The 72,089-nt window shown below is 39.1% G+C and overlaps 2 protein-coding genes across 2 annotated transcripts; one reads left to right on the top strand and one right to left on the bottom strand.

Moving 5' to 3' along the window:
* The first annotated feature begins 23,767 nt into the window (after positions 1 to 23,767).
* Positions 23,768 to 51,073, top strand: LOC149022340 (DUF309 domain protein). Its single transcript, XM_089150468.1, has 3 exons — positions 23,768 to 24,309; positions 24,431 to 24,578; positions 50,679 to 51,073. Exons 1-3 carry the CDS (start codon positions 23,926 to 23,928, stop codon positions 50,900 to 50,902), a joined length of 756 nt encoding a protein of 251 aa, XP_089006594.1. The 5' UTR covers positions 23,768 to 23,925; the 3' UTR covers positions 50,903 to 51,073.
* An 8,750-nt stretch (positions 51,074 to 59,823) lies between these two features.
* COBL10 (COBRA-like protein 10 precursor) lies at positions 59,824 to 63,040 on the bottom strand. The gene is made up of 2 exons (XM_089147594.1): positions 62,467 to 63,040; positions 59,824 to 61,250 (listed from the first exon to the last, which is right to left on the bottom strand). Exons 1-2 carry the CDS (start codon positions 63,038 to 63,040, stop codon positions 59,824 to 59,826), a joined length of 2,001 nt encoding a protein of 666 aa, XP_089003720.1.
* Positions 63,041 to 72,089: the final 9,049 nt, after the last annotated feature.

The following is a 72,089-nucleotide window of genomic DNA, read 5'->3' as shown; positions in this document are numbered from 1 at the left end:
GAAATTCAATGTCAAACCCAAACGGATTGGATGGGTGGGAGACAAATCAGATTTTGCAGTACTAAAGGCTGTCTCTGGACAGATTGCACAAAAAAACACAAAAAAAAAAAAAAAAAAAAAGCTAAGTAGGTTAATGCAATTGCACAATCATCTTACTTCTTGACAGAAAATTTGTGCGTGTGCAATCAAATCTTCAAGATGCCAAGGTTCAGACTCTGTAGCCCTAACAAACAACATTTTTCTCAACAGATTGGGGAAAAAGGAAAAAAAAAGCTATTCAATATGAAGAATTTTAACTTGGCACCCCTTAGAAATCCATATTTCAAAAACTTGGTAAGATCTCGGAGAACTTGAGAACTCAACCATCTTGAGATGAGATATGTGACTCAAAAAATGCACATGTTCAAATGAATTGGTTGAAAATTTCAAATATTTCAAGAATTTTGGATAAATCTCAAATATTTTAAGAATCTCAACCTACTTGGAAGGTAGTTGCATACTCAATTTCAAACATTTGGAAATAGAATGATTAGTTTTTGATGCGTCCAAAATCTGCTCAGCCCTTAGATCTCCTTGTGATGACCTGCAAAACGAAAGCGTCAGATGTGGCCCGACCGCTGGTGTCGGGAGTCCACCTTCGAAGGCTAAGTCACTTGATGAACTTAATCACAAAAGGCTCTGTTAGACACAGAGCTAAGGAATGAAAAACTGGGAAAGTGATCTAGATCGTAAGCCTCTGATAGTTTACGTCTACCAGTGTGTATATGGATCCCTGAGCATCTTCGGGCGAAGGCTGCTAGGGCCGTTGTGACAGCTGAGCAACGGTCGCCCCGAGCCCTAACTGCTGATCAAGAGGCTTCTGTTCCCTCTCCCGACCCTTCTTACAAGGGTATCAGGAATATCAAAACCATGGTTGACGCTTCGGGAAAAGGGATGAAACCGATGGTGGAGAGGTCAAATATCTCCTCCTCCGCTCGAACCAAAAGGAAGCACGATACAGTTGATGCTTCCTCCCACAAAAATCCAAAAATACTGAAGATTGTGAGGAGGTTTTCATTCCTCAGTGGACATTAAAGCAGACTGATAGGGTGACACAAAACCCTGAGAAAGCTGCAGAATGGAGCTCCCTCAGTCTTCTGCCCTCTGATCGTCGGGATTTTGAAGCCCTGAACGATGATGCCCTTGTTAGTCACTCCACCAAGTACCGGCCTTCCTGATTTTTCATTGATTTTTTCATAATCTCTTATGACTTTCTGATAATCTCCTCTTCCCCAGGAATGACGTGTTGAGTTTTTATCAGCACATGGAAGCATTGAGCGGGTTGGCCGCAACGGCTCCTTATTGCAGACCTGTGAAGAGAATTTGGCCAAGGCCAATTCCGAGATAGACCGGTTGTCGGCAGCTGCTAAGGAGCTGCAGAGAAAGCATAACGAGGAGATGAACTCCCTAAAGAAGGCTCTCGACTCTTCAACGGCTCGCACTATTGCTGCCGAGCGCGAGGCTAAGAAGCAGAAAGTAGCTACCACATTGTTTGGTGATAGACTTGAATTTAAGTGCGCAGAGAACGAAGAATATTTGAAGCTGGCGGTTCCTAGCAAACCCGAGCATATCAAGGCGGAGCTTCGAAAGGATTGTGTTTGAAAGTACCTGAAAAGCGTACCTTTCTCCAAACTGCTGGGTGCCTTCAACATCCAAGCTTACCGCTTGGGGAAAAATGACGTTTGGGAAAAAATTCTTGAATCCATTCCTTCCTTCGATACAACTCCCTTTCGTGAGGTGTGTCACAGAGAGGTCTTCGGGAAGTTAAACATGGATCTCCCTGATTGGGCTCGGGAAGAGGATGATCCTTTTCCAGCTGACCCAAAATACGAGGAATATCTTGCTAATGAACCGCCACTCCAAGAGGAAAAGTCACAGGCTGTTGCTGAAGAGGACTCTGATAACGACAATCCTGAGGAAGGCTCTTCACAGGACCCTGAGAAAGGCTCTCCTGTGCAGGACTCTTCGGGCAACAATGAGGAAGAGGCTTAGGGAATTACCACTTTTTTTTTTTTTTGTAAAGATTGATCCTCCTCGTTAATGAATAGATACTTCTTCCATGTTTGCTTTAATATTTCCTCATCTCCTATCGAAAGCTTGTCTTGAATATCAAAATATAAATAATAAAACTTATCACTTAACTTCTCATTCCTCAACGAATGATAATCTTGTAAAGATATCATGAAGAGATGTTTTGGAAAGATGCCTTAGCCTTTATTCTTCCTTACTCCTTCATTTATTGCAAAGTCCACACGTTTCCCTTCATTTGCTGCAAAGTCTAAACGTTTTCTTGCCTTGGTATACCATTCACTGTTTTCAATGAATTGGTAATACATCCATTATTTAAATGGTGGTGCGACGGTTGGAGGTATTCTCGTATTAGGTGCCTATTTCCACGTGGCCTCCTTTTGATCGTTGATGTTGCTTGTTGAGGCTTTCGAAGCATTTTTTTTTTTTTTTTTGATCTAGGCCATTGGTTGCCTTTGGCTCTCAACCGTTGTCTTAATACCTGAGGCTATTTAAATCCTTCGAGGGTACTCTTCATCTATCCTGCTATCTGCAAGTTAGATTTACAAAAACGACATTCCGTCTTTTTGCTCTGCTTCCGTATTCCTCGTACTTCAACAATAACTCTATCAGCCTCTGAACAAGTGAGCCTTTTGCTATCACCAATCTCTTCTCCTTCCCCCTGAGTAAGCTTCATAGTAGTAATACTTGGGGTTTACTTAATGGGTCTTCTGAGTAGTTCATATCTGACAGAGAACTAGGGTTTTCCTTTGTTTCTTGTGTTGTTGGTTTTTTGTACTGATACGTCTTTTTCTGTGTACACAGTGGCTCCCAGAATCAATCCGAACTTTATTAGGGCGAAATCCTGTAAAAAAATCGTTCCAGTGTTGGCGGTGGTTGGGGCTAGCGAGGTGGTTTCATCTGGTGAATCCTCTAAGCGTAAGGTGACTGCTGTTGGTGAATCTTCAAGTCAAATTCCCACAATTTTGACTGATGCCACTCCTACGCTTCCTCTGCCTAAAGAGATCGCTCGTTCTTCCCAGGAAGATCTTGATCACTCCATTGCTGATGCCCCGCTGTGTAGAGACCGTTCGTGCATCTCGGAAGGAGACCCTTCGAACATCTAAGGCAACTATGTTGGCGTTAGATGAAGGTGCGGTCCCAGCAGGTGATGCTTCTATTTCCAATTCTAGAGCTTGTTTGGCATCCTCTGCCTCTCCTTCTTTGGAGCTGGAGGATTTTGCAACTAGGAAGCGTCGTCGGTTGGCAAGTGATGCAGCTCATCCTGCTCTTGATGTAGCTCATCCTTCTCATCCTTTGCCTGAATTAGTGTCAAACGAGTTTGACAAAGCATTGGAATGGTGTACTGCTGCTCGAATGACTTCTGAGAGCGCAGTTCTTTCCAAACTTCCAGACGAGGACTTTATGAAGTCAATGGTGATGTAAGTCTTTCTTCATTATCTTTTGATTTTGAAGGTTACTCTTCTGCTCCTATTTAACTCGGAAGTTGTTTGCAGGAGTCTTACTGGTAACTTCCACAACCAAGTGGAAGCAGCCTCTAGGCTCAGTAGACTGAGGAATGAGGTTTCCAGGCTTCGGGAAGACTCCAAAGCCAAGGATGCTGAAATTGCTCGCCTTAGGAAGCTAGCTTGGGAGGTTGTAGGAGAAAAGAATTTGGTGATCGAGCGTCTTCGGCCAGACTTGGATGATGCTAGGGAGAAGATCCGGCTACTGGAGCGAGAAGTTGGAAAGTCAGGAGCCAAAGGATCTGAAGCATTACCTCAAAGGCAAGCTGTCATTCCTTTGCCCGAATCCCTTCCAACTGACGTTCGCAGAGCCTGCATCTTCAAGTATTTACACAGTAAGCCCTTTGTTGATATGCTAAATGCTTATAACTTGCAGGCGTACCGGGATGGTGAGAACGAAGTATGTGAATCGATACTAAGGACAGATCCTCATTTTGATACGACTCTCTACAGTGTTGTTTGCCATCCTGAAGTGTTTACCAACCTTGGTCTTCCTTCTCCTGACTAGACCAAAAATAAGACTGATCCTCCACCTTCTGATCCGGATATTATGCATTACTTGGAAGATTCTCTTGTTTATTCTCCCCTGGAAGGATTCAATTATGAAGAGCTCGCCTTGAATGCAAGTTTGGTCGAGGACCATACTTCTTCTGGACAAGCTGGACAAAGAGTATGAAATTGCAGAGGATTTTGTACACACTGAAATGCTTTTGTAATCCCCGTTTCTCCTCTTCTTTTTATTGAATCCATGCTGCTGCTTGACTATTGTGTTTGTTCTAGCAAAGCTGTAATGATCTTGTACGATTTCTTAAAGATCACCGGTGATGACTTTCTTTTTTGACCGAAGATTGTATCCCAACTCTTGTAATCTCATATGTATGTTTGATATAAAGGTTGGCCTCTTTCGATCTTTTGAAGAAATAAGAAATTAACTTCGTCTTGAACTTTGCTAGTCACAATGCCTTTACTTAAAGATTTCCGGAGAAATACAATAAGTCTAAGAAGGAACTCACTCAGGTTTTAAACCGATGCCTTTACTTAAGGATTTCCAGAGAAATACAATATGTCTGAGAAGGAACTCACTCGGGTTTTAAACCGATGCCTTGTAGAAGGAACTCACTCGGGTTTTAAACTGATGCCTTAACTTAAAGATATTTCGAAAATTCAATAAGTCTTGAAGGAACTTACTCGGGTTTCAAACTGATGCCTTGCGGAAGGAACTCACTCGGATTTTCATTCGATGCCTTGACTTAAGAAATTCCGAAAAAATTCCATAAGTGTTGAAGGACCCACACGGATTTTCATCCGATGCCTTGTAATTGGATCTTGTGGTGTATGATGCCCCCCAATCAAAAGGTAATTTGTTGAAAGCCAATAATTTCATTGATTGAGTTGAAAATGGTTACATCACAAACAAAATTGAAATCATCATCAAGGATAAAAAAAATTTGAGATGCCTGGCATTCCACGAACGATCCAACTCTTTTTGGGTGTTGATGTTCTTCAGCTTGTAAGCTCCTCAACCGACTGGTTTTACAACCATATAAGGTCCTTCCCTGGAAGGGTCCAGTTTTCTTTGGTGGCGTGGATCTGAAGCTAAGGTATTTCTCAATACCAAATCTCCCGCTAAGTACCGACGATTCTTTACTCGGGCATTATAATGTGACGCTATCCTTCTTTGATAATGTTGAGTTCGTGCTATTGCCTTTGCCCGAACTTCATCCAACAAATCAAGACTATCAAGCAGTCCTTGGTCGTTCGCTTTTTCTTCGAACTCTTTGTCCCGTAATGTTCCCGCCATTATCTCCACGGGTGCCAACGCTTTGGACCCATATGCCAACCTGAACGGAGTTTCTCCTGTGGGTGTTCGAACCGTAGTTTGATAAGCTCACAGTACATTATGCAGTTCTTCGACCCATAAGGCCTACGCATAAGGCCTTGTCAGCCTTAAGTCTTCTCTTTATCCCCTCAAGCAACGTTCGGTTAGTAACTTCTACCTGTCCATTGCTCTGGGGGTATGCCACAGAGGACATACGATGCTTGATCATATATGTTCCACAAAATTGCTCGAATTGTGGACAGTCGAACTGGGTGCTATGGTCAGTGATGATAATCTTTGGAATCCCAAAGCGATATATGATTGACTCAAGCACAAATTTCTCCACTTTTTTCTCAGTGATTGTTGCCAAGGCGCTGGCTTCAACCCATTTTGTGAAGTAATCAATTGCTACTATCAGATTTTCCCGTCCGCCTGATGCCTTGGTGAATTTGCCCATGATATCAATTCCCCACATCGCGAAGGGGATGGGGTCTAGAATCGAGGTCATGGTTTCCGCTGGGCGCTTTGATACTGTAGCATAAATTTGACAATTGCTACATCGACGAACATACTCCATAGCAGCTTCTTGGATTTTAGGCCAATACAACCCAAGTCTTAGAATCTTGTGTGCCAGGGCTTGTCCACCCATGTGAGCTCCACAAATTCCTTCATGAACTTCGGCGAGAGCCGAGTTTGCTCCTTCGGGACCTAAACATCTCAGAAGGGGTCCAGAATAAGATCTTTTGTATAATCTCCCATTCTGCATGACAAATCTTGCTGATCGTATCTTGATCAGTCTTGCCTCTCTCGGATCCTCAGGTAGTTTATCATCTCTCAGATATTCAACTATAGGATCCATCCAGCAACGCTCTGCTTCAATATAAAAAATTTCTTTCTCATGATAACTTGGAAATGTTATCTCTTCAATGTAGACTGAAGGGTCTAGATTTTTTTCTTTGGCATTGGCTAATCGGGATAGCTCATCTGCCACTGTGTTTTCTGTCCTAGGAATTTGACATACTTTCAAACTCCTGAATTCTTTTTGAAATGCCTGCACAATCTCTTGATACTTCTGCAAGCGAGGCTCTTTAATACCATACTCCCCCTGGACTTGGTTGACTATAAGTTGAGAGTCACTATAAATAGTAACATCTGCTATGGCCAATGCTTTTGACAACCTAAGTCCAGCTATCAAGGCTTCATATTCTGCTTCATTATTACTAGCTTCGAATGCAAATCTCAGTGCATATTGAATGATAAATCCTGCAGGACTTTTCAATAGAATTCCAGCGCCTGCTCCATCCTTATTACTCGAGCCATCCACATATTGTCACATCCACCCAGCCGGTACCCTATCTGGCATACCCGAGTGTGTGATCCACAATCCACAAGATCCAGTAGTTAGAGAAATCAACCTCCCACATTCATAACAATATAATCAAGAACAAGACTAAATCAATGTTAACAATATTATTCAAATGAATCAAGGTAAAGTAACGAGATATTCATCAGAGTGCGGAAAAGATACCAATAGATATATAAATCAAAAGTAGAGTGAGGTGGAATCTCACTCCACGAGTACAGCGGAATGTAGTTCGATAATCAAATGGGATTACAACCATTTCTAAAGACAAGAAAGAAGATATAATCTAACTAAACTAGAGTCTTTTCTACTTTATAAAGGATGTCCTCATAGACATAGACTTCATCGATGATGCTCAGACGCTCCCACTCCACAGTAGGGCTAATCCTGGTAACAAGAGAGACCACTCAAGGGATCCTCAAAGTAATCTTCGTAGTCGCCTGCACTTTGCGTATGGTACACTTCTTCATCTTGCGCTTCCTCATATTGCGCTTCACAGCCATCAAAACCTGTAGAATAGTCTAACAAAAGATATTGTACAAAAAGGAGTGAGTTTCAAAGAAACTCAGCAAGGCAAGTTATTCCATAATAGCATAAATAACATAGTATCACAAACAAAGCATAAGATGATATGATATGAGGCAACAATGTATGTATGAGTCTAACTCTATGTATGCTGGTCTCTATAGGCAAACATGCTTTAAGTCATAGCACCATACTTCTTTGGGTAGGTCAATCACTCCCCCTCAGCCATCTTGGCATCTTGGGTCTGCCGGTGGTAGTTGGGTCTTGCATCCTTCTTGGACATTCCTTGGTTAGGGGTTAAGTCACCTCTCTCTTATATCACCGTTTGGTCTAAGTAGTGGCACATGTCAGGGTAAAGCCTAGCCCAATGCAAGTCTTCTACTTGGTCATATCAACTCAGATCCAGATACGTCCATTCCTCGCCCCCAGCGATCCTTTCCGGTATCCTTCACACTAGAGTCAGCATAGTCCCAGACTACGGACTCATCAACCCTATAGGTCATCCACATATAGTAAACGGGAAGCTCTCATGTCCTCTCATGGGTTGATTACCGGTCTTAAGCGCCCATGAGCCCAAGTCTATCCATATGCAACTCTACCCATAAATGGCCCCCACAATGTGATTTATGTCCCCTCACGGGTTGGTTACCGGTCTTGAGCGCCCATAAATCCCCATTGCTACCACGGGTCGTTCGGTCTCAATACCCTTCCGATTCGGGTCTGATATAACAGGGGTATAACCTAGTCAAACACTACTAGACAAGTCCTAGGTATGACAACCAATAATCCGGGAAAGCGTCAAAGGGCAACATTGGAAATATCCCATACTACTCCCAATGAGGTCCAAGGACAAAAATGTCAAAAGGACATTCCCCAATCCCAAATTATACCTAAGCAATCACAATCATAATTCAGTCATATCATCCACGACAAATATCACATCATATGAAAGAGTATAATAAGACAAGATTAAATAAATAAGGAAACATACATGAGTAAGTATTCATACATAATCAAGTTCATAAAGTAAATAAGGAAATAAGATCCTAATGTACTTGCAGCATTCACATCATAATAGAAACTAACATAACAATAGCAAATCTAAGTAGTTCCCAAATTAGAAACTAAATCTATGCAAATCTATGTTAATATGGTAACAACTTTCCTTACCTTAAATAGATCCGAGAATATTCTGGACGGACAAGAGGATGAATCCAAAGTTAGCAAATAAACCCTAGAATAGCATCACACAATCATTAGGAAGTAGTCCTAAAAGAATAAGCATGAATCGAATCAAATCGGACGAAGAAACAGATTCTGCTGTTGCGGGTTGATTGGCTGGGTAGCATTGGCCGATCAACCAGTGCAATCACCAAGAGCAAATCCGAAAGTAAAAATAGAATCTTGATCCGAAACCTATGCTACACAAACCGGAATGCGACGAAACTTGGAGGGATTGTCTAACACAGTAGTCTAAGCCTAGAAAGCATAATTTAGACATCAAACCACCATTAAAACATTACTTCCTAATTTAGAACCATAGTTTCTATTTTGGTAAAAATCATAGTTTTCATTGGAAACATGCTATGAATGAAAGAGATGAACTAGAGATGATTAGATCTCATTCTAGTACAAGGAAACAGTAGATCAAAGGTATGAATAATCATAGAGAAGCATCTATAATGCTAGAATGAATCAAAATAGGAAATATTATCATAGTTTAAGAAGAAATCATAAGAATCATGTTAAGAATGAATGAGATGATCATAGTACAAGAGAATGAAAAGAGATTGTAAAGATATGACTACAAGGTTGCAGCATCTTCATCATAATCTCAGTTCAGAGATGAGAGTGATCATGGAAATAATAAATCATTAACATAAAAGATAGATTACTAACCTTTAATTGAAGAACAAGAGAGAGAGTTTGCAAGATTGCAAGATTAGGTCTTCTTCTTCACTCTTGGAGGCTTGGAGATGGTTTCCCTTCGTTCTCTAAGTGTTATGGAGGCTAGGGATACTAAAATCATGAAGTCATGGGGTATATATAGCAAGATTCTCAAAAATAGAAGATTCTGTTCGAGTTAGCAACTCTGGGTCGATTGGCTGGGTAGCATTGGGCAGTCGACCCAAGCACTCGACCCAGGCTGTCAGCAAAGCCAAAAATAGGGATTTGAGGGTCTTCCACTACTCGGAATCAAACGAAACTTTAAACACATATTCTATAACATACCTAACATGGAAAAATGGCTTTAAATCATATCCCACCAAGCTCTAAGGTCATCAGCTAATCTTCTCTTCATCAAGGTGCAGTCTCTTCTCTATATCCAACACAAACTTCAAGTATGGGGCATCATCTTCAATCTCCATAGGTTCGGAGTCGAACACTATATCATCTACCAATATGGCCCATAGTTGACTTTCACTTCTACTTCGGGTCTTCGGACCTACAATCAAAGAGTATCCGGGTTAAGGTTAGGGCCGGGTTTCACACATATACTTCCCAAATGGTTGGTATAATGGGATCTTCAATAGTGGTCTCCATTGGTGCAGTAGTTTCTACTACAAAATCGGCTAACGCCTGAGCTTTGATTGTCGTTCTGGGCTTAAAACTCACTTGGAACTCACTGAGTTTGACCGACCAGGCCACCATCCTTTCAGACAAATCAGGTTTATTAAGAACTTTACTAAGAGGGAAAGTCGTAAATACCTCTATTGGATGAGCCTAGAAATATGGCTTTAGCTTCCTGGCGGCTATCATGAGAGCTAAAGCCTACTTCTCAATCTGCGAATATCGTGTCTCCATATTAAGTAATACGTGACTCACATAGTAAATTGGCCCATGCTTCTTATCTTTTTCACGAACAAGTACTGCACTGACCGCTGAAAGGGACGCCGCTAGATATAGCTGTAAGATTTCCCCCTTCTCTGGTTGGGACAAAAGTGGTGGCTGTCCCAGTGCCTCTTTTAACTCCTCGAAAGCTTTCTGGCACTCTTCAGTCCAATTCACTTCCTTGCTGCCCCTCAAATCTTTGAGTGCTTTGAAGAATGGTAAACATTTCTCCCCAGACTTGGAGATAAAACGATTCAAAGCGGCAATTCTCCCTGTTAAGCACTGCACATCACGAACAGTTTTGGGAGCTTCCATGTCGATTAGAGCCTGAAGAAACTCCAAAGGCGCACTTTTTCGGATTCAGCTTCATTTGATACTTTCGCAGCACTGAGAATACTTCAGTTAAATCTGCGATATGACTTGCTCTTGTAAAGCTCTTTACTAGCATGTCATCAACATAAGCTTCAACATTCTTCCCGATTAAATCCTTGAAAATCTTGTTGACGGCCCTCTGATATGTAGCTCCTGCATTTTTCAAGCCAAATGGCATGACTTTGTAATAAAAGCTTTCACGATCAGTCATGAAAGCCGTAAACTTTTCATCATCCTTATTCATAAGGATCTGATTATACCCTGAGTAGGCATCCATGAAACTCAAAGTTTCATATCCTGCAGTTGCATCTATCAAGAGATCAATCCATGGTAACGGATAGCAATCTTTAGGGCAAGCCTTGTTGAGGTCTGTGTAGTCTGTACACATCCTCCACTTCCCATTCGCCTTTTTGACCATTACCACGTTGGCTAACCAAGTTGGGCATTCAATTGGTTCTATGAAACCAGAATTCTTCAGTTTTTCAACTTCGCCTCGAACGGCCTCGTATTTTTCAATGGAGAAATTTCTCCTTTTCTGGATAACTGGTTTCACCTTCGGATCTATCCAGAGTTTGTGCTCTGCGACAGCCCGATCAATTCTTGGGATGTCTTCAGCAGACCATGCGAATACATCACTATTTTGTTGAAGAAAAAACTTCAACTCCTCCTTGAATTCCTCCAGCTGCTTAGACCCGATATAAGTAATCTTTTTCTCATCCTCGGTACACAGCTGGACTTGCTCCAGCTTTTCGAATGGCTCGGGCCTTTGCATTTCTGCTTCTTCCCAATCATCTCGAACTTTTATAGGCAAGGTCGTCACTTTCTTCGGGTCCTCCTTGTCCTTTAAGTAGGCAACATAACATTGCCGAGAGATCCTCTGATCAGAGGAAACTTGACCAATTCTCATGTCAGTCGGGAATTTTATCTTCAGGTGTTTCGTCGAAACAATAGCACCAATCTTGGACAACGATGGCCGTCCAAGGATAACATTATAAGCTGGAAGTTCCCGAACCACCAAAAAATTTATTCGAACGGTAGTCTCTTTGGGAAAACTTCCAATAGATAAATCCAACTGAACATATCCTTCCGCTACTGCAGACGATCCCGCAAAGCCATATAAGGCGTGGATGATGGTTCCATCAAATCCTCATCCACCTTCAGCTTTTGATACACTTCATAAGAAATTAGGTCAGCTGCAAACCCTGTATCTACTAAAACTCTATGTATGTCACATCCCCCCAGCCGGTACCCTAACTGGCATACCCGAGGGAGTGATCCACAGCCCAAAAGATCAAGTTTAGGAACGATCATATCCATTTCGCACAATAACATAATCAATAGCAAGAACAAATCATAATGTTCAAGTAATTTATAATAAAAGTCAAGAAAGGATCTCAGAAGGATCACTAGAGAATATCAGAGTGCGGAATAACAAGATACCAAATCAAAAGACAACTGTAGAGTATAGCGGAAATATACCCTACAAACACATGCGGAAGGTAGATCGAAATCTAAATAATGCTCTAAGGTAATACAAGTAAAGTAAAAGATAAGTCTAGAAGAAACAAAAGAAATCTAATCCACATCTTCAGTCAGCTCTTCTTGCTCTTCAGTCTTCATCTTCTTCACCTTGTGCTTCCTCATACGTACCGTCAAAGAAATCCGAACCTGTAGAAAAGTCTAACAACAGGTTGTACAAAAAAAATGAATGAGTTTCGAAAGAAACTCAGTAAGGCAAGTTAATCCATAACAACATAAATAACATGAAAGCAAACCATAACAAGATGCAATGCAATATGAAACAGATAATGTATGAATGCATCTGACTCTATGTATGCTGGTCTCTATGGCAGACATGCTTTAAGTCATAGCACCGTACTTCTTTGGGAAGGTCCGCTCACACCCTCAACCATATAAGATATCTTGGGTTCCCTCAACCATTTAAGGTATCTTGGGCAGCCGGTTGGTAATGGGTCCTGCATCCCACAGGACAAACCATGGCAGGGGGTTTTAGTCAACACACTCTCTCACAACCATTTGGCATAAGTACTGGCGCATGTCAGGGAAAAGCCTAGCCCAATGCAAGTCATCTACTTAGTACATCAACTCAGGTCCAGATACTTCCATTCCTCGCCCCGGGCGATCCTTTCCGGTATCCTTTCCACTAGAGTCCTAATAGTCCCGGACTACGGATTCATCAACCCTATTGGTTATCCACAAATGGTAAACGGGAAGCTCTCATGTCCCCTCACGGATCATTTCACCGGTCTTGAGCGCCCATGAGCCCAAGTCTAGCTATATGCAATCCTCCAATAAATGGCCCCCACAATGTGATTCCCGTCCTCTCACGGATCATTTCACCGGTCTTGAGCGCCCGTGAATCCCCATTGCTACCACGGGTCATTCGGTCTCAATACCCTTCCGAATCGGGTCTGATATAACAGGGGTGTATCCTAGCCAAACACTACTAGACATCCCTAGGTATGACAACCATTGATCCGGGAAAGTGTCGATGGGCAGCCCCGGAAACATCCCATATTATTTCCGATAATGTCCAAGGACAGAAGTGTCAAAAGGACACTTCCCAATCCCAAACCAAACTTAAGCAAACACATTCTCAGATCCGTCATAACATATACAACCAACAGTTCATCATATACAAGAGAATGTAAAAGCAAAATCAGATTAGGCAATAATAGGTAATTCATATAACATGAAAAATGAAAAAGATAATATAAACAAGTGCTACTGTTCCCACAGTAGGAGATCAGAATTAAAATACAATAACAGTAGGTAATCTCATAGTTTCATAAAGTAGAAATCAGAGAACAAGCAATCTATGTAGTTAAGGAATTAACTGTCCTTACCTTGATTATCGCCGAAGATAATCCAAAGATCAAAGAGAGAGACACCAAACATGGCAAATAAACCCCTAACAAGCATAGATACAATATTAGGAAAGATACCTAAAAGATCAGAGAGCAAACGAATCAAACTGAGCGAAAATTGAAGCTACTGACTTCATTGTTCGATTGATTGGTCTACTGACCCAGTCGACCAATCGAGTCAGTACGGGATAGTGAAAACTGTTTTGGCCATAACTTCTTCGTTTGAAGTCGGATTGATCCGAAATTCGAAGGGGAACTTCCTAGGATGTATTAGAATCATATAGGAAGATAAAATCATCAAGTCATGGTCAAAATATGGGTTCTTGATTTGACCCAAGAAACTAGGGTTTCAACCTTATGGTTCCCATAAAAAGGTTAAGATCACAGGAGGGAGGGAATTGATGATGGGTCAATTACAACAAGAAGAATTAAAGAATATTGAATTTAGACCAACCTCCACATTACCCATGAGGTTTCCCTCATATGGGGGGTTACCAAAGGTTCTCTAGATGATCACACAAGGTTAGGGTTTCAAGAGTTAGGGTTTCAAGAATTCAACTAGCTGGGGTTGAGATCATGATGTTGATCATAGATCTTGAGGAACAAGATGAGATCATGGAGTGGATGGTTGCAAGAGTGCAGCATCTTCTTCCTGATCTCAACTAAGAACAGAATTAAAGAAAGAAAATCAGAGATGGAGAAGAAAGAGTGAGTATACACATACCTTTGCTGCAGGAGGATGAAGATTTCTTCAAGTCTTGTGAGAGATCACCAAGGAATGCAAGGGAATTGATTAGATTAGGGTTCTAACTCGTTCTAGAGGCTTAGGAGGTAGAGGAGGCAGAGTATTCCCGAGATTAGACTTAAATAGAAGAGACAGGACCAAATTGGTAAATTCAGACACCATTGGTCGATTGATTGGTCTGTTGGTCCAATCGACCAATGAATCGATCAATCAGGACAACAAGGTTCAAACAAGGATTCAGAGGGCTATACAGGGTCAAATTGAGTGAGGTTTTCTTCTAAGAGTCAATCAAGAAGTCTAGTTTCTAGAAATACTTTCAGATCAAGAATTGGAGTTCATTAGGTCCACCAACTAGGCTCACCTTCTTCGATGCGCAAGCAGGATTTGTCAGACATAGTTCAGCAACTTCGGACAGGGATTTGGAAGGTTATATGGGGTCAGATTGAGTGGGGTTTTCTCCTGAAAGTCCATTAAGAAGTCTAGTTTTGGAAAATATAATCGGATTGAGCACAGGAGTTCATTAGGTATTTCAACTAATTCACCCCTCTTCGGTGCGCAGATTTAGAACAAAACTGATTGCTCTCATGGAAAGGCTAGGGGTAATCAAGATTCACCCTAGGGAAAGAGAAACAAAGAATGCACAATCTAAAAAGGTGTTGGGAAGTTTACAACAGATAAAAGAACATTAGGGTCTCAGATATGGTTACCTCTCATAAGAGTTGGTTACCTCCCATGAGAGTTACCCATAATTAACTCTTACAAAAACAACTCAAGATAGATAAAGGAACATCTCATTAATATTTCAAAATCAAGAATGGAATTAGGAAGGGTCTACCAATGAGAGAAAAGAATGTAAATAAATTCAAAGGAAAGAAATCCTAATATCCCATGGGAAGACTAGGGAGAATAAAGATTCACCCTAGGGAATAAAGATAAAGAAATCATAATAAAGAAAGTCTTGGGGAGGGTCCAATGAATTAATAAAAATAGAAGGGTTGCCAATTGGTTACCCTCTCATGAGAGTTACCCAAGAATTTCCCCTCAAAATCTCTCCCTTTTGGTTTCCAATGGTCCAAGGAAAAACAAGGATCAACTCCTCAATCTTGAGGACACAAGGGAAGGTCATGGTAATTGTATGAGACCTTCCCCACAATCATAAAGATAGGTAGAAAATTCAGGGAAAGTATCATCAAGATTGTTGGTGGAATCAAATTCAAGAATCATCACCATATGGCTTCAAGAACATAGAGTGAAGGGGGATTCACTCTAGGGCTAAAAGAATTAGAGAAGAGGTCATTACAGCAGTGTAATAACCTTCTCATAATCAGAATATCAGAAGTAGAGAAGAAAGAATGAATTAAAGAAGAAGCGAATTGAATATTAACCTTTTAGAAGAGAAACCGATGAAGAAATCTGAACAGATGCTTGAGGGTCTTCCTTGGCTTCGAAGGAGAGGATCTAGGGCTCTTCCCACGTTCTCCAAAGGCTTAGAACAGATTGAGAGTGAAAAACTTGGAGTTCCCCCCTTTTAAATAGCACAAAGAGTCCAAGAATTACTAGGATTTCACCAAACTGACCAAACTGACCTGCTTGATTGATTGGTTGCCAAAGAGGAAGATCTAAGGTCCTTTCCACATTCCATAGAGAGATAGAAACCTAGTGGGAATGTTTACCACGAAATTAAAAGAAATAAAGCTTTTAAAAACCTGAAAAACAGAAAATTACCAAAATGCCACTGCCTGGACTGCTTGTTCAAAAATAAGGATTTAATGGGCCTAACTTCAATATTTTTTTGGATGGGCTTCTTTCAACACATCATACTACTTACCTAGTATGGAGGGATGTCTTCAAACCAGGTCCAACTAAGCTTTAGGTCCATCAACCAAGTTCTTCACTAGTGAGTAGTTCAATACCAAATCAATTAAGGTTTCCATAAGGAAACACCATCATCAATATCCATGGGTTTTGGGTCAAACACCATATCTTCTACTGAGATGGCCCACGAAGACATCATCCCTCATTTTGGGACATTGGATCAACCCTAAGAGAAAGGTCTGACATGGCTTCCTAAGATTTTCAAAGATAGTAAAACTGAAATCACTGTCCAACTTCAAAGTCAACATTTAAACAAACCCTTCTTTACCCAAAACAGATAGGGTGTCCTGGCTAGGTTTGGGCTGGATTTCACATTCTCCCCCCCTTAAAATAATTTCATCCTCGAAATTGGGAGAGTGCTTGGTTTCAAAAAAGGCAGGGGTACTTTCCTATTATCTTGGCTTCCTTCACCCAAAGTCCACGGAAAACAATTAACAATAAGTCTTATGTATGTAAACAAGGAATAAATCTGACATGCTTTGAAATCAAATCGAAAGTATGATCTAGGCTTCATGAAGATTTCACAAGGATCATGGCGAAGATTAATATGAAGATCATAAAGCTTTAAGAATGAAAGGAGATTGTAGAAGAGATGGTTGCAAGGATCAATATGTTGCAAGGATGCAACATCTACTTCATAATCTCAATCTCAAAGAATAAATCATAGCAAGAGTAGATCAATACAACACAAGAGAGATTACAATTCTTTGATTGAAGAATAGGAGATGAAAAGCTTGAAGTCTTGAAACAATTAGAAGAAATAACAAATCATGAAGATCACACTTGATTTCTCTTCGAAATCATCATGTGGAGAATTCACAAGGTTATAGAGTGTATGGAGATCCACTCTAGAACAGCAGGGATAGAAGGATCAGTCATGGGAATGATTTAAGATCATCCTCCTATCAAAGGGAATGTAAGGCACAAGAAGAAATCGTGGAGAGAATAGATCAGATTGGGGTAAACTTCTACCAAACGAAACTAGGCAATTTGTACAGCAGAGAATAAATCGAACAATGTATATGGTATGTATGCATTTAGTACAACAGCAAGGTTAGGAATAGGTGGGATCTCACAATGTAACTCTCGGCGCGCAATCTCTACCTTGATGACTATGGCATCATCATGAGGTAGACAAATGCCTCTTTCATCCTCCTCGCCAAAGGTGATAGAATCTTCACCATTTAGCCTCTTCCACTTTTCCGCCTCTCCGGTTCCAACAACTTTAGATTTTGTCTTTAACCTCCGGAGTGATTCGGGCTCTGGGCCTCCGAAAATTGTAAGGATCGGTGACCGAGTAGCATCAATCACCTCCTTACCCTTTTTAGACTTCGGAGCCTCCTTCGATCGCTCTGAACTAACCGAACAATCTCTTTTAGGAGCAGCCTCACGTGGCTCCTCCTTCTTCTGCTAACAAAATTGGACAAATGTCCCTAAGATATTAATCTCTCAATATTTGCCTTTAAATGACGACAGTCATTAGTATAATGACCATAATCCTTGTGGAATCGGCAATATTTTTCTTGATCCTACTGCTCTCCAGGCTTCAAAGGAATTTTGGGTGGCCACTTCAAAATATTTCGCCTTTTGATGATATTCAGAATATCAGCCCGAGGAGCATTTAATGGAGTATACTCACTTTTACCAGGAGATCTCTGTCGCCAAGCCTGAGGCTTTCCAACTCGATCTCGAACATTCTGCTTTGGCTTCTGCTTTTGCTCGGGAGCCTTTGGTTCTTTAGTGGAGGCTTTGTTGTCTCCCTGGAGCGCATCTAAGATCTCCATGACTTCAGCCTGCTTCTGGCGTCTCTGTACCAACTCAGCATAAGTTGTAGGCATATCTTGTAGTAATAACTCCAGGAGTCTTCGATTAGTGAGTCCAGTGAATAGAGCAGTTTTAGCTACTTGCTCATCCAAATTCTCTATCTCCATTGTTACTCTATTGAATATTTTCAGATACTCTCTGATCGATTCGCTCTTTCCTTGTCTGATGGTAAACAAGGTTTCTTCTTGTTTCTTGACCTGGATTCCACTCTGGAATTGCCCTATGAATTTGCGCGCCAACTCATCAAAGTTTACGATCCTTCCAAATGGATTTCGAAAACCACTTTTGTGCTGCTCCGGTTAAGGATGAACCAAAAACCCTGTAGAGAATTTCATCAGAATTACCTGCAACTGCCATGGTCTGCTGATAATAGCCGATGTGGGCCATAGGATCTCCGGAGCCATCGAATGTAGAAAAGGTAGGCAAACGGAAGTTGTGGGGAAACTGATATCCCGCAATTGGCTTGGCAAAGGGGGTTTTCTGAATAACTGAATAAATATCCTCAGTTATTCTTCCTCTAGCCAATTGTCCTAGTTTTTGATTGATATTGGCCAATTCCTGACCAATATGAGTCAAGTGATCTTCTGCATTACGATCACGACCTCAAACAACACGATCTTCACAAGCTATCCGATCATCCCGAACGGCCCGTCCGTCACGAACATTCTGCTCATCGCGAACTGCTCGATCATCACGAACAGTTCGTCTAACAGTCGGTGAGTGAGTCCTCACTCCTGTATCCAACCTTGTATTTGAATCGGTCGTACTTTCCTGTGGTCTGTCGAACCGATCGTCCCGCCTAGGTTGATTGTCAATTCTCCTAGGCCGTCAGTCACCTTCACGAAAGTTCTGACTGATATTCCGATCTTCAATCAATATTTGATCACGTGGCAATACACGCCTCCCTGAATCACGATGATCCAGTTCTTGTGGTAATACCACTCATCTGGTTAGCACACGAAGTGCTTGGCTCACCTCCAGAAGTTGAATCTTTACTTGATTCAATTGATCTTGGAATGTCCCCGGAGGATCATGTCCTCCTTGACCACCATCTATCTCAAGAGGATGTAGACTTCCCTGGGGAATATCTGGATTATTCTCTCCAGGATTTTGAACACCAGTATCACGTTGTGTAGCAGCGGCTGCGGTTGCTGCCGATCTAGTCACCATATCTTTAAAAGTCTTTCCCACAGACGGCGCCAAATGATGTGTCCAAAATCTGCTCAGCCCTTAGATCTCCTTGTGATGACCTGCAAAACAAAAGTGTCAGATGTGGCTCGACTGCTGGGGTCGGGAGTCCACCTCCGAAGGCTAAGTCAGCTGATGAACTTAATCACAAAAGGCTCTGTTATAGACAGAGCTAAGGAATGAAAAACTGGGAAAGTGATCTAGATCGTATGCCTCTGATAGTTTACGTCTACCAGTGTGTATATGGATCTAAGTCCTCCTTACCTCGTAGGTAAGTAAGGTTTATATAGAGTGTGTAAAACCCAGCCCTAACCTTGACCCAGAAACCTTGTTATTTGTAGGTCCAGTGACCTGAAGTAAAGTAAGAAGTCAGCTTTGGGCCATCCCAGTGGAGGACTTGGTGTCTGGCTTTGAATCCATGAGAGTTGATGATGAAGTTCTATTTATGGAAACTGAATCTTGATGAAGATCGGATTAGTTGATGGACTTGGAGTGCTCTCTATCTTGGTTTGAAGGCATTTCTACCTATTAGGTAAGTCACTTGATATGTGTGCAAAACCCCTTTAGGATTGAATTTGATCTGGGCCTTCAATTCCCTGTTTTGGAATTCTGTCTGCATTGGTCGACCGATTGGTCGATCGGACCAATCGACCAATCCACTCGACCAATGGGTGCTGTCTTTGGCAATTAGGTCTTGCTTGCTCTATTTAAGTCCAATCTCGAGTCTACTTCGTATTTGCTGCCTCCAAACTCTTTGGAACGAACCAAAGACCTCTGCAAGTCATCTCCCTTGCATCCTTGGTGATTTTCTTGACGGATCTTCGTCAAAACTCTTCCTTTTGCATCAAAGGTATGTCTACACTCTCTTCTTCTCCTCCATCTCTGTTTTCCTTTCCTTTTTGAGTTGAGACAGTAGAGGAGATGCTGCATTCTCTGTTGCAAACATCTCTGGACTTGTCTCTCATGATCATCCTAAGGATTAATGGCTAAAACAATAATCTTAACCATGATCATTGCAAGCTTTTGAAGGAATCATGATCAAACCATGATCTAGTCTTTGTTTAACTTCTGATTTGAATTCTGATCTCCTTGGATCTTCTATATTGATCATGTTAGTAGTCAATTGCTGTGTTTTCTTTTCATGATCCATGATCTATCAATCTCTAGTTGTTTCTCTTCTACCATACCATGTTTTCTTCATGAATCATGATAGTTACATATATGGTAGGTTTTGTTTCCTTATTTAGATTTATGCTTTTAAGCCTATTTCCTTGAAGATCTAAGTATGCTTTTCATGATACCTTTACCTGAAGCAATGATCCATTCTCCTATTGTTCTTGCCTTTGATTTCTATCTTGAATTCTTCAAGATCCATGGTTGATCTAATTATGGTAACTTTTTGTTTCCTAATTTGGATCTTGATGGCTTGATTCGATTAGTGTTTTGAGGTCCCCTATATGTTAGGATACTACTGATGTAGTTTACCCCTTGATTAGTACCCTTTTGAACCACCAAATTCGGATTTTATATCTTAAAACTCTGTTTTTTTTAGGCTACTGTCTGCATTGGTCGACTGATTGATCGACTGGACCAGTCAACCAATCCACTCGACCAATGAGTACAAGCAACTCCGAATTGGTCCGTGTTGGATGTTTTGGTATCTTTTCTCATTAGGGATCTTTCCTAATATGTTGTATACACTTGTTTAGGACCTTCTTCTCAAGTTTGCCAAGATCTTACTTGATTTCTTAGGATTCCTTTGCAAGTTATAAAAGGTAAGGATGGTTATTTCCTTAATTACATAGATATCATGAATCTAGTTCCTATATTTGAATATCATTGAGTTGTTTCCTTAATCAGATTCTTACAATGATATACTATTGTTGCATAACCTTGATTACAATAGCATTACTTGTTTATGATTAATTGATTCATGTATGATTTACTTACCAATTATATACAAGTTGATTGTAATTATTGATTTCTTTCCATATATGAAGTTACCATATATGTGATGATATGAATTGATGCATGTGTATGCTTAAGTATGGTTTGGAAAGGAGAGGTGTCCTTTTGACACTTCTGTCCTTGGACTACTACGGGAATATTATGGGATGTTTCCGGAGATGCCCTCTGGACACCTTCCTAAACTGTTGGATGACATATCTAGGACTGTCTAGTAGTGTTTGGCTAGGATGTCCCGTTATGTCAGACCCTAATCGGAGGGGTATTGAGACCGAACGACCCGTGGTAGCAATGGGGATTCATGGGCCCTCAAGACCGGTAACCAACCCGTGAGAGGACAGGAATCACATTGTGGGGGCCATTTATTGGTAGGGTTGCATATGGTTAGACTTGGGCTCACGGGCGCTCAAGACCGGTAACCAACCCGTGAGAGGACGTGAGAGCTTCCCGTTTACCATATGTGGATGATCAATAGGGTTGATGAGTCCGTAGTCAGGGACTATGAGGACTCTAGTGTGAAGGATACCAGAAAGGATCGTCAGGGACGAGGAATGGACGTATCTGGATCTGACTTGATGTAACTAAGTAGAAGACTTGCATTTGGCTAGGCTTTACCCTGACATGCGCCGGTACTTAGACCAATGGTGATGTGAGAGAGTGGTGACCTATACCCCAGCCATGGAATGTCCCGAGGGATGCCGGACCCATTACCAACTGATGATGAGTGATTGAAACCTTCCTAAAGAAGTACGGTGCTATGACTTAAAGCATGTCTGCCAATAGAGACCAGCATATATAGAGTTAGATTCATTCATTCATTGCTTGTCTCATACCATATTGCATTTATGTTTGTTCTGAAATCCTGCCATTTATGTTATTATGGATTTAACTGCCTTACTAAGTTTCTTTGAAACTCATTCCTTTATTGTACAATGTTTGTTAGACTATTCTGTAGGTACTGAATATTATGACGGCCCCTATGAAGAAGCGCAAGGAGAAGAGGCATATCTCTAGGAAGGTGATTGCGGTTACAACCATTACACTGAAGATCCCGCGAGTGGTTATGCTCCGTACGATGCTTAGTCCGACCATTGAGTGGAAGCGCCCTTGTGCTGTTTATGAGATTTATACTTATAAGGATGTTGTCTGTAAAGTGGAGAACAATTTAGTTACCCATTGTACTTGCTACTGGGATTAGATTTTGTCTTGCATATTCTCTTTTATAACTACTTTTCCGTTGGTTGTAGAGTGGGATTTTGCCTCACTTTACTTATCTGTTTTAGACACTCTGATTATATCTAGTACTCTGATTTATATATGATTCATTCTTTCCTTTTTTTTTGAATCTATGGTTATCTTCCGCACTTTTATTATTATTGTTCATGATTATGTTATTGTTTATGTGGGAGGTTGATTACTCGATACCTGATCTTCGGGCTGTGGATCACACTCTCAGGTATGCCAGATAGGGTACCGGCTGGGAGGATGTGATAGAGTGTACCTTCGAATCTTCTTCGTTGGATGCATTTGAGCCTTCTTCGAATAGTCGTTGGATTCTAATAGTTAGATCCGTTGAGCGATAGACTTCTACTAGTTTGAACTAGTAGAGGACTCCTGAGATAACCTCACGGTTATTCAATGATTATCCCTTCAATAATGATAAGTGACAGCTGCCAAGTTGTGTTTGCCATCATTAGGGTAAATAACATAATCCATAAGTCGGATTAGGGCGTGCTTCTTGCCGATTTAGTTTTCTTCCTCAACAAGCTATCTTCTGGACCCGGCTTGCTTTGAAGCGAGTCAGTTCCCTCCGCTTCGACCGGGGTTGAGGGTTAAATCGAGTACGAACCAGGTTCAATCATATTTCCACCGTATCAATTTGACATGTATTGCCTAAACTTGATCAATTTCTGCCGATTACTCCCCAAAAACGATGTATTGGTTTATTTATATTATTATTATAAATTGCAATACTCTTTCTTTCAATCTTTTACATGAAAAACATCTTATAATCCAACATCAATTGCTCAGTATGCCACACTCCTGAGACTGAAAAGAGTTCTACTTAGAAATTAGTTTTTTTTTTTCAATCAAATATTTGTGTTACCCTTGTTTTTGATTCTGATCAATATGCAATCTAATATTTGCTCTAAGTTTGGGCAAACAAGCCATGAGATAGCTCTTGGTGCCAGCATTGAACCTAATCAAACAAACCTGTCCTAAATAGAAAAATGAAAAAACAAAGGTAGAGATGCAATCAAAAAGAGAAACTCACCAATCCTCTATTTCTTGTAAAGTAGAAAAAAGCAGCATTTTTGAATCCCTTTGTCCTTCAGCTCCAACTCTAGGGAAGGAGACTAATTCACGAAGACAATGAGATGACACTTAGAGAGTGAGCGATTTATTAGGGTTTTGCTAGAGAAGTGGAAGACACGAGATGATTTGAGGGTTGAGACACAAATAAATAAATGACCCTCTGAAATAGGTGGTGTGCTGTGCTGCCAGTTGTAATGCAAAGACAGGAACCACCATTTGGTTTCTTTTGTTTCCAACAAAGAAGAGCTTTGAGAAGAATGAGAGAGGGATTTGGGAGTCGGGTATATGAGGGACCTCACTTGTAAATTAGGAAACTTTAAAACCCTTAAAATATAGAAATAAAAATTTACAAGTATATCCCGACAGTTGATTCTCAATTGTTCGATATTTTTGGTTGATTTGGTGCTATCAGAACTGTCCAGCTGGCTGCTGCAAATAAAAATCAGTGTTTTTCTAACATTTGAAATTAAAATCATCAAATAATGGGTTACCATATCCGCATCGATTTACACCGGCCGCTAACTTCGCGGGCTAAGCTACGAAATCCAAGAAACTCAGTAACGGTCGACCACACGAGCTACAGCATAACAATGATAAGATGTAAAAACCAGAATAGCTGGAATTGCTGAGTTTGCTCAACTATGGTGATTTCCTCTAGATTCGCACTCAGGTCGAACATTCTGCCACCATTTCCATCATTTCTTCTTCAATTTCCCTTTATAAAGCTTTTGCCCTTGCATTCACCAACCTTCTCTACGGAGTCTCGAGCTCGCAAGCTTTACGAAGGGTCCTATCAGCATTTGTCTCGTCTTCGGTATCAGTTCTCTAGAAGACATTTCTTCGATAGCGGAGACGAAGATAGCGAATGTAGATTCAACGAAGCTGTTTTTCTATTTAATAATAGTGATTACCACCGATGTCATGATTTGCTCGAAGCTTTATGGAACAAAGCAGAAGAACCCAGAAGAACCCTAATCCATGGAATTCTGCAATGTGCTGTTGGATTTCATCACCTTTTTAATCAGGTATGGTAGGGATCATTTCCTCTCATCAAGAATTGTTAATCTATTTTTGGGGTTTACAAGGGGTTTCTAGGGTTTAAGATTCTCTTCCTCTTCAACTTATTGTTGATTATAATACTACTAGAACCATCGGGGAGCGATGATGGAGCTTGGAGAAGGGCTATGCAAACTTCAAAAGATGAACTTTCACAGTGGCCCTTTCCATCAATTTGAACAAGAGATTGCTGCGGTGCTGGATTTTATTTACAAGACTCAGATAGAGTTAGCTGCTTGTGAGTCTGGACAACTTGAGGCACCTTCTTGCATGGATTTTCTGATTCATCGCTTTATTTGTTTATCAGATACTATTTATTTGCCGCATTAGCATTTTTCTTTTTACCATTAATCGATGTTATGGTCATTGGTCAAACACTACATTCTGCTCCCTAACTTCGCTTTTCACCTTTTCAGATAACCAAGAACAGTTGTCAACTTTTTATTTTTTCAAATGTCTCGTGAGGAACTGCTGGTAGTTGTTTTTACCCAGGGAAAGAGCTGTAATTGGAGTGCAATATTGGTTTGGGTTTAACTTGAACTCAGTCTTTATGCCATATTACTGATTCTTCCTGAATCATGATCCTTTGTGTAATGGTTGGCTTGGCATGGAAAATAAAAAACCTTAAATTATGATATGAGGTAGGTTGAGCTCATAGATTAAGCACAAAGATTTGACTCATAAGTAGATTTTTAGAAGCCAGATTGATAACCAAGTTGGGACCCTCAAAAGGGGTTTTAAGTCCTCCATGATTTGGTTGGTATTAAAAGAGTGTCACTCTGTGTCCAGGCAGGAAAAATTGGTGGTTGGTGAGGGAGAAAAAATAAGTTTCAAGAGGGATGGTTGGCTTGGAAATGTTACCAAAGCAAGCTTTTGTTATTGAGCTGGATCATTTCCAGCATCCTGCTGTTTTTTACTTTTTTGAATTCTTCACCTGATTTTCACTTATTATTCACAATGATGTCTTCATCTTTTCGGAATAATATTTTCACTTTTCAGCACTTCTAGGAATTTTAGTATTCCAAGTTCACATGGAGGATAGGTGGTTTGAGTTTTAATCCATATGGAAAACTTTTCAGTTGAGTTGGCCTAGGGGGATATCAGACGAAGAAATCTGAATGTTCCTTGGGCTGATAAGATATGGAGAAAGAATCTGCTTTCAGGACAGTGTAAATCAGCTGCATATACATGCTTGATCCAGACACTATATTCCCTGTTGTGTACTTGGGTGGTTCCAATTCCAAACCCAATTGGGTATCTTGACTTGATTTTCTCTATCTCTTGGATATTGCATGAAGTAGTTACATTTTAATTATTACAGCTGTGCTTCATGGGCTTTTCATGTAGTCACTGGAGTTGAACTTCTATCAGGGCTTTTGTTAGCCATTGGAGCTCAGTTTTTATGCATCTTTGATTCAGCAGGTTACTACTTGGATTTTATTATCTTCATTGAGAAGGATGTTAGCTGTTGGGTGCTGTATCTTGCTGTTTTCCTTGCTAAGAGCTTTTGTCGTTGGCTTGTTCTGTTGGATTTGTTTGGGATTCTATTGTTGACGTATTTATGATAATTGATACGAGTATTGCTTTGAGTTTGCTGGCATTTATGTGTCACACCCCCAACTACTAGGGCCAGGTGGGGCCCATGACACCTAAACCCTATTGGGTATCATGGCTGTTATTTATTTATTTAATTTATCTTGGGAATCATAGAGACCCATATCATTAAGTAACAGTGAAAACTTTTGTATTAACAGAGAGGGCAATTACAACTTCATATTATCTAATGGCAACTATTATAGTAGGGTAATACAAACTATAGTCTTCAACATTACAGTATCATCTAAACAAAACATTTATAGTATCTTATACAACACCTCAAATCATAACCCTTGAACTAAGATGAGTTAAACTACTGGTCCTAACAGGAACTTGAGCTTCCAATCATTTCCTTAGACCGTAATATTCTTACTCTTGTCTTGAGTCCACTTGTCTGTTTACAGTAAGGGGAAAAAATGAGCTAAACTAGCCCAATGAATATTACAATACAACCATACAACGTACATGAGATAACATGAGAATGAAAGTTATCATGCACATATGTTAAAACAAAACATTTTCTTTGTAGAGAATACATGTTATGAAAGATATTTGCAACATAACTCTCTGTAGAAAACACTTGTAATGGAAAAATATTGTATCTCATTTGAAAATCCTTTCACATATTTTCATCTTTGTTTATTTGGCATTATAGTCTTGAGCCTAGGCAAATCCAGAGGATGTACATTTTTCTTCACCACCGAAGTGGCTTCTATCTCTTCACCATCGAAGTGGCTTCTACTCTTCACCAGTGAAGTGGCTTCTTTTTCTTCACCACTGAAGTGGCTTCTATCCCTTCACCACCAAAGTGGCTTCTAGGCACAAGGCTATGTACACCTCGTAGATTGCCATCATTGGCACTGACTCAATCTTTCCACTTTACTGTGGCCACAAGGGCTGTGCTTGTCAGCACTATGTCTTTTATTCCAATTCAATCTTGTATTTATTAAACTTCACATTTAATCTTTAAAATGCAAGACTACTGATAATTACATAATTGAAAACATAAAATTGTCAAATCATAACCACTTCAGAAACACGTGGAGATATGCAAATTAAAAATGCACAAAGTGTGTGAATCAAATCTGGTGCATAGTATGTGGAGAATAAATCAGGTGCATGGTATGCGAATAAATCAGACGCATAATATGTGAATCAATAGTGTCCTAATAAATCAGATACACAGTATGTCGATCCATTAGAAGCATAGTGTGCTAACAAATCAGGTGCACAATATGCGGATCCATTAGAGACATAGTGTGGGAATCAATCAGACGCACAATATGTGGATCCATCAGAGGCATAGTGTGCTAATAAATAAAGTGTACAGTATGCGGATCAATCAGAAGCATAGTGTAGGAACAATCAGGGCGCACAGTATGCAGATCCATCAAAGGCATAGTGTGTTAATAAATCAATCACACAATATGTGGATCAATCAGAGGCATAATGTGCTAATAAACCAAACACATAATTTGCGGATCAATCAGAAGCATAATGTGGTAATAAATTAGGCGCGCAGTATGTGGATCAATCAGAAGTATAGTGTGCTAATAAATCAAGCGCACAATATGCGGATCCGTTAGAAGTATAGTGTGCTAATAAATCAAATGCATAATATGAAGATCGATTATAAGCGTAGTATGTGAATTAAAATTAGGGGCATAGTCTATGGATCAATCAGAGGCACAATTATTAGATATAGAATTCCTTAAATAAAAATAATACGATGTGATTTTAATGCATGGAATTTTGCAAACGATCATAACATGAGTTGGTTATAATACTCACTTATATTCCCTGACAAAAATACTTTTGTGTAAACCGAATAATTCATGGCTATTCCCGAATACGTGGGGAGTTAAACAAGGCTTCCGTTCTCTTTCTTTCTTTCTCTCTTATTTTTTCTTCTCTCCTCTTTTCTCTCTCTTCTCTCTCTCCTCTCTTCTTTCTCTTTGAAGGCCTACGGCTTTGCTTCACAAGGCATCCCAAAAGCATCCCACTCCTAGTTGGAAATAAGGATTATTTTATTGTATTTTATCATTTCATTAGAAAATTAATTAATAATACCAACACATCATCTTTTCTCTCTCTTCTCTTTTCATTTTGAGGCCACAGGCTGTTTAGCCAACAGCCCCACCCCATCCCCTTCTATTTTATGTGTGAATTTGATAAAAATGACACTTCAACTTGTCTGTTGTACTTTAATATATTGTATCTCTTAATTTGTTCACTAAATGACACTCCACCCATTTGCATTACCTCTTTTATTTTTCCACTTCCACATTAACTAGGAGGTGGAAGGGGGTTAGAGGAATATGAGGTGGGGTTAGAGGAATATGTTTGTATTTATATTGTTATCCTATATATCATATATATATATATATTTGTATTTATACTATTATACTATATCATATATATATATATTGTATATATATACATATTATATATATATATATATATATATATATATATATATATATATATATTTGTATTTATACTATTATACTATATCATATATATACATGTACATACATATATATACATATGGTATATCTAATTAAATAATTAGTGGGCCTGACTTATGGGCTTGTGGGGGCCGCCTTCTATATGTTACGTGAGGCCCAATCAGGGATCTAATTGTTTATACCTCCGGGTTCAAAAAATTGCGCTGATTCTTTTTGTATTATTGGCTCAGTTTAACTCCGCCGTATATGAGACCGATTGACGGAAATGCATATCGACCTGATTATGGGTACAAATGTTACCAATTATTTAAATAACCTATGGGGTTTAGAACACACTAATACAACATTTAAATAATAGTATAATGAAATGCGGGGCATCACATCCACCCCTCAAAATAAATTTCCTCCTCGAAATTGGCTTACCTGATTAACTGAAAAGTTGAGGGTATTGGGTCCTCATGTCGGATTCTAGCTCCCATGATGCCTCTCAACCTGAGTGATTACTCCATAGGAATTCTACAAGTGCTACTGTCCTGTTCCTTAATTTCTTCTCAGATTGTTGCAATACCTTGATTGGCTTCTCTTCATATGAGAGATCGTTTTTCGGCTCTATCAATTCATATTACAGTACATGAGCATGGTCCGCGACATACTTCTTCAAGAAGACATCATGTACGTTAGATAAATCTAGAGGTAGAGCAAGTCTATATGCTACTGCTCCAATTCTTTCCAAAATCTCAAACAGTCCCACATACCTTGGACTTAGCTTGCCCTTTTTGCTGAATCTCACCACACCTTTCATTAATGCCACTTTCAAGAAAACTTTATCGCCTACCTCAAATTTTAAGGGCTTTCTTCTAATGTCTGCATGACTTTTCTGTCTGCTTTGAGCCACCTTCATTGTCTTTTGAATCAATTCTATTTTTTCACAAGTCTGTTGCCCAAGGTCTCACCCCAACACTTGTTTCTCACCAACTTCATTTCAACAAATTAGAGATCTACACTTCCTCCCATGCAATGCTTCATAGGGTGCCGTTTTGATAGTAGACTGGTAGCTGTTGTTATAAGCAAACTCTACCAGATACAAGTGGTCACTCATGCTTCCCTTAAAGTCAATCACATAACCTCTAAGCATATCCTCCAGTATCTGAATTGTTCTTTCAGATTGTGGATGGAAAGCGGTGTTGAAGTTTAGATTAGATGAGTGCCTAATGCCTTCTACAAACTCTTCCAGAACTTGGAAGTAAATCTAGGATCTAGATCAGATACAATAGAAAGGGGCACTCCATGCAATTTGACAATATCTTTTACATATATTTGGCTAGCTTATCTAGGGAGTAATCAATTTGGATGGGTAGGAAATGTAACGACTTGGTCAATCTATCTACAATTACCCAAATAGCATCATAGCCCTACGGAGTCCTTGGTAAAGAGGTGACAAAATCCATGGTAATGTGTTCCCACTTCCACTTAGGTATACCCAGAGGTTATAGTAAACCTAAGGGTCGTTGGTGCTCTATCTTTACCAGTTGACAGGTCATACACTTCTGTACGTACTTGCCAATCTCCCTTTTCATATTATTCCACCAGAAGTGCTCTTTCAATTCTCGATACATAATTTTGTACCACCATGATGCATTGTATAAGGGCTATTATGAGATTTCATCTTTAGTTCTTGCCTTAGCTTTTCAATGTTTGGTACACAAAGCCTAGTCTTGTACCTAACAATCCCTTCTGTATCAACATTAAAGTTTGCTTGCTTACTATCTTGCATTTTCTCTTTGACTTTGTTTAGGAACTCAGCATTCTTTTGTTCCTCTTTTATCCTTTCAAGAATGGAGGGTTGCAGAGTCAAGCTTGCCACATAGGCTGTAACGCCACTAATCACAATCTCAATACCCAATTTTATCGCATCTCCAATGATATGTGGTTGTCTAGTCACTAATGCTGCAGAGTATCCTTGTGACTTCCTACTTAATGCATTGGCTACTGCGTTTGCTTTACCCGGGTGGTAATTAATATTACAGTTATAATCTTTTAATAGTTCTAACCACCTTCTTTGCCTTAAATTTAACTCTTTCTGAGTGAAGATGTATTTGAGGCTTTTGTGGTTTGTATAAATCTCACACTTTTCCACATATAAATAATGCCTCTATATTTTTAAAGAAAAAAATGACTGCAGCTAACTTAAAATCATGAGTTGGGTAATTCTGTTCATAGGGTTTCAGTTGTCTGAAAGCATAAGCTATCACTTTCCCATGTCGCCTCTAGAAATCCACATCCTAAGCCATTTATGGATTGCATCACTGTAGATGACAAATCCTCCAGTTCCAGCTGGCAAGCTTTAAATAGGCGCAGTCACCGACCTTTGCTTTAATTCTTGAAAACTTCTTTCACATTCATCGGTCCACAAGAATTTGACCCTTTCCTAGTGAGTTTTGTTAATGGAATTGCTATTTTGGAGAACCCTTCGATGGATCTCCTATAATAGCCAGCCATCCCAAGAAAACTTCTTATCTCAGTTACATTAGTGGGTCTAGGCCAGTCCATCACGGCTTGTACTTTGCTAGGATCTACCATTATACCCTCGGTGGAAATTACATGGCCTAAGCATACCACTTTATCAAGCCAAACTTCACACTTTTTGAACTTGGCAAACCATTTCTCCTTTTGTAGGGTTTACAATAATGCTCTTTAATGCTTCTCATGCTCCTCTTTATTCTTAGAGTACACCAGTATATCATCAATAAAGATGATCACATACTAGTCTAGGACGTCATGAAACACCCTATTCATTAGGTCCATAAATGTTGTAGGCGCATTAGTCAATCCAAATGGCATGATTAAGAATTCATAATGGCCATATGTTGTCCTGAAAGCAGTCTTTGGTATATCTTCCTCTTTCACTCTTAACTGGTGGTATCCTGATCGTAGGTCAATTTTTTGAGAAAACTCTTATCCCTTGCAATTGATCAAATAAATCATCTATCCTGGGCAATGGGTACTTGTTCTTTATAGTTACTCGATTTAATTCTCGATAGTCTATACACATCCTTAATGACCCATCTTTCTTCTTCACAAATAAGATAGGGGCTCCCCATGGCGAAACATAGGTTAGATGAAACCCTTATCTAGTAAGTCTTGTAACTGCTCTTTCATCTTTCAACTCCTGCGGAGCAATTCTGTACGTTGCCTTAGAAATCAGAGCCATACCCAGAATGAGCTCAATGGCAAGCTCCACATCCCTTTCTGGAGGTAATCCTGACTAGTCTTTAGGAAAAATATTAGAAAAATCCCTCACAATAGGGACATCTAATAACTTTAGTTCTTTTGCTTTAGTGTCCATTATAGTTGCCAAATATCCTTGACAACTTCCTAGCTTGCAAGGCCGAAATCATTTTTGGAGAGCCCAATTTCATTCCTTAGAATTCAATCTCTGACTCATTTGGGGGCCTCAATATAACCATTCTCTTAAAACATAAAAGACTGACATGATTAGCAATTAGCCAATCCATCTCTATGATGATGTCAAAATCCTTTACATCAAGGATCATTAGGTTTGCAATCAACTTTCTGTCTCCTAAATTCAACTCACTAGCTTCCATCATCTCTCTAGTTTCCATAACGCTACCAGATGGTGTAGTCACACACAGCTGGTAGTCTACTAGTCTCAATACAAGTTCTTGAGATATAAATGAATGAGTTGATCCGGAATCAAACAACGCAAATGCGGGCATACCATAAACTTCAAGCATACCTGACACAATTAACATATAAAACATTTGTTGTTATTCTTTTAATGTAATAGTCATAATCTCTTTTCTCATTCTAGAGCATCGTTTCAACTAACTTTGTTAATTAACTTAGGTAGAGACAATACCTGCTACCACAGTTTGAGAGTTCTCAGCCTCCCTGGTGGTCATGGTGTACACTCTTCCAGGGGTCTTAGCCTTTTTTCCCTTGTTTGTTTCCTTTCCTCTACAGGCATTTTGTTCCCTGGTTACTCTTCAGTCCTTGCATGGGCTGACTGTTCTAGGTAAGACAATTTCTCGAGATATGACCTTCTTCTCCACACTTATAACAGATGAAGGTATCACAGAAACATTTTCCCTGATGTTTCTTTCCACACCTTGGACAGATCTTCTTCTCTTGTTGTGGTGGTCGTTAACCTTGAAACCTTTTTCCTTGGCCATTCCCAAAATTTTTCTTGAAACCACTAGGTTTAAAAGATTTTTGAAATCCATCCTTTTCTTCAATTTTTTCTTAGTTCTTTCCAATATTCTCAAAAATTTGTGAGCAATGCACTATCTAGGTATACATCTTTATTTGAAACACACCAATCGATTTTTGAATGTCAGTATTCAATCGTTGTTTGAATTGTTGTGCTTTCATCACCTTTGTGCTCACCATATTCGGAGCATGCTTTGAGAGTTCTTCAAATTTCTTTCATACTCCATTATTGACATGGAGCCTTGCTTAAGGTTCATGAACTCAAAGGTCTTCTGCCTTTTTGCACAGGGAGGGAATTACTTCTTGCTGAATTCTTGAACATCTCCCAAGTAACTTCCCTTTGAGTGGCCTCTAATATTGGTTTTGTCATTTGCCACCATAGATCTGCTTCATCCGCGAGCATATACACTGCACACATCAGATTTTGGGAGTCGGTGCACTTCAAGGCCTCAAAAGCCTTCTCCATATCCCTAATCCATCTAGTACTCACCGCTGGATCAGTGTTATCACACTTGAACTCCCTTCCATAGAATTTCTTAAAATTGTTGAGGACTTGCATATCATCACTCTCTTCATTTCTCTCAACAGTCCTCTTTCTACCTTTACTTATCCCAGCTTGCGCTTCCTGATTCACCTGCTTAGGTTACCTCTAAACTGCCCCAGCCAAAATGCCTAACGCTTCAAGGAATTGTTGGATCTGGGGTGCATTATTAGGTTCATTTGGAATGGGTCCACCGCTGGTGTCGAGCTCTCACCTTCTAAGTTGGCCAAACGTCTCAATCTCCTTGTATTAACCATTTCCTAGTCACAAACTGAGATTCATTAGTACCTAAACCTCAATTTCTCTTTCAATTTAAATCATCTATATAGTTTAACTTAACAATGAAGATTCAAATCACCATATACAATTTTTCTACATTCATCCAAATCTATCACAATTATCCTCTATCCATTTCTCTGTAGTCAAAATCAGTCTATTTCACACAACCTCAAATCAAACAATGGATTTCAGCCCATTCTAACTAATTCAACCCCTCTCTTTTTTTAACTATTACTAACTCCTATGCCATCCAAGAGTCTAGTCTACAGAACCTAAAACTGAGCTCTGATACCAACTTCTGTTACGACCCCAATTACTAGGGCCAGGTGGGGCCCATGACAACTAAACCCTATTGGGAGTCATTGCAGTTACTTCTTCTTCCTTTTTTTTTTTAAAAAAAATTTTCTTGAGAATAATGGAGACCCATATCATTAAGCAACATGGAAACTTTTGTATTAAAATAGAGGGCAATTACAATATCATCTAAACATAACATTTATACTATCTTATACAACACGTCAAATCATAACCCTTGAATTGAGATGAGTTAAACTACTAGACTTCAATAGGAACTTGAGCTTTTAATCTTTTCCTTAGACCACAACATTCTTACCCTTGTCCTAAATCTACTTGTCTATTTATAGTAAGGGGAAAAATGAACTAAACTAGCCCAATGAATATTATAACACAACGATGCTGCAGACGTGAGATGACATGAGAATATGAGATAACATGAGAATAAAAGTTTTTATGCACATATGTCAAGACAAAACATTTTCTTTGTAGGGAATACATGTTATGAAAGATACTTGAAATATAACTCTCTGCAGAAAATATGTGTAATGGAAAAACATCATATCTCTTTGAAAATCCTTTCATATATTTTCATCATCTATTTCTTTGGCATCATAGTCTTGAGCTTAGGCAAATTCAGAGGATGTACATTTCTCTTCACCACCATAGCGGCTTCTATCTCTTCACCATTGAAGTGGCTTCTATCCCTTTACCATCGAATTGGCTTTTGTCTCTTCACCACCGAAGTTGTGAAATCCCCTAAAACCCTAACCTGAAAATCCATATTGTAAGTCTGAAAACCCGGAGTGTGGGAAGAAGGCAACTGTGGGCCATCCAAGTAGAGACCATTAGATTGAATTCCAAATCAATGGAATTAGATGGAGATGATTCGAGTTGGGAGTTTCTGTCAGAATTTTAAAGGAGATCTAACTGGGACGTTAACAGACTTGGTAGATGGATCAAGAAGACGGTGATGACATGTGTAGAAGGTCCTAGAAAACCAGGTAGGACTCTTCTATAGCATAGAAAAGGACCTAAGGCAGAGTTAGGGCATTCAGGGCCTTAACCTTGCTCCTAGAACAAAATTACCAGGGGTGGTTTGCTTGCCTTGGTTGCCTTAAGCGACCCACCTAGGCTACCCACCCAGTTTCGGGGAAAAAGTGATTTTTGAAGCCCTATTTAATGATTTTTCGTTCTAAAACGTGTCGTATGTTTTAAAGCCGTCAGAGAACGTCAGAGCTCCTCAAGAGAACCCTCCCCAAGGTGAAAGAAAGTGTAGAGCGCATCCGTCAAGGTTTCCGAACGTTGATTTGCTTTCTTAAAGGTTAGTAATTTTCTTCTTCGTTCTAGTTCTCTTCTATGATGGATTCCTCCTATTGCCAAAACCTAGTTGAAGGCTTCTACTTGCTGTAACAACTTAATTCTTCTATCCTCTTTACTCTAGAGTGAATCCCCATTTATTCTGGCTCATCCGTGAATCTTGCGGTTAGCTTTCGGAGAAGACCTAATATATGATTCGTTAGGTTTTCATTCTTTTTGCTTTGTTTGATCTCTAAACTATGATAAATCATGTTCTAGTATGATTTTAGAATTTTTTAGAATAGTTTAAAACCCAAACAAGAAGTTTCCTATCGATTTGAGCCAAATCTATTTGTACATAAAAGGTTGGTTGCATGGTCGGGTTGCTGCGAGTGACCCACCCATGCTCTGGTAGATTGCATGTCCAGGTTGATTGCCCTGGGCAACCCACCCGACCAACCCACCCATCGCCAAGTTGGTCGTTTGTTTATGTTTTCAACATACCTTTAGGTTGTTTCTAATTTTAAACCAACATGTTAATAGGACTTTTTGGGAAGCGTGAACATACTCTTTGATATATTTTTACAAGGTTACAAATTGATAGCAAAGTGAGGACGTTCACTTGCATATAACCATTATTACATTCTTGATTGCTATGAAACTTGCTTACATGATTACATGTTGTTGTTTTTGGGTTTAGGAATGATTATTTTGACTAAAATTTTAATATACATGTGATTAATAATGTTCATGATATATGGATCAACATCTTACTGTGTGGACTTAGATTGTCTTGTGAATTGAGAATGTGATTGAATCCATCTTGTAATGTGAATTTAAGTTGTGATTGTGAATTGGGGAATACCATTCGGGTGTTTTGTCTTAGGACATCAGTGGAGGTGGTTTGAGACACAATTTTATGATGCCCCTTAGCGCTTTTCACAATTACTAGATGTCATAACTAGGAAATCTAGTTGAGTTTGGTTAGAAACCTTGTCATATCACACCTTATTGGCGTAAGTATTGATGCCGAGTGACTCGTGGCAGTAGTGTTGGGCGCTCAAGACCGGTAGCCAACCCATGAGAGGACACAACCACATTGTGGGGGCTATTCATTCGTAGGGTTGCATTTAATAACTTGGGCTCATGGGCACTCAAGACCAGTAGCCAACTTGTGAGAGGACATGAGAGCTTCCTGTCCATTATATGTGGATGATCAATAGGGTTAAGAGAATCGTAGTTAAAGTTGGTTGGTGCATAGGATATGTTGACTTTAGTAGGGGAGGATACTGAACTAAAATTGGGAGATGCATAAGGGGAAGTATTTGAACCTAGGTTGATGTGACTGAGTAGTTGACTTGCCCTGACATGTGTTAGTACTTATACCAATGGTGGTGAGAGAGTGGTGACCTAAACCCCAGCCATGGTGGCAGTCCGAAAGGGATGCCTTGACCCCTTACCCGATATCTCAAGACCGGTAACCAACCCGTGAGAGATCAGATTGACGAGACCTACCCAGGGCAGGCTGGTGTTCTATTTTAATGTGTGTCTGCCATTAGACACTAGCATCCATTTGTATACTTGCGTTTTGCCTCATGTCATATTGTGCCATGTGATGTATTGATTTGGACTGTGATATTGGTTATTTGTTTGTGAACTACACGCTGAGTTCTTTTAAGCTTATCCTTCAGGGAATTTGTTACTTTAGACTTTGCTGCAGATCCAGATGTTATAGAAAGACAAGAATACGAGACACCGATGACTGATCCATACGGTGTACAAGATTTTTGAGATTATGATGTTCACGGTATAGAATGTTCATGTCTCAATTGCGTGTACCAGAATTTGTTTGACTTATGAGCTGATCTATACCGTTCGTGATACAAAGATATTTGAATTTAGAAATTATATTTTACTTAAGGATACGTACCAAATGTAATGTTTGGTGTGTTTTGATTTTTCTTTATTCTTTCCAATTGTTTACGTTATATTTGACATCACTTCCGCATTCTGATTTTGTTTTGATATTTTTTTGAGATCCTTTCTACTTGATTTAATTATTTATTAATATTATAATATTGATTTAATTCTTGCTCATGATTGGACTATCGTGTGGAATGGTTGGTGATTGTTTGAGACCTGATCTGTGGGGCTGTGGATCACACCTTCGAGTATTCGAGTAAATGAATATCAGCTGGGTGGATGTGATAGAGTGGTATCAGAGCCCAATGTTTCACATAATCCTAACTACGAAATGCACAGTAGTAGAGCATCCTCGTGCCAAAGATCCATAAGTGACCCAATTCTCCTAGAGTGAATAATATATAACGGAAAACTAGATACTTGAATTAAAGAATTATAATATATCAAATGTGAATAATACACAATAACTATGGTGAAACAAACACACATTATATTTTAAAGGAAAGAAATTCATAATGCACAATAAATAAAGTGAAACAATCTGAACTTCATTAATTAATTAGAATTTTTTACAAGATAAAGCTAAATAAATACATTTGAAGTCAGCGCGAGCGTCTCTGAGATCCGGTACTATGTCGATTAGTGCAAGCACAGACCTCATCCTCCACTCGAGACAATCTTGTATCTATCGCTGTCAAGTGAGTCTCCATCCTCACCTGATGAGTCTCTATCTCCACCTGTCAGGCCTCCATCCTCTCTAGTGTGGTGAAAAGTCTAGACCATTGTGAGTTTGCAGGTGGCATCTCTGGAGCCTGATGTGAGGGAGCACCAACCTCCATCTGTCGAGGTGGAATATCATCATACTCCTGTACCTGATCACCCTCCTGCTCATTAGTATGTGCTTGATCATGGGCCTGAGCATCATCATCATCCTCATCCTCATCCTCATCCTTGGCTTAGACCTCCTCATCTACCCTCTAAGGTGATCCCAAGTACTCCTAGAGTGCCATAATGGAAATCAGACTTCCTATGACCTCACCTAAGCCTCGGTGTAGCATCGTGGTATCCTCCAAGCTGACTTCGAAGTAGCGGAAGAGTCGAGTAAGAAGTCTCTCGAAAGCGAGATTCTTGAGCCCAGGATACTCGAGCCATTATAACATGTTGAATAATATAGGCTAGATTGATGGGATGACCCACATATAAGAGTAGGTCACGAAGGCTTGCATCGCCTTGATCCTATTGTGATGCCCTCCCTTGGGCAGGATGTTCCTGCCAATGATGCGAGCAAGAACCCTAGTCAGTGGAAGCATTTTTGTGGTGCAACAACGTAGACGGACACAACTCTCGTCATCCTATAGCACGGAGCAAACACAACTAAGCTCGTAAGGAAACAAATAACTGCTTTCCTCTGTAATTGATGGAATCCACCAGCACTGGTCTGGAATGTGAGGTACATCTAGGATGCGAGCTAGGACTTTGGTCTAGAACCGGATGGGTGTTTCATGTACCCTTGTGGAGATCCTTAGTCTCGACCCACCTCTACCACCATCCTCCATCCTGTGTATCAGGTTACTATGGAAATACTTGGCAAGCTCAGGGTAGACTGGTAGATTGTTGTAGAGAATATGATCCCACCTTAAAACTTGGAACCTCTCCTAGATACGGAATGCCCTCATCTCTTCCATGAGGACGAGCCGATGGTACTCAATAGGTGAGTCCTCAAAGAAAGTGTGAAAGAAGTACTCAACATTCTGAGTTTCGAAAAGATGGGGACGATCAATGTCGTGGTGTGGAGCCAGAATGTAACCATGACCCCGCATAGGTCCAAGATGCCCTCTTTGACGAGCCATAAGTGTAAATTTGGTGAAGACAAGAAAAGAATGGCAATACATTAGCAAAAATTCAGCAAGCCTATTTTTGGGCAAAATGTGAACTAGATGGGTTGGACTATGTTCTGGAGTAAGATAGTGAGTTAAGAGTGGTTTCAAGTGAAGAACTCACTAAAATCCAAGTAAAAAGAAAAAAAAATTCAGCAAGGAGCATTTTTGGCAAACAAAGCAAGGTTGTGATTTTTGGGGAAAAATTGCAAGCATGAAGCATGAATCATTTGAGAAGTTTGGAATCATGATTTGAAGTAAATCAGATGTAAAAGAAGTGATTTCAAACAAGAATCCGTATGCATTTTAGGTTTGGGAAGAATTTCACCAAAGATGTACCCAATCTGAGATGAATAGTAAAAATTCATCAAAGAACGCAAGAACTTGTTGAAGCATGGCATTGAGTGCAAAATGGTTGGGAAGTAAAGAAAATCATTCCTAGACATGTTTTTGACATAAAGGCTAGCCTCACTCATGTTGAGAAACAAAGATGCAAATGGATTTGAACCGTCAAAGAGGTAACCGCTGGCATACCTTTGGTTGCAAAAGGAAACTTTTCTCCAGAGCTAGGAAGAAGCTTGAAACAAAATGAGAATGAGAAAAAATGGGGTTTGTGGGTCATATATAAGGGCTACAATTCGTGCAGGGAGGCTTAGTTGCTTGCCCTGGTCGCCCAGGGGACCAGTTTGCCTAGTTTTGGTGAATTTTGGCATTAGGGGAAATTTTTGGTTTTCGTGCATATAATTGACATATATTGATGAATTAAATGTTACATGTATGCTTGAGGTTTGGAATTTGAGTTTCTGACAAAAAAATTTGATTGGTTGCCTTGGTGTTGGAGTAATAGGATGGTGAACACAAGGAACCAAAATGCAACAACTGGTCAAAATGTGAATGGGAGTAACCCTAATGGCGTTATACCTCCAGGTACTGATGAAAACCAGAGTTACCCTAATGATCAACCTGTTGGAAATCCTCCCGGTGCTCCCCAGGTTGTGACTGTGTAAGATTTTCTGAACATAATGGGGAATATGATGCAGCAGCAGAGCAACCAATTTAACAAAATGATGACTAGGTTCATGGCTATGTATAATGACAATTGTACTGCCCAAGTGAACCATAATGTAGTTGGCACATCTGCTGTAGGTGGTAATGCAGTTGTACCACATACCAAGGCAATGAAGAGTTTTCTGAGACTTCAAGTGCCGAACTTCACTGGTGTGACCAAGGATACTCTGTTTCCTAACAAGTGGCTTGGGGAAATGGAGAAGGCTTTTTGAAATTCTCAATGTTCAGAAGCTTAGAAGATTATCTTCACATAACAAAAACTCTAGTATGAAGCAGATACATGGTGGAATGCAACTCGCCCCGTTTTAGAGGCTTTGCATAACAACGACATTACTTGGGATATCTTCAAGGATGCATTATGTAAGAATTACTTCCTTGAAGCAATTAAGGACGCCAAAGAATTCGAATTTATGGCGCTTGTCCAAGGACCCCTTTCGGTGTCGGAATACCAGCAGAACTTTGAAAAACTGTTCTACTTCGCTTATGAGTCGATGAAAGTGGATAGAGAAAAGGCAAAGAAGTTTTTCGAAGGACTTCAATCTTCTATGTAGACATACCTCTCAGTCCTACCTATCGATGGCTATGCCCAGATGGTTCAGAATCCAAAGGTGGAAGAATCAGAAAAGGAGAAGTGTATAGTCTTCAGTGGACGTTGTAGAACAAGAGCACTGGCTATGTTGACAGAGGTGATAAAAAGTTTAATAGACCAGCTCCATACCATACTTCATCATTTCAGCCCAGAAGTATGTATGGGAATGTATAGACTGGACAATATGGTTAGAGTGGTGTCAATCGACCAGTTGGTACTACTCAAGCCCTCAGGCCAGTTTATGCTAATCCAAGGCCAGTGAATCAAAGACCTCCGGTGCCAGTAACTACTGCGGGGCAGAAAGAGCATGTTTGTTTCTCTTGCTATCAGACAAGACACTATGCTCGTACTTGCCCTTGAAGGACTAGTCAGCCGACAAAAAGTGTGGCTAAGCCAGCACAAGCCCCTCTAGCTAAAAATGTGTACAGTATCATTGGGATTGAGCAAGATCAGAGTCATGATTTTGTGATAGGTACTCTTAGCCGCTTTCATTTTGTTTGATACTGGTGCATCTCATTCCTTCATATCATTTGCATTCGTAAGGAGAACTAAGGTAATATCAAAGAAGTTGCTTAAGTGTCTAATGAATAGTACACTTACTAGATCGGTAATTCAACTAGATCAAATGATAAAAGCTTGCCCTATTACCATAAATGGAAGAAACTTGGAAGCCGATTTGGTGATCCTTGATATGAAAGATTTCGATGTAATCTTGGGAATGGATTGGCTAACTGCACACAAAGCAGTTATTCTCTACTCCTTGAGATGGGTGCAATTCTAGCTTGATGGAACTTCATCTTTTGAATCTTAAGGTGATCAAGGAAGACTTAGTAGGAAGACCTTGACTGCAGTTATGCAAGTAAAAGCATTGGTGGAAAGTGCATCACTCAATACTTCATCCGGGAATGAAAGCAAGGAAGATAAGATAATTGAAGAAGTCAAGGTAGTAAGCGACTTTGTGGATGTCTTTCCAGAAGACTTATCGAGTTTGCTGCCAGAAAGAGAATTGGAATTCATGATAGAATTAATTCCAGGAGCCGCTCCTGCGTCAAAGGCATCATATATGATGGCACCCACTGAGTTAAAAGAATTGCAGAACCAACTGAACGAGCTCTCTGAGAAGGGATTTATCCAACTAAGTGTTTCTCCTTGGGGACCTCCATTTTTGTTTGTGAAGGATGGCAGTACGCTTTTATGCATTGATTATTGGGAGCTAAATAAGTTAACCATTAAGAATAAGTACCTGTTGCCAATGATAGATGATCTCTTTGATTAGTTGAAGGGAGCAGCAGGATTCTCAAAGATAGATTTGAGATTTGGGTATCATCAACTTAGAGTAAAGGCAAGTGATATCTGCAAGACAACATTCAGGACTCGGTACAGACATTACGAGTACAGAGTAATGCCTTTTGGCTTGACAAATGCTCCTGTGGTGTTTATGGATCTGATGAACCGAGTATTTCATGATGTATTGGATAAGGTTGTGATTGTATTCATTGACGATATCCTAATATACTCGAAGAATGAAGAAGAGCATGTTGAACATCTCCGTTTTACCTTACAAAGACTGAGGGAGAAGAAGCTTTTTGCAAGTTTAGTAAATGCAATTTCTGATTGTCTAAGGTAGTTTTTCTCAGCTATGTAGTTTCAGTAGAAGGAATCCAAGTTGATCCTGATAAGGTCAAGGCAGTTGTGGAATGGGATAGACCTAAGACTGTGACTGAGATCAGAAGCTTTCTAGGAATGGCAGGATACTACAGAAGATTCATAGAGAACTTTTCTAGATTAGCTGCCCCGATGACTAAGCTTACTAGAAAAAGGGAGAAGTTCATTTGGAATGATGCTTGTGAGAAGAATTTCCAAGAATTGAAGAAGAGATTGACATGTGCCCTAGTATTGACCATACTAGATGACTCTGGTGGATTGACAATCTATCTTGACGCTTTGAAGATTGGTTTAGGTTGTGTTTTGATGCAACCCAGGAAGGTAGTGGCTTAGGCCTTGAGGTAACTGAAAGATTATGAGGGAAAATACCTTACTCATGATTTAGATTTAACGGCAGTAGTCTTTGCCTTGAAGATTTGGTGTCACTATTTACTCGGAGAACGAATTGCCATCTACACGGATAATTTAAGTTTAAAGTACTTCTTCACCCATAAGGAGTTAAATATGAGGCAACGTAGGTGGTTGGAGTTGGTAAAAGACTATGACTGTGATATTTAGTGTCACCCTGGGAAAGCTAATGTAGTTGCAAATGCCCTTAGTAGGAAGAGTAAGCGAGAAGAAGTGGATTTGAATGCTCTCAACAAATCGCTTTTGTACTCCATCTTAAAGTTTAAACTCGAGATTGTTCCAGAAGGATTTGAAGCAATACTTGCAACTATGACAGCGCGGTCAACCTTTAGAGATAGGATAATTGCCTTGCACATTTCGAACCCAATATTGAAGGAAAAGATTGAGAAGATTGCTTCTAGTCCATATGAAGAGTCCAATTTCCTTATGTTTGCCGATGGTGCTTAACTTATAGAGGAAGATTGTGTGTACCGGCAGTTCAAGAACTTAAGGTAAAAATCCTGAAAGAAGCACGTCGATTAATATTCACTGTACATCTGAGAAGTACCAAGATATATAGGGATCTGAAGGAACACTATTGGTGGATTGGACTGAAGAATGATGTGGAAGACTTTGTGGCTAAGTGTGACACTTGTCAACGAGTTAAAGCTACCGACAACCGTCGTCGAGACTTCTATAGCCGCTTCCCGTTCCTAGTTGGAAGTGGGAAGACATCACTATGGACTTTGTCACTGGCTTACCTTGTACTAGCAAAGGAGATGACACTATGTGGATGATTATCGATAGATTGACTAAATCAACACATTTCATTCCTATGAAGATCATGTACACAATAAATAAGCTAGCAAGATTGTATGTGGACAATGTAGTGTGTCTGCACGGAGTTCTGGTAAGTATAGTATCGGACAGTGATCCAAGATTTACCTGTAGATTCTAGAATAGTTTGCAGAAAGCTTTGGGAATTCAGTTGAATCTAAGTATAGCTCATCATCCACAAACTGACGGTCAGTCTAAGCGAACAATTCAAATCTTAGAAGACCTGCTTAGATCTTGTGTAGTGGATATGGGAAGTAATTGGGATGAACATCTAGCTTTGGTGGAATTTTCCTATAATAACAGTTACCAATCAACTATAGGCATGGCTCCTTTCAAAGCATTGCGTGGACACACTTGTAGAACCTTGTTGTATTGGACCGAAACTGGTGAACGAAGAATTCTAGGTCTAGAGATGATAGAAGCTACAAGTGCAATGGTTGATATGATCAGAGAGAGGATCAAGACAACACAATCAAGGCAGAAGTCTTATGCAGACAAAAGGACTGCTATGGAATTCCAAGTTGGGGAAAGAGCTTTTCTGAAAGGATCACCTATGAAAGGTGTAATGAGATTCATCATCAAAGGAAAGCTTAGGCCTTGGTACATCGAACCATAGGAGATCATTGAAAAGGTTAGACTGGTTGCATACCGATTAGCCTTACCCTCATCGTTAGTTGGTGTGCATGATGTGTTCCACATATCGATGCTACATCAATGTGTGGAAAATCCTGAGCATCTCCTTTAGCAAAAACCAAAAGTTCTAGGTGCATATCTTATCTATAATGAAGAATTAGCCGAGATCTTGGATAAGAAAGACAAACAGTAGTGGAACAGGACCATACCTTAGGTAAAGATTAGGTGGAAGAACTATACCCTCGAAAAAGCTTCTTGGGAGAAAGAAGATGAGATGAGATTGAAGTATCCCTATCTCTTTGGAAACCTAGGTACGCTTCCAATTTGGAGGATGCAATTTCTTTTAAGGGAGGAGAGTGAAATCTCCTAAAACCCTAACCCGAAAATCCATATTGTAGGTCCAAAAACCCGAAGTGTGGGAAGAAAGTAGCTGTGGGCCATCCAAGTAGAGACCATTGGATTGAATTCCGAACTAATGGAATTAGATGGAGATGATGTTGAGTTAGGAGTTTTGTCAGAATTTGGAAGAAGATTTAACTTGGATGTTGACGGACTTGGTAGATGGCTTAACAATACGATGATAGCATGTGTAGAAGGTCCCGGAAAATCAGGTAGGACTCTTCTATAGCACAGAAAAGGGACTAAGGTAGAGCTAGGGCATTCAGGGCCTTAACCTTGCACCTGGAACAAAAGTACTAGGGGTGGGTTGCCTGCTTTGGTCGCCCCAGGAGACCTACTTAGTTTCGGGGGAAAAGGGTATTTTGGGAAAAGTGATTTTTGAAGCCCTATTTAATGATTTTTCTTTCTAAAACGTGTTATTATGTTCTAAAGCCATCAGAGAACGTTAGAGCTCCTCAATAGTTGATTTAATTTTTTATTAATATTATAACATTGATTTAATTTTTGCTCATGATTGGACTATTGTGTGGAATGGTTGGTGATAGTTTGAGACCTAATTTGTGGGGCTGTGTATCACACCATTGGGTATTCAGGTAAATGGATCCAGTTGGGTGGATGTGACAGAAGTGACTTTTGTCTCTTCACCACCGAAGTGGCTTCTATCCCTTCACCACAAAAGTGACTTTTAAGCACAAGGCAATCTACACCTCATAGATTGCCATCATTGGCACTGACTCAATCTTTTCATGTTACTCTAGCCACAAGGGCTATGCTCGTCAGCACTATGTCTTTTATTCCAATTCAATATTGTATTTATTAAACTTCACATTTAATCTTTAAAATGCAAGAATACTAATAATTACTTAATTGGAAACATAAAATTGTCAAATCATAACCACATCCCGAAACATGTGGAGGTATGCAAATTAAAAATGCACGAAGTGTGCGAATCAAATCTGGTGCATAGTATGCGAATAAATCAGGGGCATAATATATGTGTCAATCAGGCGCACTGGATGCGAATCAATAGTGTGCTAATAAATTAGGCGCACGGTATGTGGATCCATTAGAAGCATAATGTGCTAACAAATCAGGCACACAATATGCGGATCCATTGGAGACATAGTGTGCAAATCAATCAGAGGCACAATATACGGATCCATCGGAGGCATAGTGTGCTAATAAATCAAGTGCACAATATGCGGATCAATTAGAAGGATAGTTTGTGAATCAATTAAGCGCACAATATGTTGATCCATTAAAGGCATAGTGTGCTAATAAACCAAACGCATAATATGTGGATCCATTAGAAACATAATGTGTTGTGCACTTGTGCTAATAAATTAGGTGCACAATATGCAGATTAATCAAAAGCATAGTGTGCTAATAAATCAAGCCCAGAGTATACGGATCCATTAGAATCATAGTGTGCTAATAAATCAAGCGCACAATATGTAGATCAATTAGAAGCATAGTATGTGAGTTAATCAGGGGCACAATTTGTGGATCAATCAGAGGCACAATGATTAGATGTGGAATTCCTCAAATAAAAATAATACGGTGTGATTTTAATGCACGGAATTTTGCACACGATTGTAACATGAGTTGGTTATAATACTCACCTGTATTCCTAGACAAAAATCCTGTCATGGAAATTGAATGATTCTTGGGTATTCCCGAATATGCGGGAGTCAAACAAGGCTTCCCTACTCTTTCTTTCTCTCTATTTACTCTCTCTCTCTCTCTCTCTCTCTCTCTCTCTCATTTTTTTTCCCTTCTCTCTCATCTTTTCTTTCCCTCTTCTTTCTCTTCGAAGGCCTACGGCTTTGCTTCACAAGGCATCCGAAAAGCATCCCACTCCCCTCCATTTATAGTTGGAAATAAGGTATTTTATTGTATTTTTATCATTTCATTAGAAAATTAATTAATAATACCAACACATCATCCTTTCTCTCTCTTCTCTCTCCTCTTTCTTCTCTTTCCACAAAAACAGACTCCATCTCTTACTCTCTCTTAGTTCTCTTCTCTTTTCAATGAGGCCACAGGCTGTTTAGCCAACAGCCCGCCCCATCCCCTCTTATTTTATGTGTTAATTTGATAAAAATGAAACTTCAGCTCATCTTTTATAGTTTAATATATTTTATCTCTTAATTTGTTCATTAAATGACACACCACCCATTTGCATTACCGCTTTTATTTTTCCACTTCCACGTTAACTAGGAGGTGGAAGGGCGTGAGAGGAATATGTGCCACCTCCTCCCTCCACCTTTCTCAATATATTATATAATGTTATAATATGTATATATGGATCTCTAATTAAATAATTAGTGGGCCTAACTTATGGGCTTGCGTGCCCCTCCCATATCTTAAACGGGGCCCACTTAGGGATCTAATTATTTATACCTCCGGGTTCAAAATTGCATTGATTCTTTTCATATCATCGGCTCAATCTAACTCTGCTGTATTCAAGACCGATGGACGGAAATGCATATCGACCCGATTATGGGTTCAAAAGTTACCAATTTTTTATATAATCTACGGGATTTGGAGCATACTAATACAATATTAAAATAATAGTATAATGAAATGCGGGGCATCACACTATTTCTTCTAAATGCATTCAAGACTACCTGTATCTTGCCATTTTCCTTGCAAAGAGCTTTTGTCGTTGGCTTGTTCTGTTGGATTTTTTTGGGATTCTATTGTTGATGTATTTATGATAATTGATACGAGTATTGCTTTGAGTTTGCTGGCATCTATGACTACTAAATGCGTTCAAGACTAGTGCTGCCTTTCACATTTGTTCTGGTCCAAGCTAGAGCTTTCCTTCTTTTTATGTTTCCTGTTTAGGCTTTAAGCTTAACTATGTAAGAGCCATATACCTTTTGTATTTCTGTTTTGGATTCAATATAAATTATATTGTCTAGTACAATAGGATACACATTCTATCATACAGCCTTTTTCTCCTATTGTTTTTTCTTAGTCTCCCTTAATCTCCTTCTATCTTCTTTTTTCTTATAGTTTCTGGGTTTGTTTAAATGAGCTTACCGCCTAGATGAAACAACTGCAGAAGTCTTCCAGTAGTTGTTGCACTTATTTAGGGGCCCTGTCAAGACATACTTAGGTTGTGCTCCATCAACAAAAGTAATGGAACAAAGCGAACTCTCAAAGCAAGAGGCGAGCCACTTAGCATCTTCAAAATGTTTGGGTGTCCTCCATATATGGAGAAGTGATGCCCTCTATCTAATACATCTATCAAGAAGGGTCAAAAGATCTCTTTAAGAGAAGACACAAAAAAGTAGTCAATGCCAGAGTCCAAAGCATTCTGCATGACATGCAGTGCAAGACCATGGATGATGGCAGTGAAAATACCTATAGAACCCTGTTCTGTGCCTGTTAGAGCATAATTTGTGTCAGCTTCTGAGAACTGAATTAGAACATGCTTTGACCACACTAATAAACAGCTATAGGAAAAATGCACTTGACATCGTCAGAAAGAAGACCAGATTAAAGCAACAATATGTGTGTCTGTCCCGTCAAAGTTCTGTTATTGTTTCTGTTTTTAAAAGCCTCTCTATGGTCGATTCTTGAAGGACTGTTTGACTACTTTGTCATCTCAATTTTGCAGACTGAATTCTCAGATTTAGTCTCTGTTGACTGATTCTGGTTTCAGCATGTTGTTAATCATTAATTTCAGTACATCACTTGCATCTTAGATTAAAACTCTTAAATCCCTTGATCAAATTCTCTGTTTTTGCCTGGCTGTGAGTTTCCTTTGGCAGTAGGATTCAGTATTTTTAAATCTAACCGTTGTATTGCTGTTTAATTTCGCTGAGCAGTTGTTATCCGTGCAATTCTGGAAATCTTTGGTATTCAGAACTATCACATCTAGATAACTTAGGATCTCATTACTGTTCCACTCCATTCTCTTTCCTTCAGTAGGAAGTTTAGGTGCTTTTGCTCTGTGCTGGTGTGGTAAGTTCTTCATATGGATTTCATTGGTGGCATTAAATGGCAAGGGAATTCCTTCTTTTCCACATTTATATCATCTGCTCCATGTTCTTTTTTCAATTATTGAAGATACATGCATCAAGAAGTACTACAATAACTTAAAATTTACAATCTGATCCTGTATCTTTATCCCTCCAACAACTGTTCCATTCAATGATTCTGTAGTTGAATCTGCTTGCCTTTATGGAATTTTGGGTTTGGTCTATTTCAAATGTCGGTCATTTATTTAATGTTTCTTCATGGTTGCAATGCCTTATATCTTTCTTTTGGAGATGAGGCATTGGTGATGTTGAAAAAACTCCTTATTTTTCCTCTTTTGGATCTGAGAACTTCTCAGCAAGAAAGATGATCTTTTGTAGGACTTGGAAGGAAGGAAAAAATTTCGATCGATATGGTAATTTCGACCTTGAAAATGGTCGAAATTTCTATGTTTCGGTTTGGTCGAAATTTCGATAGAAACTGGATACTTTTTATCTGACTCTTGAAAAGTCAATTTCGAGCCTCAAATGTACTCAAATTGATTTGGATTTTTGCATACTAGCTATTTCAAGCATAATAAACACTATAGAACTACTAGTTTACTAAAAAACTACTAAAAATGTAACATCCAAGTATCCAACATTCCAAGTATACAGTACATGAATCAAAGAAGAAGCGGGAATGTTATTACTTACAAGTTAGTGAGTTACAAGTCTATTCTATTCAAGCCTCAAGGTCTCCCTCTTCCATCTGCACCCCATACAAATGACAGTACGACTCCCATGATGTTTGCCCCATATAGTTTTGGACATAGTCAACAACTGCATCTCTATACGTGGCCTCATCCACATGCATAAGATTTTCTGACGGGGGGAAGTTGTGAATCTCCAAAGGAACTGGTGGTGGTGGGCCTTGTGGCTGTGGAATAGTGTGGAAGATCTGCTCAACAAATGAAAGAGCACCCTGGCTCTTAGGACTAGGAGAAGAATAAGGATACTGATAAGGTCCCAGTGGCTGACTCCGATAATCAACAGTGGGAGGGACACCATAAATTGTAGGAAGAATAAAAAAATAATTTTGACACTACAAATTCATAGATCAACACTCTAAAATAAACATACATAAATTTGGAAGCAATCTAACATGATTTAAGGCACAAATGAAACAAAAATAAAAAAATGAGGAAGTTGGTTACTCACCTTGCAAGATTTGAGAAAATGCACAAATGGAGGAGTAAATCAAGTGTTTGAAGGAAATGGAATACTAGAAATTAGGTGTAGAAGGGGATGAAAGCAAGAGAAATCAGCAAAAATTTCCAAAGGAGGTCGAAATGCAAAGGGCGATATTGCTCGATAGGTCGAAATAGCGTCGATAGGTCGAAAAGTGGCTCGATTTGGACACTTTATAAGCTGTGCAAGTAACATTTCTGCCCGATACCATATCGGGCCGATATTTCGACTCGTATCGACCGATATATCGATACGAAACGATATGGATACTTTCTGTTCCTACTACTACATTTCGTTTTGAATTAAAAAAATGCAGACATATCGATCGATATTTCGACCATATCGATCGATTTTTGTTCCATGCTTGGAAGTAAAAATTACATTTTTCCTGAGGAGTAAAAACTTTATAGGATTTCTCAAAAGTATGCAGAGTTTCCTAATGTGAACTGCAAATGCTAAAAGATGGATCATCTTTAGGGAAAAAATAGTTCTTATGTAAAGAGCAACTTTTGCCAACCCTAATTGATTTTAGAGAGTGAGTTTTTCTCTTCTCTTCTTTTTCTTCTCCTTTTTTTTTTTGGGGGGGGGGGGGGGGGCTAGTTCTTTCAGATGACTAGTTAGATGAGGCCAATTTCGTGTATAGATTCTAGAGATTGTAGATTCCAAGGTTGAAGGTGCATCTGAGTGCTTAGACTAACTACTAAGAGGATGAATGTTAATACACAAGGAAGGTATATGATTTCCAAATGTCACAACTGGGTGATCCATTTAATACACTTCTCATGGATATCAAACTTACTTTGGCCTATTTCTGTGCGTCAGTGGACCACAGTTTTGGTCCCTAAGGTCAAGGCATCAGAACAGCCTCTCAGCAGACATTGCTGGGGTAAGACTACGGGGGGAAAGTTACCCCCCTGGAGGACTCTGCTTGTGCGGAAGCCTTCAGCACTGTGTTCCCCCTTTATCATTTTCGTGTTTTGTAGATCAATTTTGAATCGGTTAATTATTTTGGATTGAAATTTTCTGCCTTTCAGGTTCAGAAGATTTATGCCTAATGATGGATGGATCTGAGAGATCGTACCAACTCCTGGGTGGCTTTGCTTCTGGTAAACAATTATACCATTTGAAGAATGACCAGAATGATGGTCCTTATATAGTGTTCTATCTTGAGGAGCCTCACATAAACAGAGAAGCTATGAAGGTCAAGTTTCCCACCCTTCAAGCTACAGAAGAGCATCTCAGGGCGTGTTCGTATTGATTCATTGTCAGCTTCTTTCTTTCTCTCATCAAAGTTTTTCAATTCCCTGAACAGGTTAGTATCTTATGCTTTAGCTTGTAAGATGTGTATAATGTATATACATTTATGTACACTAGAAATACAGAAAATATAATTGTTCTTTTTCTTTGAAAATTACTGTTACCTCCCTAATCCATCGAAAGGTTTGATGTATATTTGTTTAAAAAATATTACAATAAAGATTGATTACTGAAAAGTAATTTTATATTATTTGGTTTACAAATTTGGCTCTGTCAATTTCTTCTATATTCCTGGTTCCAGCAATGGAGGTGCTCACCTTCTAGCCAAGGGAGTGGTTTACAAATTTGGCTCTGTCAATTTCTTCTATATTCCTGGTTCCAGCAATGGAGGTGCTCACCTTCTAGCCAAGGGAGCAAAATGATGATGTCAAAAACTTGGTGGGAGTCTGCGCCAATTAGATGTTCTAGTGCTATATCCATCTGGAGATTTATCTCCTGGTTTTCTTGTCAATAAAATTGCTTTGCATTGCCTGCCGCCCCCCCCCCCCCCCCAATGCCATGGAGCTGTGAAGTTCTATTTAATCACAATGCAACGTCGGTTCAAGATATTTACCATAGTTAGACGGGTGATTTTGACCACTAAATCAATTCAGTTAATCGATTTTGTCTTTTCTAGTATTCATATTTATCAAAGGGCGCAACCGCTGAAGGCAGCGAGGAGGTGGAAAGGGGTTCAAAATCAAGGTGACAGCCATAGGGTAGCTAGACACCCAAGGTAACCCAGGATTTTTATTTGCGGCAGCCGCCGTTGGCTGCCGCTAACGGCCCAGATTTTACAAAACTTAAAAGGAAAGATCCAACGGCTAGGATTAAGAATGTGGGGGCATCAATGTAAATGTAATTTTATCTTTATTTTCTTTCAAGGGTTTTCTACTTTAGAAATTTACAAAATCAAACCCTATTCCTTTCTCTCTATCTGCCGCCTGCCGGACTGTTTCACAGTCGATTATCCTATTTTTACCTCCGTTTATTCAAGCTCTTGACAAGCGAATCAGAGATCTGTAACCTCTTAGTCACGACCACGATTTAAACTCTTCGGTTTTCTTTGCATCATACAAAGCCAGAGATTAGGTTTTGGCACCATGTTTTTCATATCAGAAATAGATTTGGGCGGAATCACCAATAGATCCGACGGTGCGGCGTTTGATGAAGTCGACATTCATGGGAGTTGTCCAGCCTGTTCTGACTCCAAAAATCACCAATAGAGTTGTTCGTTCCCATTCGATTCAGTTCTGTTCGCAGCACAACTACTACTCCTCCATGACCAACACAGTGAGAGTTGCAGATGCCTAGATGACCTCTGTTAATGATCTCTGCCAATTTCAACACCTGTGCTCATCTCGTCAAGGTAAAATTTCAGCTTCATATTTTCCCCCTTTTCAAGGTTACAAAAAGAACCTAATTCATCAATGGAATTGTGTTTTGATTTATGGGTTTCCCTGGTTTCTTATCCTCCCTAAGGATGCAGCTGCTGCAGGCGCCAAAATGGTTTTCTTCCCTGAGACCTTCTCTTACATGGGTGATCAAGAAGGAGAAGCTTTGAAGCTGGTCGTAGAGAGTTTAGATGGCCCCAACATGCAAGCATACTGTGCTCTTGCTAGGTCAATATCCAGTAACTTTTAATCTACGCTTGAGGTTTTCGAGTTATGTTTTGCTTGCAAGCGATTGTAGTGTGATTCGTTCGCATTCGATTGTGTATCTGATTTGCTTGTCAAAAGACGGAGGTAAAAATCAGGGTAATCGACGGTGAGGCAGTCCGGGCGGATGGAGAGAAAGGAATAGGGTTTGATTTTGTAAATTTCTAAACTAGAAAACCCTTGATGGTAAAAAGATAAAATCGTATTTACATTGATGCCCCCGCATTCTTAATGCTAACCGTTGGATTTTTATTTTTAAGTTCTATGAAATCTGGGCCGTTAGCGGCAGCCGCGGTCGGCTGCCGCAAATAAAAATCCGGTAACCCAGGAGTTACGATTTGTTGATGTGAGAATTTTTTACATTTAGCCTCTTTACATCATAACATGCCGAACACCCCTCCCCTCCCACAGTTTTGCAAATCTTACGAAAAGGTTTCCCTCGGTTGAGAGTGTCACCGCTATTAACAATAGAGGGGAGATTACCATATTACCTTCACATATAATTGAAGTTTAGAATCTAATGTAATTACTAAGACACCCTAAATCGTATTCTTTTTTTTAAATCTCACTTTTAAGAGATGGGTGGAAGATATACTATCTTCATCCATCTTCTTCAATTCCCAAAATAAACTTTATCCACCACTGACAACTGAAAGAAATCCATTGGAAAATTTGTGTCATGATTGCAGCAGCAAGCTGTGACCTTTTAATGACCATGTGACGACCCTCCTAGTCCCAAAGAAATTCTAACGCTTCACCTCATACTATTATGCAATTACTGATCAATTTCTACTTCATAGCTGCTCTAATATATATATATATATATATATATATATCATACTACTATAATAAAAGCATGTACTCTACCTTTTTCGCAAATCTTTTTCTGATCTTTTCTGTCCTTAAAATTTTTCTAAATACCAATAATGTTGTACTATTTGTTATTTCTTTACTTATTTTTACAAGGATAATTTAGACATTTTATTCATAAATTATTATTAATTTATCATTAATTTTAATTCCTCTTTAATTTCTCTCTCGATTTATCTCTTGACCTCTTTCAATCTCTCTCAATATCTGTCACTCTCTGTATCCCTCTCCCTCTCGAACTCTCTCTGAATCTCTCTCTAAATCACCACTCTCTCTAATTATTAATTTTAATCCCTCTTTAATTTCTCTCTCGATTTATCTCTGGATCTCTTTCAATCTCTCTCAAAGTCTGTCGTTCTCTTTATCCCTCTCCCTCTCGAACTCTCTTTAAATCTCTCTCTAAATCTCTTTGTCCACCTCTCTCTCAATCTTTGTCAAAGTCTGTCGGTCCCTATATCCCTCTCACTCTCGAATTCTCTCTCTCAATCTCTCAAGCATGTAGTCCTCTTTTATATACTATACTACTATTATAATAAACATGTACTCTACCTTTTTCACAAATCTTTTTCTGTCCTTATCATTGTTCCAAATCTTATCATGGTGTGGTTTTTCTTTACGTGTGTTGTGTTCTGGTTAGATCAGAACATGGCGAGTAGCCTGTAATGGTATCCCTTATTATCTCCTTTGAAGTCTCGATGCATGCCTAAACTAAGACGAGCAATACTGGCGCGCCAAGTAGTGAAGATACAGGCGTTCCAATGGAGTGATTTTGATGGGTTTGTGAAACGAGTGGCTTTAGGTGAGGCATGAAGGAAGCTTGGAGGGACGCCAACGATGGATTCGAGCAGCTTCTATTCGATTCTAAAAAAGCCGCTGAGCGTTTCGACCGCCGCTTCTTCTCTGTTTCCAATCGCTTCAACTCTGTTCTCCAATCTGCCACTGATAAGGCTCGCGAGTTTGACCGTGGGTTTGAAATCCAACGCAAGTGGCGCATCTTCACACTTGATATCTCTCGCAACTTGCCCACGGTCTGCCCTCTCTCTCTCTCTCTCTTCTCTTGCTGTCTTTGTACTTTGTAGTATCGAATTCGGCGACTAATTCGATGCTTATTCAAGTGAACTTGCTTATATGATTACTACATTAGTTAGGTGCGTAGGAGTAGTTCCTTATTTAGGTTGCTTATGTAGTGAACAGATGATTGTAGAAAATACACATTAAACATTTCTTTAGGGCCTCCTGCGGTCCTTGAATCTCATTTTGGGGTTTCTTATGTTTGACGCATTGTTCTTATTTCATTGCAACATGAGCTGCAATTGAGCGGATATGCTCAAATTCTTCTTGGATGCAAAATGATATAGAGCACCCCCCCCCCCCTTTCTTTTTTCCCCTCTAACCTAGGATTCTTTGTCTGAATAAGGGAAATTAGGAGACAGTGGGTTACATTGATGAGTTGCTGATTTACAGGATAAAGTTGGAATTTTAATAGGTTTAATGGAGTACTGATCCGAGATGGATTGGGATTTCCTCAAACTGGTGTTGGTAAAATTTTAAGAGTTAATTTTGTGGCCTGTCTAGAGACTAGAGAGAATAAGTTCATAAATATAGTCTATCATTTGAGGAAGGGTGTGTGTACGTGATCAGAATCAACTCAAAATCACAAAAGATGAACGAAGAGTAGCTGATTTGGGGAAGTTAGATCTAGAGTCGGACTGTGGTCGAACAGCCTAAATGGATTGAAGGACCATGGAGACATGTGGCTAGGTTGTTGGGACTTAGGGTTAGAAATACATATTAGGTTGGACAATTTACTGAAATGAAAAGAAAAAAAAAGGTTCATAGAGCAAAACAGGGTCTATGGATTGATTAAGGTCCACTATGAGTTTGTTTTGGTTCTTCTGTTGTGGTCATTATTAGCACTATTCATGATTTCCACTAACATTAATTTTCATTTTTCTGATGCCTTTGGACCTTCCACATTTATTTATGATTTTCTTTGATAATTTATGATCTTTTTCTTTTTGGTAGGAATCCCCGAAGTGAGATTGGAAGTTTGAAGATGTCTCATTGTCTCTTGATTTTACTCTACATTTCTGTAAAGGTATTCTGTTGTCTGCAAAACATTTTCTATGTTTTATATATGTGTTGTTTATTATGTGAACCCTTTATTAAAGCAAAAGAGTAGGTTTGTCATGAAACATGATAGATTTCCAAGAAAATATAAGCAGTTTTGAAGCTTTGTCTTTTGATTTAAAACTAAGCTATAGCTTCTGTTGAACATTTTATAATTACGTTAGCCCTTTTTAATATCTTTTCATAAAATTTATTTTAACTTGAAACATAAAACTATAGTTTGCAAGAACCCGTTTGAATTTACTTCCGGTGCATTCATCTATGTTCCTCAATGCAATCATATCATACTTGTTGATACTGGTTAGATATGTTTATGTAGTTTACTTCTATTTGGGTCATCTTGATATTGGGGAATTTACTTCTTTGAACAGTTTTTTAGTTATACATTCATTTTTGTTCTCGGAATGGGAACTTCTATTTGTGTATGTGTTGTTGCTTGAATGACCTACTTCGAAAATCTAGGTTTTGGAAGTCACTTTTGTTTTCTGGTTTAAAAATTTGCGTTTTTGTATCCCAGTCTATCTACTGCATAAATATCTATCTCTCACTTTATTTTTTTTTCCGCTTTTCCTTCTTTGAATGAATTTTTTGATTCTAAGGGTTTTTGTTTTTGTTTTGCTTATTTATTTATTTATTATTATTTATCATGCCTTGATTGTGAGTACTTTCTCTATATTTGGAAGGAAACTCAGCGAATTCTCAGCAAACCAAGTGTGTTTCTTTTACTTCCACACTCCTAAATCCCCTCTAAACCACGTTTCTAAATAGCATACTGGTGAGACCCTTTTCTCTCTTTGTGAATTTTGTTTCGAGTTCTGATTATTGGTATTAGTATTTTAATCGAGAATTCCATCTTTTCTTTTCCATATGGTTGATTTAAGATGATCAAATCATGGAAAAAATGTAGAAGAACTTATTGTGTGTGTATGCTTTTCTATTTGGTTGGATAAAGAAGATCCAAATTATTATTCTTGCAAGTCTTTTTATCTGTTGGTGTTATTAATTGAATAGATTTCTTGCACTAGATTGGATTTTTAGTACCCTTTCTAATTCACTATGTTAAGTTTTTAGACTACTTAATTTTATTTTTGATCCTTTTTATTCATAATTGAGTTACTCATCATGTTGAATTGACTACTTTGATCGAAGATTGGCAACGTGGTCAATGGGAGTTTATTCACTCTAATGATTTTCAAAGCCAGCGTAAGATTTTATACCTTCCTACTATTTCTTATTGATTGTCAATTAATTGACTTAGAATTTTCATTGTAACTCTTTGAAATATATTTGGGTAATTGAATGTAGACTTATTTAAATGTTGATTGAAAAAAAAAAAAGAAAAAAGACTATATTTTCTCTCTTATATGGGCACGTGCATTTGCACGTGTCAGTATCTAATGCCATATGGTACTTCTTCAGCAATTTGCCAGTCTTGAATTTCTTTTTAGAGCAAAATGTTTTCTTTCTAATGCCTTATGTTTGCCTACATGGGTTTGAATAGGAGGTAAAACAGTTGAATCTCAGAATGTATGAATTACCATAGCCCCTGGTGAAAAAAAAGGAGGTTTACCAAAGGAAGAAAGCTGCCTTATTATTAGACTTCATAATCGACTTTGAAACAGGTTTATATCCTTTTTTTCTTTTTCTTTTTTCCTTCACAAACTTCCTGCAGTGTTAGTCTATGACAAATGATCTAGATCCTTAATTTTAAATAAATTGTGTTTATTTGGACATTTCATGGCCAATTTGATCCACACAAGCTTGACTATTGTCTTCTAATTGAATATTGATTTTGGTATTTGTCTTATATATTTTAACTTGTATTAAATTTGTAGTAGAATAGATTTTTGAAGAAGATACAAATTATTTGTAGCACTAATTATTGTGGTAATACAGTGATTATTGTTTCACCGGATTCCAACAACTTGATAATGAGACAATACCCATATTTGGTAATACGTAGTCTTCCAATACCCACAAGCACTTGATAATGGCGTCTGCAGTTCCCTGAGACAAGAATTCAAAAAGATGAAGATAAACCCATATAGCACACAAGAGGTAATGAACTCAAAATTTGGAAGAAGCAAAAATGTTCAAGACATAAAATTTGCTTTCCATGATTATGTTCGAGTTTTTTCCTTGGAACAACTAAACCATACTAATCCTTGTGTATTACCACCTCGTGGATAGGACACGACCAATTTTTTTTCACATTTAATCAATAAATTTTTTACCTTTTTTAATAAATAAATAAAATGTTTAGCTGTATGATTGATGCTTATGAATAGGATTCCTACGAAGTATAAGTTGTTTTGGTATGATTGAACGTTTGGCTGCTTATCAAAACTGTCTATTTAGCATATACAACACAATAAGTGACGTGCATTTGCACGTGCACATTTTTACTAGTATATATATATATATTGCTGTCCACAATAATGCAACATGAGAAAATGGCATGTGGTTTGTTCAAAATTGATGGTTGAGAATCAGATCGTCTTCTAAGTGGAAAGACCCATGGGTTGAAATCCATCTAATCTTCTATCCACTCATAAAAAAAACCCATTCAGGTAGTTCTCCTATCGTTTTACTTCAATTCTTCCTGTTCCACCATCAAGACGACAAATCAGACTGCCATTCTTTGTACTTCTCCGGCGGATTTGCATGCAACACTCACTACCATTTTCAGACAATATGATTATTGGTGGATGGGGTTCTCAACGGCTCTTCTTGTTTCTGTTTTTGTTCCAGTGGTGTTACCGGAGGTTAAGGATTTATCAACTTGGCGAATTCATGGTTCATTGTCGCCTCAGTTTTAAGTTTCTCTTTTGCTGACACAATACTTGATTGTTTCCTAAAAGAAAGACTAAAACCGAGGCATATAATCAGAAAAGGAAAAATAAAAAATAAAAAATAAAAACTATTCAAGTAAACAGTGATCTGGCAAAGGCAAGCTAAGGGATATTAGGTTTGTGCTTGCCATGGTCATAAGCAAATCTTCCAGCAAAGCGCGGTTGGGGGAACCCCATTTCATCATAAATGAGATTCAAGGCCTGGACCACATTTGCAGGAATTAAAATTGTCGAACATGTTACTGTAAGAAAACATGAGAAGAAACTGGTTAGAACACACAAGTTCCACTCGATTTTTTTTTTTAACTCACTGCTGCGTAATTTTTTACCAGGCTGTGAGCATTTTTGTTTAGGGAATGTAAATCTTCTTCCATCTGCTGCAATGTCTAGATAGAATTCGTCGGCAGATTGCAATGTCCCAGAGTGAATCGCTGGTGAAGTGTAGAGAGGGGAAAACCAAAACGAGAACTATCTGCTGCTAGTAAATAATTTGATCCATTTCAACCCGTCTGGATCTTTAAGAAAAAGGTTTTAATCTCTGCCATCAATTTTTGAATAGTTTGTGTCATTCTTCAAGCTGCACTGCCATGCGCAACATTGAGATGTGCCAGCACAAGATTTTCTTTTTGTCTCCAAACTCTCAAGGAAGCATAGTTACCAAAATAAAAAACTTGAAAAGACAAATAGGACCATAATTTACTATCAATTAAATCTTGAAATAAATATTTTAAAAAGATGTTATATCAAATGTAATTTGAACATAAAATTGTCTTTCCCATTGGTCAGCCTTTACATAGAATACATCACTTGCCACTCATGGACCAGGGAATCAAGCAAAGGTCATTCTTTCATGACCTGCCCCTAAGTAGGACAAGCACCCTGACGACCTAAAAACCTCTTGGAGAAACAAAAATTTCGGATTGGCACATTGAGAGCCTGGAAGAAAGCCTTTTGCTTACCATAAAATATCCATTTTTCATATGTAAATAGAACTTGTAGTTACACAATATGATATTTGCTAGAGCCACTTATGTGCTTCAGGGTATCAATGCATCAATCGCTGTCATGGGTCCTGTTCTTTCTTCACTCCACTCAAGTTCACAACCACCCCTTCCCTCCCTTCTCTCCCTTCCCAAATATAAACCACCATCAACTTGACAAGAAAAGGATCAGAGAACTCAGGCTGAGGTTCATATGGGTGCTGTGAATTCTGCAACTAAGATATGAATTATCGAAAAAGAAAAAAAAGAAAAGAATACACACTATTTTTCTGGAGAGAGTGAAGACTTAATGAAGCTTACTGTCAACAGAGGAAGAACACCCACGAAGAACTAGACTCCAAAAAGTATGATTAAAACCAGAATGAGTGATCATCACTGTAGGTGGTCGGTCATAAGCACAAAGGTGATTATTGCAAGGAAAAGCATGGCTAGAAGGCTAAGATGAGATGATCGATGGCCATCACTTTTAGGGAAAACCGTAGGCATGGAACATTCTTCTCCATTGAAATACACTTTTGTAGGAAACCCATCTCCTTTTATTATGTTAATCCCTGGTGTCTTCTTCTTCGCGAATGAAATCACTGACTGTTGCTTACCTGGTACCCTTGGACCACGTTTTGCATCTGAACCATTTGTCTCTCCTATAAGAAAATTCATAGTTGGTAAGCCCTGGAAGAATATAGTGTTGTTCAGGTCTGGAACTTTTGTTCCATTGAAGGAATATACATTCTCATAACCAGCGTAAGCTTTGTTCATCTCTATTGCGGTAAACCAATCTTCAAAACTGATATCTTCCCAATTGAAAAGAGTGATACGTGCTGTCCATCCTTTTCTGTAATCAGATGAAATGTGCCAGTTTATACTAACTCCACAGTTATCAGCACAAGGTAATGGATTGGGAACTTTGTAGTGTTTCAATTTCGCCCATGCCTTAGCTTTCGCTGTTCTGTTGTCGAAGGGAACAAGAAGAGCTTCTGGTGGAAGAAGCATAGCCTTGGCCTTTGGATTGCAAGAGTCAGTTTCATTATTAGGACAACCACATGCACAGGTGTTACATGGGATGACAGAATCATTGTAGAAAGCTGAGAAGGAGACACAGCAGTGAGAAGGACTGTTCTTAGCTTTAGTGATGTTGCAGACTATTTGAAAACTTGCAATAGATTCAGTAGTCATGGCAAGCCCACTTGGGTCTGGAGTTTCTGTTGGATCAACCCTAATTGGAGGACCACACTTGTAATCTGGATTCAGAACACCATTGATTTTCCATTTTTGGGGAGGAAATATTGCAGTTCTGTTGATATCAGGTGGAAGCTTAAAAACCTGCATTTGGAAGACTGATTTGGTTTTGCTCTTATCCATGGTGGTTGGTAGAATACTACCATTTCTACAACAATATGGCAAGTTTCCGATCTTCTCATCCTTGGCTCTATCAGCAGGTAGATCAGAAATAACTGGTCTTTTTTCACAGTTCATTACAGTACTGAAGTCCAAGTCCTTGTAGTATTTACCGGCGGCGCCATAAATGCAATCGGAAGGATCTTTTAGGTGAGTATAGGCTCCTCTCATTGAGTATAAGAACTCTCCTCTCATCCATTCCCAAGTTAAATTCCAATGGTCAAGACGTCCAAGAGGGTGCTTGTTCTCTATGGTTACCTGGGCATTGTAGTTTCCATCGGTCACTTGCGTAATATCATATGTGATATCAAGATCACCCTCCTGTCGAGGTGAGAATTTTAGTGCTTTAGGTTTCTTGACCTTGAATTTTGGATCCCTCTTACAACACACATGCATGGAGCTCCCTGCATGTTAATAATAATATATAATATGCTTAGAATCAGAGATTTAGAAGAAAAGAAAAAAAAAAAAAAAAAAAAAGAAGTTTCGTTGCTATCCTGTCTTCCAGCTGAAGAAATAGAATCTCAAAGGGTATGTATGTACAAATAAGGACCCATTTGATATGCCACCGAAAACAGCTTCTGGCATTTTTTGCTATCAAAAAAAAAAAAAAATTGATTGAAAGCTGTTTGAAAATTATTTTGTTTTTGATAATTTTTAAAATATAAATTGAAATTTATGAAAATTTTTGTTTCAAGAAATAATTTTGACTCAACAACAAGCTAGGCTTAAGGGAAAGAATTTAGAGATGCATCCATGGAATTCGGCATGCTGTCAAAGCCTTGTTGGCAATATTTTCACTTTAAAAAGCAAGTTTTATGAAATGCCTAAGAATATTTTTGCTTCAAAAAACAATTAAAACTATATCGACTATAGAATTTAACGAGCAAGGTGAATCTCATTTATGCATACGAGGCGTTTAGATGAAATCCACCATCTAAGAACCATTTCCGGTGAATTCCATTTGGACACCACTCCTGCATTTAGGCTCTTTTTGGTATCAATTCTCATTCTCTATTATGCTTATTTAAAATAAATAAGTACAATAATTCATTATTGGTCAAGAATGAAAAATGGTTTGGTGAATTTTATCAAAAATAAATTATGAAATGAAAAATAAGTTTGGTTTCAAAATAAAAAATTGTTAAAAATGATAGTAAACAAGTGAAAAAAGAAGGAAAAAATATGATTGTTATAAAAGAATGTGTATTGACTATTTTACCCTCATATTACTTATAGAACTTTAAGTAAACTTACACAAATGAAGATAATGAAATTTTCATCACAATCCATAATGGACAAAAAGTTCATTATGGATTTTGGAGGTTTTTCTATTATTTTAAATAAAAATAAAATTCAGAATAGATGCCAAACAATTTAAAATAATGAAAATTTCTCATAATTGACAATGATAATTGATACCAAAAAGAGCCTTAAGTATGATGAGAAGACTCACCGGCTCGAATTTAACGTGGCAAGAAATGAAACCCTCATTAATTTTTGTATTTACCCAAACACCCTTTTCTTTGGTTATTGCAAGAAATTCAAGGGCCCGGGGGGGGGGGGGGTGGAGAAGAACCCATAAAAGAGAGATATAGGGGCAGAGAAAATTTAACTAACCCTTGTTGGCTTTGGTTGGTGCAGGACACTTGTAACCATCGTTCACAAGTTTTATAGTCTTAGGCATTGGAATCCCTGGTGGTTTCACCCCAAACTGTGTTCCAGTCATCTCAATCTGGACCTGAATCTGAGTAAAATCGTTTGCTGTTTCAATGGATGTCTTTAAATCCGTTTGGGAAGATCCAACTAGATAGGTTCCATTTCCAACGTCGGCTGGCAAATCATCACCATCCACAATAACAGCATTGGATGCAGAAACAAGAATCTCTCTGTGATGAAACCCTATAAACATCTTCCATGCCTTGAGCTCTTGATCTGCAGCATTAAGTATTGTGGCAATGGATTTAAAAGCCCATGCCTGTGCAGATGCATTCTTAAGATGTGGGTACTCTTTCTCTCGACTCGTGAAAGTGTAAGTTAGAAAGATCCCAGCACAGTTTTCCTGCGCTGGTGGCGGTGCCGGTGGTGTATCTGCTGAATCTCCATCTCCATAATCATAATCTTGAGCTTTTCTTACCTGAACATGGAAACTGAACAAGAAGAAGAACAGGAACAGAGCTGGTGCCCACGTCATTTCCCTTTAAAATCTTTTCAGGGAAATAGAAATGAACACAAACAAAAGGAAGATCTATATTCAGATCCTCAATGTGGAGGATAAGCCATGCTTCTTTTGGCTTCTGAGTTCCCCTCGTGAAAAGGGTTCGGAGCAGGCGAAGTGTAGGTTGAGATCGAGTTTTAATGTGAATTTTTTGAGAGGAAGAGAAGATGGAACAGCGATCACCCTGCTGCCGCGTTAGGTAACACAGCAAAGAGGGTGATTGGAAAAATGAGGGGTTGAGGATGTGAAACACTGAACCCACATTCCATATAAGATTACCGATTAAATCGTTACAAACCTTTAAGGAGAAGACCAGGTCAGCTCAATTCTCCTCCTCTAAATGATTTTGGAAGACCAACGTCCTTTAACGGTTTTTTCAATTTCGTTTTCTGGTATTCATCATTGATGGTTTTCAGCCAGAAGAGGGTTTTTGAGTCATATCACAATGTACCAATTGGTTCATTTCGTTGGAATGGATTGGAAATTTGGAATTAGGTTTCCCTTTGTACAGCTGACCGCTGACGAGTAGGTCTAGGCTTAAGAAGGGAGAAGTCAATGCTTTTTACAAAAATTGGGGGAAAAAGTTTGACGGAACAGTTAAATTTCAACTTTGAATGGGTAATGATCCCAACCCTTTATTTGGAATAATTAAATCTAGATCGTTATTAATATTTTTCCTTCTCTTTTATTTCAAAACGATCAAATTACCCTTTGCTTTTACTCCTTTAACTAACTTGATTTTTAATCTATTTTTCGTTTTTTTTTTTTTTTTTTTTTTTTTTTGTAAATATCTATTTTTCGTTAGTCCATTGCTCCTTTGTTTTCTTTAGAAGTATTCATTACAAGTAATTTAGATGTATTTTTTTTTCTATTTTTCTTTCGTATTATAAAATCTTAATTTAAAAAAAAAAAATTCTTCTCACTCCTTTTTATTTATTTATTTATTATAGGAATTCATTAAATGTGAGTAGATGCAATTTTCTTTTTTTTTTTCATATCTTTTATCAGAATCCATCAAACATAATTAGGTGCATTTATTTATATCTTCCTCTAGAAAAATCCATCCCAAGAGAAAGAGAAACAATAAAAAAAAATGAGCAAATTGCACTAGCACTCCAAAATTGAGGCCTTAAAGCATTGACACCCTACTTTATGTTTGAAAAATACAGACACCCCAAAATTGAATTTTTGTTGGACACATTAGTTTAATTTGTTACAAAAAACATTAAATCGCTATTTATTTACATTGATATTTTTGGAATTGAAAGAAAATAAACAATGATTTAACGGTTTTTAATGACAAATTGGACTAATGTGTCCAATAAAAATTCAATTTTGGAGTATCTATGTTTTTCAAACATAAAGTGGGGTGTTAGTGCTTTAGGGTTTCCATTTTGGGGTGCCGGGACAATTTGCCTTAAAAAAAAGTAAATTACATTTGATGCGTCCAAAATCTGCTCAGCCCTTAGATCACTAATGGATGACCTGCAAAACAATCGTCAGATGTGGCCTGACCGTGGGGGTGGATCGGGAGTCCACCTCCGATGGCTAAGTTAGTCAATGAACTAATCACAAAGGCTCTGGCTAATTGCAGAGCTAAAGTATGAATATGATTACTAGGAATACGATTCAGTTACTTTCTTTGTACGTAGGTTTTGATTTATATAGTGTGTACCTTCTAATCTCTTCCGTTGAACTCGATCGAGCCTTCTTTTGGAGACCGTCAGATCTTGACGGTTAGACCCGTAAGTGGGGTGATGGATAACTTCCCTTGATCACATGATCATTTGCTGCAGGTGTGGCAGTTATCCAAGTTTGCACGATCATCTGCTCTCGTGAGTGCTTATAACTGTCTCCTGATAGGTTATCCATCCCGAGAATCTCGGACTTGTGCTTACTTGCTGACCATGTAAAGTTTCTTCCTTTAACACACTATCTTCAAACCCGGTTCACACGAACTCGGTTAGTTCGTCCCCGACTGGAGTCAAGGGTTGAACCAAGAATGGGCCTGGTTCGACGATATTTTCCCGTATCACGAGCCCCTGAGGCCAAGTGTTTGGGAATGCCGAGGGCTTGGTTTGATTTAAACCGAACATGAATACCGAATAAGGAATCCGAACGACTACTTGTTCTCTTGAATGTCAAGTCGCATTTATTGCTGCTGCGTCATCGTTTTCCTCGAGTTACTCAAACATCTTCGGCTTTCAAGCTGGAGTCGCCATGTGTCTGTCACAGCCAAAACCATCATTGTTTTTAACTTAAAACGACGGTTCCTCAAAACATCAACTCTGATACGATTCATTTACACTTTTTTGAAACATCTCTCAATCACGAACCTCTGAACGAAGCTGAAGAAGAAGAACATCAAGAGAAATCGAAGGATAGAAGAAGAAGAATCGCAGTCGGTGTTAGTTGAGAACAAAGAAGAAGAAGAAGCAGAGGAGAAGAAGAAGAATCGCAGTTGGTGTTAGTTGAGAACAAAGAAGAAGAAGAAACCTGGTTCGTTGAGGTTGAGCTCCAGCTTCGATTTGGCTTCTCTAGGGCTGAGACTGTCTCTGCGATTCTTTGTTTCTAAGCTTCGATTTGGCTTCATTCACACACACCCATTTCTGCAAAAGAAATCCAACAAAAAAGGTAACATTTGTTCATTGAATGGTTCCAGGTCTCTCTCACTTCTCTATCGTCTCTGCGATGGGTAAAATAGATGCTGTGTTTTTTTTCTAAGTTTATAATGATGCATTCTGCTGCAATCTCTTTGTAACATGTGAAGCAAGACCCATTGCCCTTACAGTAAGAAGGTCAACCAGTTGCTGTCAGAGCTAAAAGCAACTTACAAGCTCATTGAACTGAATTTGGAAAGTGAGTATTATTTTTCCTGCAACTCTATTTATATTTTTATCCATCCAGGCAATTGAAGCTACAAAGAATTTTATCGTCTCAGTTTTTCATTCACACCATGTCATTGTGCAATATTTTTGTAGAATTCCTTATGTTAGTAAAAGCAATACTACACATTTCATTTGGGTCCGCTCTCATCAAATTGCTCTCTTGTTTGTAATTTCACTTGTAAAATAGTCTTGGACTTAATGTTTATTTATTCTGGTGGATATCCTGTTAGAGGGCAAGGATCCATTTTGTTGATGCCATGTAGGTGATATTTTCCTGATGTACTGGGCTACTCCCAAAATCTTATGATTTTGTTTGCTCTTCTTTTTTTCTTCCTTCTGCATTTTATTTCCCTTTCTGTGGACCTAGGTTTTCCCTATTTGGTTTTGAAAGGATCCATGTAGCTGGCCCCATTTAGTTGGGATAAGGCTTAGTTTGTTTTTGATTTTTTGTTGTATTGTTTAATTCATTTGTAAGATTTTAAAAAACTAATCATATGATGCTCTTCTACACACTCAAAATTGTGTTGGACCCTTTTGTTTGTTGTATGGAGTAATGCTATTTTGGGTTTCCTTCTTAGCATGGCTACACGCTTCTCTGTTCTTGTGGTCGGTTTCAATGAGCTTATGGGTATTGATGTTGGAATGACAGCCTTGCTTTAGTTAACCATTACTTTAATGATTACATATTCTTTTTCTTTTTAAGTTGGTAGTGTTAATGAGAAAAAAAAAAGTTGTTAGTTTGAGTTGGTATTATTGATGAAGTTTTATGCTGCCGATGATGGCTTTGCATGTTGGATGTGATTAGCCAACTTAAAGTGTTCAAAAGTACAGATTACCTTTTCAGTGTTAATTTTCTGCATCATCTTAAATTCAGCATCATTGTGGTCCCTTCCGAATTCACCTGATCGGCTTATACTGAGATACCTGAGAGATTTGCTGCCAATTCTATTTTGTATGCTAGATGCACATGGTTAGGTTGTTTCTATGATAATAAATTTTTGGTGCCAGCCTTTTGATGAGAGCCCTTTCCTACCACTCTTCAGATTGCCATCGTTCTCCAGATCTTTAAATATGAGTTGATAGTGATCAAACCCGTTTTGTCAAGTAGTAGTTGTTATATATTGTATTCCAAGATCTCTTACTTTTGTGATATTTTTTTCTTCTTCTTTTATGTGCTGTCATGTTTAACCATGTTGTTGAAGGAATGTGGTTCACTTCTCTTTGCAATCTTTAGGATTTGTTTTGACCTTTGTATTGCTCCATGCTATGCTATTATTTGGTGTCCTTCCGCCAAAGAATAGAAAACTTATCAGGCTTCACAAGTCGGAAGAATATTTGAGTGAAATAGAGTTGTATCATCCAGGGTTAGGAACTGGTCAGTATGATGCATGAGGGCTTTCTTTAAGTTACTAAGCTGGTAAAAAAGGTGAACACCTGTCTTGGACACCTATATGGATTTTGTTGCTGTCAATATCTTGATTTTGAAATGAAACAGGACTTTGGTTCGTCTTCTCCTCTGCTTCTTCTTGTTCCTCAACCTGCTGCTTCTCGAACTTCTCCAAGTCCTTGAGGCTTCGATCGTTGTCAATATCTTGGGAGGACCGGAGAAGCTCGAGAAGCAGCAGGTTGACGCGGTGGAGAAGACAAACCAAAGTTGTGTTTAATTTCAAAATCTAAAGCCCCAACATTCAGATTTAGCCGTCCGCCTCAGCAACAGCTCTAGCGCTTTGCTCTCGTCCGGTTACAGGTGCGAATTTATCCCTAACAAGATCGATTTCCTTCGCTGTTTCAGTGCGAATTTTGCTTCTTCTTACTTTTTTTTTGTTCATTTGAAATTGTTCCCCTTCCGGCTGCTGTGGTTTCTCAAAATAGAGAAGTGGTTAATTTTGTGTCTATGTTAGTTTGTTAAGTTGTAGAGGTTCTTCTACGTTTCTCGAGTATGATTCGAGATACATGTGTTAATGAATTTCTCCTACGTTTTCTTTTATGTGGATTTCAGTTTTTTACCTAAGTTTAAGCAGTTGACAGTGTCTTTTGTTGAGTCGATTACAATGTTCAAAAATATATTTTGTTTGTGGTTTTGTAGATCTCCTAATTGACTACGACTTGCGCTTGAATTAATCTAAAATTTTCCATTTCACTCCCACAAAGCCACAATTAGCTCCACCCAAGTTGTTGTATGTGAGAATTAGTATGGAAGCCTTTGCCGCCTCACTTTTGCCTCCCTCTATTCTTATTTAGGAAAAAGAAGGTCGGAGCTTCAACCAAGAATTCCTTTTTGAAAACCTTCCTCCCCATTGTCGTTACTATTAAGTCTTTTATCCACCCCGCTTTTGCTTGCTCTAGTAAAGCCTGGAAACTAACCGTTCCTCCCTAGTCCCTTGGCCCCTAATGCCACTACAAACCATCCCTCCCGTAAAATCCTTTACTCCCTCCCTGTACCTCCCTGAACCACTCCCTTCACTGCTGTAGACCCACTCGGAATCTCCCGCCTATTTGTCTCACCCCTTCCCTTTCGGAGAGTCCAGTAGGGGAAGCCACTAACACCGTTAATGCCAGCAGAGTCATTGTCCATCGCTAGAAAGAATGCAAGACCACTCTACCACTGCTTATGGTTAGCTGCTACCCCTTGACATTGCTCCATAGGGCCTCATCTCTTTAGCTGACTCCCTACCTATCCCTAAAAACAACCCTCTGCCGTACTGTACACCATGTTGGACTGCAACACTTTACTAGAAATTGCTGAGGTCAATCAGATTCCAGATTGCACCTCCCCTGCTGGTAGATTCCCCCGATACAAGTGTTTTATCTCTTTGTAGGTTGTGACCCCCGAGTCGGCCTTTACTCTCCTTGAGGAGCCTATTACTATTATTATCTCCTGGTCTTTGCTTTCGTCGGTTTTCGGGGTTTCCGGGTTTCCTGCCCCTCCCTTTTGTTTGTTGTATGGAGTAATGCAATTTTGGGTTTCCTTCTTAGCATGGCTGCGCTTCTGTTCTTGTGGTCGGTTTCTGAGCTTATGGGTATTGATGTTGGAATGCGCCTTGCTTTAGTTAACCTTACTTTATGATTACTATTCTTTTTAGTTGGTAGTGTTATGAGAAAAATTGTTAGTTTGGTTGGTATTATTGTGGTTTTTGCTGTGGCTTTGCATGTTGGATGTGATTAGCCACTTAGTGTTCGATTACCTTTTTCTTATTTTCTGCATCATCTTATTCAGCATCATTGTGGTCCCTTCGTTCACTTGATCCTCTCTTTTTCTGTTTTTTTTCCCTTCCTTCCTCCCCTTCCCCCCGTCTTTTTCCCCTTCTTTTTTTTCTCTCTTTTTTTTTTCTCCTTTTCTCCTTTTTTTTCCTCTTCCTTTTTTTCCTTTCTCCTTTTTCCTTCCCTCTTCCTTCCTCTTTTTTCTCTTTCTTTCTTTTCGTCCCTCCCTTTTTTTCTTCTTTTTCCTTTCTCTCCCCCTCTCCTCCCCCCTCCTTCTCCTCCTCCTCTTTCTTCTTGCCCTCCTTCCCCCTTTTTTTTCTCTCCCCCTTCTTCCTCCCCCCTCGCCTCCTCCTTCTCTTTCCCCTTCTTTCCTTCTTTCTTTCTCTTCTCTTTTTTTTTCTTTGTTTTCCCCTCCGTTTCTCTGGTGGTTTTTTCTGTTTTTGTTGTTGTGTTCTTCCTTTCTTTTTCGTCTTTTTTTCTCCCTTTTTTTGTGGTTTTTTTTCCTTTTGCTTTTCTTTTTTGGTCTTCTGTTCTTTTTTTTTGTGTTTTTGTCTCCTTTCTCTTCCTTTTTCTTTTTCCTTCCTCCCCGCCCTTCTCCCCCGTTGTTTTGTGTTGTTGGGCCTTTGCCCCTCCTTTTCCTCCCTCTTTCTTTTTGGAAAGGGTCGGCTTCCCTTCCTTTTGACCTTCCTCCCCTTGTCGTTCTTTGTCTTTTCCCCCCCTTTGCTTGCTCTGTCTCTCCGTTCCTCCCTGTCCCTTGGCCCCTTGCCCTCACCTCCCTCCCGTTCCTTTCTCCCTCCCCGTCCTCCCCGCCCTCCCTTCCTCGCCCCTCGTCTCCCGCCTTTTGTCCCCCTTCCCTTTCGGGGTCCTGGGCCCTGCCCGTTTGCCGCGGTCTTGTCCATCGCTGAGAATGCGCCCTCTCCCTCTTTGGTTGCCGCTCCCCGACATTGCTCCATGGGCCTCATCTCTTGTACTCCCTACCTATCCCTAAAGACAACCCTCTGCCGTACTGTACACCATGTTGGACTGCAACACTTTACTAGAAATTGCTGAGGTCAATCAGATTCCAGATTGCACCTCCCCTGCTGGTAGATTCCCCCGATACAAGTGTTTTTATCTCTTTGTAGGTTGTGACACCACTGAGTCACCGGCCTTTACTCTCCTTGAGGAAGACCATATTACTATTAATTATCTCCTAGGATCTATTGCAATTTCAATTTACAGCTCTCCCTCTGAAGAACTTAGTTCTACCTTGTGAGACAGCGATGTGTCTTCACCGAAGCACTAGTTATAGCTGCTCCATTGGCATCTCTACCCTTGTCATCCACCTCAAAGAAGAATATCATGTTGCCCTTGTTGCCCCTGCAATTCTCACTTCAGCAGAAGGTTCCTGCAAGATTCTTGTTGCTCCCCCCCTCCCTCCTTTCTCTCTCTCTCTCTCTCTCAAACACCCTATCTAACTTCTCGGACTTCTCCCCTCTTGCCTACTCTCAATGGCGCCCCTTCTCTCCCCCTGGCCCACTCCTCCAACCCCTCCCTCCGCTGACGTTTATCCTTTCCAACCATGCCCATTGAGCCTAACCCACAACCCCCTCCCCCTCCCAACCCACGCATATTCATTTACAAAAAGTGTGTTGAGTAGGTTTGGTTTCAGTACACTTCTGTTCGATTCATAAACAATTTCTTGTTCTATTTGGAGTTTATACAGTTTAATAGACCATATCTCATATAGAATGCATGAGATGGATTTATAATATATATATATATATTGGTATACATTACTTAAAATCACTATACATGGTTTGGTTAGGGAATAAGTAATTTAGTACTTTACGGTTTGGCTTTTGCCTTAGATACTAAATCTATATTGAATTGTATTTGGTTTGGTTTTCTTTGGTTTTAAATAGTCAGTTCTGGTTCCAAATTAACTCCCTTGAATTATCTAATAAGAAGAGCTAGGCATCATTGTGAACACTGGAATATCTCATTTTCATGGAAACCGAGGTTGTCAAAATCGTTAGCATACTTCTGAGCAATGGTGGACAAATATACATACTTTGTCCGTGCCTGGCACTTTGGTAGGATCCAATTGTATGCAGTGGCCAGTGTCTTTGTTTTTGGCATTCTGGTAATATGTAAATTCATGGCCTCCTTATGGGGTCTATTTAACTGCATTTCATGTATTCATGTATAGCTTGACATCTTTGCTTTTTGGCCCTTGTCTGTTACTCTATCAGAAAAGGAAGAAAAGTAAATGTGGGCTGTATCCATTCTTTTGTTGTTAGTTGGTTGTATTTGGCATTTTTTGAATACAATCCAAATGAGTGTGTGTTGTTTTATAGGGCATACTTTTCTCTCAGCCTACTGAATGTGGTAGTTGAACTCTTGGATTGCACAAAGCAAGAAGCTGTTCAGATTGTTGGATGCAAAACCTTGACCAGATTCATTCATAGTCAGGTGATTGTAGATATTATTGACTTATTTATTGTGATTAGGCACTTGGAAATCTTTCCATCACTTTCTGCACATTGGAAAAATTGTACAATTATTTTAAGTCTTCATGTAAATGTCTCAACTACTAGGGATTAGCTCATCTAGCAAGGACATACCTCATAATTAAAGAGGTCAAGAGAGAGAGAGGGGAAAAAAGATGTAGGCTTTTGATGTGTGCTACTAACAAGGTTCGAAATTGAAAGTTCATCTTGCCATCTTGCCCTTCAGCGAAATGACTGAAGCTTTTGATGATGCAACTTCTCTGGGACAGTATTGAGATATATGTGGTTTTCATTCCCAAGGACCTTGGTCATCGCCCATGCACTCATATTTTCTTCTTTTTATTTGGATGAAGTCCTTTCATGTCGACGGCTATAGTATAATTGATTTCTGTTAACGCATACCTTCTTATAAGATGCTATCTTTAGCATATTCACTGTTCAAAC

This window comes from Hakea prostrata, chromosome 3 (genome assembly GCF_041222555.1).
Source record: "Hakea prostrata isolate BN-2017 chromosome 3, UWA_Hpros_2, whole genome shotgun sequence".
Classification (NCBI taxonomy): Eukaryota; Viridiplantae; Streptophyta; class Magnoliopsida; order Proteales; family Proteaceae; genus Hakea; species Hakea prostrata.
This window is presented reverse-complemented; position numbering and strand designations above follow the sequence as displayed.

What these genes read in the sequence shown, in the direction of transcription:
- COBL10 (XM_089147594.1), bottom strand. Translation starts at nt 63,040, where the DNA reads ATGACGTGGGCACCAGCTCTGTTCCTGTTCTTCTTCTTGTTCAGTTTC. An exon ending in ACCAACCAAAGCCAACAAGG is followed by an intron (nt 61,251 to 62,466) that starts GTTAGTTAAATT and finishes ATTAACATGCAG; the next exon opens with GGAGCTCCATGCATGTGTGT.
- LOC149022340 (XM_089150468.1), top strand. Translation starts at nt 23,926, where the DNA reads ATGGTGATTTCCTCTAGATTCGCACTCAGGTCGAACATTCTGCCACCA. An exon ending in TTCATCACCTTTTTAATCAG is followed by an intron (nt 24,310 to 24,430) that starts GTATGGTAGGGA and finishes TAATACTACTAG; the next exon opens with AACCATCGGGGAGCGATGAT. An exon ending in TCAGATAGAGTTAGCTGCTT is followed by an intron (nt 24,579 to 50,678) that starts GTGAGTCTGGAC and finishes TCTGCCTTTCAG; the next exon opens with GTTCAGAAGATTTATGCCTA.